The sequence below is a fragment of the Oncorhynchus masou genome, chromosome 29 (genome assembly GCF_036934945.1).
Source record: "Oncorhynchus masou masou isolate Uvic2021 chromosome 29, UVic_Omas_1.1, whole genome shotgun sequence".
NCBI classification, from domain to species: domain Eukaryota; kingdom Metazoa; phylum Chordata; class Actinopteri; order Salmoniformes; family Salmonidae; genus Oncorhynchus; species Oncorhynchus masou.
In genome coordinates this window covers 16445016-16516772 of record NC_088240.1, presented here as the reverse complement: position 1 = coordinate 16516772, position 71757 = coordinate 16445016, and the positions used below count along the sequence as shown (strand labels likewise).

Sequence of the window (71757 nt, the reverse complement as noted above, 5' to 3'; positions counted from 1 at the left end):
AGTTGGCAACAGTAAGAAAATGCAATATTTATGCATTTGATTCATACTGTAGGATGTTCAATTGTATTTTGCCGCCAGTTAAAATAAGTCTGTTTACATGCGGCTTAATCTTACAAAAATAAACTATTTCCTTTGTCAGCAGTTAATTTAAATTAAAAAGCTCCCCTCAAACAAACATTAATCTGGCTGGTGTAGACATAACTTCCAGAATTCAAAAGGAAGCAGTTGCGTAAACCTGGCACCAGTCTGTGTGGGAATGTCTACGTGCAACGGAGCTACATTTACAGTAGAATTAGAGCTGGCGCGTGAACGGTAGGCCTAATAACAGCCTAACGTTGTTTGTAGAAGTTATTTAAAGCTGAATGCATTTATGTAGCATTGCCATGTATAGTAAATGTAATTTTTTTAAAGGGCTTTAGTGATGTTCCATTTCAAACTAATACGCACATTTTATTTAGCCTGCATGCTTCAATGGGTCAATAGCACCAAAAAGGGTCAACATTACTATTAGACTAGCGCATCGACGCCGTCTCCTCTACGGCACGTGGATATTGCCACCCATCTGATCAAGTTCAAATGAAGTGTTCAGTATTCTCTGACGATTCACAACATAAGCGAGAGAGCTTGTATACTCTACATGGCCAAAAGTATGTGGACAAGTGCTCGTCGAATATGGAGTTGGTCCCCCTTTGCTGCTATAACAGCCTCCACTCCTCTGGGAAGGCTTTCCACTAGATGTTGGAACATTGCTGCAGGTCTTGCTTCCATTCAGCCACAAGAGCATTAGTGAGGTCATGCAGATGTTGGGCGATTAGGCCTGGCTTGCAATCAGTGTTCCAATTCATTCCAAAGGTTTTCGATGGGGTTGAGGTCAGGGTTCTGTGCAGGCCAGTCAAGTTCTTCCACACCGATCGACAAAGCATTTCTGTATGGACCTCGCTTCATGCACGCAGGCATTGTCATGCTAAAACAAGAAATGGCCTTTCCAAAACTGTTGCCACAAAGTTGGAAGCACAGAATCGTCTACAATGTCATTGTATGCTGTAGTGTTAAGATTCCCTTCACAGGCCTCCCGAGTGGCGCAGCAGTCTAAAGGCACTGCATTGCAGTGCTTGACGCATCACTACAGCCACGGGTTTGATCCCAGGCTTTGTCACAGCCGGATGTGACTGCGAGACACAAGCGTGCGCACAGTAGGCCCAGCATCATCCGGGTTAGGGGAGGGTTTGGCCAGCTGAGATTTCTTTGTCCCATCGCGATCTAGTGACTCCTTGTGGCGGGCCGGGCACCTGTAAGCTGACTAGGTTGCCAGCTGGACGGTGTTTCCTCCGGCACATTGGTGTGGCTGGATTCTCGGTTAAACTAACAGTGTGTCAAGAAGCAGCGCGGCTTGGCTGGGTCGTTTTTCGGAGGACGCGTGGCCCTTGACCTTCGCCTCTCCAGAGTCCGTAGGGAGTTGCAGCAATGGGACAAGACTAACTACCAATTGGCTATCACAAAATTGGGAAGAAACGGGGGTAAAAGTACAACAAAAATGTACCAAAAAAAAGGAAAAAGATTTCCCTTCAACACAACTAAGGGGCCTAGCCCAAACCATGAAAAACAGCCCCAGATCATTATTCCTCCTCCAAACTTTACAGTTGGCACAATGCATTCAATCAGGTAGCGTTCTCCTGGGATCCGCCAAACCCAGATTCATCCGTCGGACTGTCAGATGGTGAAATGTGATTCATCACTCCAGAGAACACGTTTCCACTGCGACAGAGTAATGGTTGCGAGCTTTACACCACTCCAGCAGACGCTTGGCATTGCGCATGGTGATCTTAGACTTGTGTGCAGCCGTGGAAACCGTTATTGTGCTGACATTGCTTACAGAGGCAGTTTGGAACTCATAGTGTTGCTGCAACCGAGCACAGACGATTTTTACATGCGCTTCAGCACTCGGCAGTCCTGTTCTGTAAGCTTGTGTGGCCTGCCGCTGTTGCTCCTAGACGTTTCCACTTCACAATAACAGCACTTACAGTTGACTGGGGCAGCTCTAGCAGGGCAGAAATTTGACAAACTGACTTGCTAATAAGGTGGCATCCTATGATGGTCCCATGTTGAAAGTCACTGAGCTCCTTCCATACGAGCCATTCTACTGCCAATGTCTGTCTATGGAGATTGCATGGCTGTGTACTCAATTTTATACAGCTGTCAGCAACGGGTGTGGCTGAAATAGCCAAAACGACTCATTTGAAGGGGTATCCACATACACGGCCAAAAGTATATATTTTTGCTCTTAATACTCAAACTATAGCTACCTTTCACACAGGAGGAAAACTAAGGCTATAGCCTGAGCCATACATATAAATCAATGGTCAAATGGGTTTCCATTTCAGTTTTATCAGCTCCATCTCTGGGAACTGAGCAGTTGTGGAAGTAACCACGGAGCACAAGAGAAAATGGCTTCATCCAAAACGTGCGGAGATTTTTACAACCTTTATAGTTTGTCTTTCAGAAGCCAAAATAAAAGCTGGTTTCATGTGGATTAGCCTACATTTTACAACCAGTTTGCTATTGGATAAACCCTTGGGCCCTTTGAAGCACCATATGTCAATGGAAGCATGCAGGGGACAAAACTACTGCTTGGTACTAATGAGACATGAGGCTAACATTAATATATATTTAAGGTTGTGATTAATTTTATTTTCAACTATAATTTCTTTAGTTCACTTTCTAGACGGGGCAATATTTTTGAATTTAAGAATGTATTGTAAACAAAAAAGAATCTAATGCCATGAGCCTCCTGTCTAGTTTGCTTTCTCTGTTACTATAGAATGCTGGGCCATCAGAAACAGAACATGAGCTACAGCTGTCAAAGAAAACATGGTGACATCAAACATTAACTCAAAACAGCTGTACAGTAGCATTTATAGGACCTTTAGGGAAAAACAGTCATAAACAACTTTCAAAATAGTTCAGTGGCTGGCGACCAAATGCACATTTCATCAGAAGAATGAACATCATGTAGATGTTACCCCCCCCCCCCCCAACACCAGTGATCTTAAATTAAATTGACATACCAAGTTTTATTTTAGTTTTCTACCTGGGTTAACTATTACTATAACAATATTGGCTACATTTGTTGGCATTCGGTTTTGTGTCATTCACAAAGACAAGCAAAACTATAGGCTCATTTACGTAATACAACGTTTGGTTAGGTCGCAACTCTCTACTTGATGAGAATTATAAGAATTGTCATAATTCCTGCCAGAAACAAAAATACACTTCACCTCAAAGCAGAATGGCATAACTGACTGTATGTCAGCTTAAATAAGGAGTAGAGTAGCTTATTACCACCTATAATAAGAGATGTTACATTTCACTAGTTCAGGGATGTAGGCCTCGAACTCAAACCCTCAAGCGCTGCAGTGTCCTGCTGGTTTCTGTTTCTCCCTGGCAATACATGCAGTTTAGTTTCTTCCTAATCAGAAAGGTTCTAGTAACAGTTATATAGTAAACCCAGGCAGTGTTAAAATAAACACATGGCATATAAACTCACTGGTAGTTTCTGGTGTGTGTTCGGGTTATGAATGACGGACAGCCGAATATGTATACCGGTTGTCCCACAGATACAACAAAGAGGATTTAAAAACAACTATTTCTGCCTCAAAGTCCCTTGACAGAATTAAACTATGAATGTTTTTGTGCAATTTGTCCTCGAGACAGAAAAACATAAATCAATAAAAATATATTTTTAAATCATTTAGCAACTAATTAAAAAAAATCTGCTGTGAAATAATTAGATCCCTGTCAAACAGACCATCTCTGCTGGCTGCTGTCAACAATGCGTCTTGACAAGAACACATCTGTTTGCATGGACAAGGTTTTAAAACTACTCTGGTAGTAGGATTCTAGTATCTCCGTCTACCTAAACACGATGGCACTTGATCATACAATGAGGAACATCCTAAAACTGTTGGAAGCAAAATATTTGCAGGGCATGGTAGTGGCCTTTACTAAATACATGTACTGACTTTTCACTATCTGTGTGTGACTAGTATAAATAATATCAATAAATGCAGTTTGCCTCAGGCAGCGTCTAACCTACAGAATAATTGACAGTAGAACAAATGCAGGCCATTATTAAAAATCCATCCGTTTTAAAAGATCAAAAAAAGCTAATCTCCCTCAGACTGTCCATTTTACATCCATCATCTGTGGGACACCGCAGGTACAGTCTACCCTCCCTATGAGATTAATCTCTGTTGACGTTTGGTGAGGCACTTTTTGTTTTAGACTAAATAAATCAACACATTTACTTGTAAGGAGATAAAGTAGCTGGCACTGAGAATGTTTAGGAGCACATCCACAGTATGGCGACCAGAGCCTCTCCTGTATTCTAATCACGTCAAACAGACCTTTAACGTCTTTCAAGTTGAGTGAGTATGTAAGTATCACTTCATATTGCAATTCCTCAGGTGTATCAAATAGCACTCAATCAAAAGACAACAAACAGGACTGGCTCGTTGTATGTTTCTGAATGATTCCATTTAGAAGTCAGAGTCTCTGGAAAACATACTGAGGGCGTGAGGGATTAACAACTGTTGGCGTCAACAATAACGCTTTCTTTTGTGGTTCCTTCTAGAGTTACACAAACCTAAAATACTGCTGAACCACAAATACAGGTGTCTAGGGTGAGGTGTACATGTGGTGTAGTTTGCATCAGGTAAACCACTCATCGGCTACCTGGAACCTTGGGCACCGGAGCTGACTGACTGGTGTAGTTTCACTACCACCTGGGTGTTTGCCAAATCACCAAACAAGCTTTTATAAAATGGTAACAGCTTCCATCCTTGGTTCAGACCATGGCAGCCGTTGCACAGCTTATCATTTTCTTCTCCATTACAAGGTTGGGAATTTATCCTATTTATTTAAAATGTGAACTTATCTACTGACATTTTGAAAAGGGCAAGAACAGAGGAGGGCATTTAAGACAATTCATACTAATTCAGTATGTCTCTCTTTGCTCCCTGTTCATCTCTCTCTATCTGCATGCATCGTGACGAGCCCTTTCGTAGTGATGGGAGACTATGGCTGGCTACCTCCAGATAATATTAACAACTTCCTCTCAACTAGTTCTCCATTTATTTCCAATGGTGAGAAAGGACTGGATAGGTGACAAGTTCGTTATGTGGTGTTTCTGCCACATTGACTAATTTTTAACCGCTCAAATCCTTTCACATCATTTGGGTCAAAGAAAATAAGACGAGGAGTGAGGGCAGAAGCTCATTAAGGGATGATGGGTTTTCAGTGTCATCTCCAAGCAAGTAAAAGGGATGTTTTGTTCAGATTTACCAGGAATCAGCCCTTTCCCCTCTCTGCGTTCATTCAACGAGGAAATGTGCATTTGGTCAGCCGCTACAACTATAGAAATACACTTACCAAATCAACATGTGAACAAAGAAGACAAATGCTCTCAATTATACAAATCATAATCTAGTTTAAACATAACATCCAAATAACATTTTCAATATGGTAAAGCTCACGGGTCACATTTGCAGGAGAACTCCATCAAAACTTTTTCCCCTATAAAGACACAGCTCCATGTTCAGATAGTGACTAGTGCTGACGAGCGAGGTTCTCTCAGACCAGTATAAGAGTAGGGTCTCGAACCCCTGACTAGGTCCTGGAAAGGGACTGGGTATGCATGCTTTTGGTTCAGCCCTGAGTGCACACACTCAGTGCACATAATCATGCTCCAAAACAGAATACCATGATTAGTTGAGTCAGATGTGACTATAGGTCTGGAACAAAAGCTTGCACCACCAGTAACTCTCCAGGAATAGTTAGAATCCCTTGGTGTAGGTAGTGTTGTGACTTCAGATGGCCCAAACAGAGGCACAGCCAAGGAGAGTGGAGCAACATGATGGGATTCAGGTTAAAGTTAACAGGAATCTTTTATTGTTTCTTCATTTATCTGGAAATGTGTATCCCTCAAATGAAATGAATGGTTTTGCTGTCCTTGTCTGGTTCCTACAGTAACAGGACTTACACTGAGGTGGACATCTCAGCAACAACTTTTCATAGCCACAATTCCTGAGTAACTACTGACTAAGGATATAACTCATGAAATGACCTTGTAACAAAGTGTAAGTACAGGCAGCTATAGCGCTTACCATTAAAGTTTTGAACATAAAATATAAAAAGATACAAACATGGTATATCTCTGCATGCTTGTTAGTGGGTAACTACACAGGTTATTCCACTGGTTGTGCCCATGTAGTAATTCTACTTCCTTATCAGTCTAGAGAACCCAGGACCCATACAAAACAAATAGGCCCATTTGCACAGTTTGAACATGGAGCACAGTGTGAACGGTACAAGAAAGTACAGGTCGTTAGAGTTTTGATGGAGTCCTCGTGTAAATGTTGTAGATATGGGAGCTGTTGGATGTTACAGTGAGGGGAAGACCGAGCACACAGGGGGTGCAGTAGCTCGACTTACTCAGCTTTCGCCCCCTGAATCAGGAGAGCGTTGACACAGTCCAGACTGCCTGCACGGGCAGCCTTATGGATAGGAGTCTCACCAACATAGTCCTGAGAGAGAGACAGGAGATACACAGAGACAGAAATAAACACGTTACACTGTATTTACACAAACTGAATGAGTTGCTCACATTGGTTTCTAGAGCGGCAATAATATGCAGCCGGTTAGCCTCACCCCCCGCTCCCAAACCAGAGTAGAGTGCTCCAGGGGCAGAGCCTGAACTCCTCCTGCTCCCAAACCAGAGTAGAGTGCTCCAGGGGCAGAGCCTGAACTCTTCCCCCCAGCTACACAGCAGGCCACAGGCTGAGAGAACGGGAGGGGGAGGGAGGAAGGTGGTAGAGAGGGAGGGCGGTGGCAAGGTAGTAAGAGCATTTTTCAAAATAGATCCCTCCCTCAGGAGAGAGAAAGTGAGAGAGGTGCTGAAGGAGGAGGAGGCAGAGAAAATGTTTCAAAACAAAATCCCTCCTCCATCCATAGTCATATTTGTCCACACCCAGAGAATGTAGGGTGGCTCTATTAAAACCACACAAGGGAGGGAGGGGTTAAAGGGCCAATGCAGCTGTTTTTATCTCAATATCAAATCATTTCTGGTGAAAATGTAAAAGGAGCTTACTGTGAATTATTTAAAACAAATAATAATAATAAATATTTTTTGATGTAATGGTCACAGAATCAAAAATAGCTTCTTAGCAAAGAGCAATTTTCCAGCAAGAAATTTTGCTAGGACTGTCCGGGGAGGAGTGTGGAAATAAAAAACACAGGAATATCACCTTTTTGACCGCATTAGGCCTTTAAAAGAGGGTGATGTGTTTAATGCTGGGGATACTGGATGGCTAATTTTTAAATGTGTTGGATCAGGGACATTTTAAATGTAGGCTGTATTAGAAATAACAGTGATGTGTTGCAGAAAGCCAAGAGGAGATGCAGCTAAGAGTTGTGTAATCGTGACCTACTAATCTGATTTCTCTGAGCGGTGCAGTGAAGCGTCAGAGATGGTCAGTGAAGTGTGTGTACACAAGACAGGAGCAGAAACGAAAGAGCATGACAGAAAAACACACACACTTACACGATGATGTCAAGTCTAAATGCAAACCCTATTGGCTTTTCACATGTAGATAAGCGTACGTGCACGCCAACTAGTGGCCTGGGGCTCAGACAGGCTTTTCAGTCTTTAATCCAACAACATGAGGGCAGAAGCAGGCTGTCTGAGGCTCTTCAAACACAGCGTTAAACTGGTATTAAGGATACAATAACGACGATAGCCACAAAACAGAATCTCTTGCAAGTGCTTTGGTATTTTTCCTATCAACTGTCACATTGAATCTATTTCTATGTAACAGGCACTAGTCCAGAGGGGTCAAGGGTCAGGTCGAGTGGCACAAAGCCAGGATGATCCCTCTGATAGGATCAGTCTGAGCTCAACCCCACTCTCACACACACACACACACACACACACCTACCTGTCATTTTCACTAGGGCTGCCCCCCTTTCCTCTACGAATGGACACGCGTCAGGGTTTCCGTTAGGAAAACGAAGTGCCGGACATTTGACCAGCAACATTTTAATTTAACAGATCGATATGCATATTTTTTTCCCATTAGCTGTCTGACAGATTTTCCACTCAATGGCACTGTATCTGTATGCTGTACATGTGTGATAAATAAGATGCATAATGAATATACTGTGTACACACGCCAATTTAATTCCACTAAAGTATGCTAATTGACATATATACCAATTAGCATGACCAGTCAAAGGCATTTCCACCAACTGAAATCAACTAAAATCAATGAATAGGCAAAAAAAGGGATTTCTTTTCCCGGACAATTGGCCGCAAACATTTTATTTATCTGCTTTTTTATTAAATAAAGATTGGACAAAAGCCGGCTATTACCTGTTAACGGAAACCCTGCTGTGTGTGTGTGCACATAGACGTGTGTTTTGGTAAGTGTGTGTGTCCATCCATGTGCACTGTACCTGTCTGTTGATGTCAGCACCAGCTTGCAGCAGCCACAGCAGACACTCTGGGTGGCCCCCAAATGCAGCGATGTGAGTGGGCGTCTGAGCAAACCTCGTGGTCACCGAGTTGACCCCACAGCCCACCTGCACCAAACGCATCACACACTCCAACTGTGTGTGTGTGAGAGAGAGATTAATTGTATTACTAAATACCAATACAGTGATTGAAAACACTCTGCTGTGTCTGTCCTGCCTTGATGAGGTAATCCACAGTCCTTCGAGCAAAACATTATAGTGTAACAATAAATCAAAAGGCAAAGACCTACAGTATGACTACTTCCTGTAATCAAATCCCGCCCTAGGGTTATTTTTTTACAGTCGGTAAAATCACGCCCAGTTATGCACCACCAGAGTAATATAATAAACGCATCAATTCTAACTTGACTAGATGAGGTTTCCCAAATTCAATCCTGGGACCCCCCCGGGTGCACGTTTTGTTTTTTCCCTAGCACTACACAGCAGATAAAAATCAACCACTGAGCAAGGGCAAAGTTTAGATTGGTAAGTTAGCTGGTAAGTTAACTAGCTAGACTATCTAAAACATTTGAGCTGACATGGGCTTATTGAGGTACTGTCAGTGACTGACATAAGAGAAAGTGCTGATGCACAATCACATTTTGAAATTTCACCTTGTTTATTCTACTATTCTAACTATCAACAGTAAATTTAGACCCCACTGAGTTTACACATACACAGTGCCAGTCAAACGTTTGGACACACCTGCTTATTCAAGGGTTTTTCCTTTATTTCTTTTTTACATTGTAGAATAATAGTGAAGACATCAAAACTATGAAATAACGCATATGGAATCGTGTAGTAAACAATTGGATCCGAGGGCATCCAATAGGGGGCCCACAGGCCGATGATTACGCATCCCTGCCCCATGCAAATACAATCTCAAGGATGACCCTCAGATTGGCTTGAACAAATGTGTTTTCCTCCAGCAGTGCTGTAGCCGTGTCTGATATAGCAAGACATTTAACACAGCGGTGTAACCTGGAAGTTGGCCATGCTCGATATAGTGTGTATATAGTGTTGGTGTGAGTTCCTCAGTTATGATCAACGCAAGACAGACAACTGCTTCTCACAAACACAAAATGCCTTGTGGTCAGCCATTAAGTGAGGCAGACCATGCCTGTATTATTTTTAAAACCCTGCAGTTTCATCTAAACAACCATCCTTCCAATCAGGATACAGTAACTCAGGGTGAATCATGTTCACTCAGCAGCAAAGAGGAGACAGAGTCAATGGCTGATTGGATTTTGGAACCTATGCCTGGGGCTGAGATAGGCACACATCACTAACCAGGCAGGGACATGGACAGGGGGTGCTGTTCTGTTTGACATAGATGTTAAAATTGATACAGTGTCCCTATTGTTGTTGTACTTTAATCTGCTCTCTCAAAATGCATTAGTATTTAGTCAGTGATGAGGCTGATTTAAAACCATGCACACCTCGTCCTTCAGTTGACTTGTTTACTATTTTTATGTAAACACTTCCGCATGGGAAGGATCCCCGCGTGTTTATAAACTGCCTTTTTGGCGCGTTGCAGGTTATTGGTTCCCACCGTAACCAATAAACAAGCGAGCCCGCCACAGATATAACAAATATTTGCCGTCGACGGCTGAAAGATAGTCATTGATTGCTTGATGGAGTCTCGTCACTTTCCTCTTAGCTGGAGGCACAAGAGTGTTCATTTTCAACCGTCCCCATGTCAAATTACACATTACACTTGCCTATAGAGAAAGAGCAGCATACAAAGTACATGTTTCAAACCATTTCCTGGCAACAATTAATCAAATTATGGTACGTTAACGTTAGCTAGCCATGTGAATATGTATCATTCAGTGTCAGCCTGTCTAGTGAAAGTGGCTGGAGGCCTTGCCTCTTTTCTCTATAATTTCATTGTAAAAAAAAAATATATATATATATATATATATTGTACCTTTCCGAAATGAGCAGCCCAATGTATGGGTGTCCAGCCGTAGAAAGAGTCCTCCACTGCTAGGTCCGCCGGGTTTGAGGGACACTGAAGAAGCGAGCACAACGCACCGATATCTCCATCCCTGCACGCCCGGTGGAGTGGGAAGCGAACGTTCAGAACCTCCTCACTTGAGAATCCCGACTCGATGCCCACCGACATTATCAAACGAATATAAAACACTATTTTTGCGAGAAAATAACAATTAATGCCGTCGTCTGTTTCCAAATGTAGTGATTGTGGTAATGTTTCTTTGAGTGCCGTTTCGTGAAAGCACACCGCAACCTGCCTGCTTGCTGCTGCTAACAATGAACACACAAATGGATGACGTTCCAACCAACGCACTCAGAAATGAATCTTCTTGAGGCGAGTTGCAAATTCAGGAATGGACTTTTTGGACGCACGACCCGCCACTAAATTCACGCCTCTGATGCATTTCCAAAAGTTATAGCTAGCAATAGCAAGAGTGACTGACACAATTATAAGTAACGTTAGGGGCTTTCATGTGGAACTGTCCCCAACGTTGCTTATTGGCCTACTTTCACTGATCATTTTTAACAAACTTCTCTTCAATAATTGTCCTACTATTTTTTTTTTCCAACCACATCTGAATTTACTTTATGATGAAAAGCAAGGACAGTAGTGCAGAGTGATTTTGTCATACATACATTCATATAATTTAAATAATACAAAATTAAACTGATACAAAAACGTATTAGACATGGGTATGATGTACTGCCACATTTTAAACAGTTTATATATTTTTTTTTACAAAAATAGGCAACCCCTTTAGGGTTGTTTAGTTATTTATATAATTATTATTATTTTGTACAATTAGTAATTATAACATCTCGCGTGAGTAAAACAACTCCACTTAGGCCAATGAGTGCACCCACTTGATGAAGGGGGATAGTTGAGAACTTAAAAGTGTTATTCTATTTAGTCTGCATAAAGAGCTTTAATCTTCATGATAACAATTAGCCAAATGGTTGTATGTAGTCTAATGCATTGGTGGATGTGGTGGACAATTTAGGTGTACCCTACTTGTGGCCTGGCTATATCGGCCTACCTGCAAAAACTTAAAGTGAGTGATGTGCATGGTTTATGCATAAATACATGTAACACTTACTGCTAAGAAAAACGTTCATCCCGCTTACTATTACTGTCATTTAGCCCAGCCTACTACTCTGTCTTGTTATGGAGGAAGTTGTAGGCTACTGTGTCTCCACTGGGGTGTAGGTCATCTTCCCCATATCTGGGGGTCGCTACTACCTTCCACATTCACAAAGTCAAAATGATAGCTCAACCCCACCTTTTTCTAAAATTACCTTCTTAAAATTTGATTTAAAATCTGAACCACAACCACATTGCTAACCGTATGCCTAACCTTCAATGAAGACCAACATTTGTACGATATAGACCATTTTGATTTGTGGCTGTGGGAATCTAGTGGAAACCGTATCTAGGGGTGGTATGCAACATTGCCACCCTGTGGTCGATGGTCTAAATGCTACATGTTTTACTGAGCGCAGAACACAAGCGCGAGGAAACTACTATGCTTACAATGCCTGAATTGCTACGAAACATATATATATTTGATGTCATTCGTTTGGCTATGTGCACAAACGTGATTTCAGAATTTGGTACATCACCTAATTTTGTGATATCAGACAGCCGTTAAGATATTAAAAGGTAAATGTATCAATAATGTATACGGTGTTGCATCATGGGAAAATACGCGATATTATACTAATATAATCTCATAAACAAAATGAATCGCATTTGCACCGCTCTTTCCGCAACTGCATTCATAAATGTCACGGTCGATATGATGCGTTATTATCAGGATCCAAAGTGGTAACCGTCAGCCGATAATATTTGTACTGAAATCAGTAGCCCTTCACCGACATATCACCCAGGGTGAGGATCAGCAATTTGCACTCCGGCTGGACTGACACCCATGAATTTCCCAAATGTGGGAATCTCAATCGAATCATTTCTGGTAGTGTGGGACTGCGTTCGCGCTCTCCGCTGATGTGTTTGTCAAATAACATTTTTATTGTCGGTGAGTGAGTACTTTATGTGATGCTAGTGTATCCACTCAATTCAAGGGGCTTTATTTTGGCATGGGAAACACATGTTAACATTGCCAAAGCAAGTGAAGTAGATAATATACAAAAGTGAAATAAAAAAAATGAACAGTAAACATTATACTCACAGAAGTTCCAAAATAATTAAGACATTACACATGTCATATTATGTGTATATATATATATACAGTGTTGTTTAATGTATTTTTGATTTTACCTTTATTTAACTAGGCAAGTCAGTTAAGAACAAATTCTTATTTTCAATGACGGACTAGGAACAGTGGGTTAACTGCTTGTTCAGGGGCAAAACGACAGATTTGTACCTTGTCAGCTCGGGGAATTTAACTCCAACGCTCTAACCACTAGACTACCCTGCCTAGTGGTAAGAATGTACAAATGGTTAAAGTACAAAAGGGAAAATAAATAAGCATAAATATGGGTTGTATTGACAATGGTGTTTGTTCTTCACTGGTTGACCTTTTCTTGTGGCAACAGGTCACAAATCTTGCTGCTGTGATGGCACACTGGTATTTCACCCAGAAAGATATGGGAGTTTATCAAAATCGGCTTTGTTTTCCAATTCTTTGTGGATCTGTGTAATCTGGGGAAAATATGTGTCTCTAATATAGTCATACATTGGGCATGAGATTTTTAATTTTATTTCACCTTTATTTAACCAGGTAGGACAGTTGAAAACAAGTTCTCATTTACAACTGCGACCTGGCCAAGATAAAGCAAAACAGTGCGACACAAACAACAACACAGAGTTACACATGGAATAAACAAACATACAGTCAATAACACAATATAAAAAATCTATATACAGTGTGTGCAAATGAGGTAAGATTAGGGAGGTAAGGTAATAAATAGGCAGTAGTGGCGATTTAGCAAATAAACAGTGGAGTGATAGATGTGCAGAAGATGCATGTGTAAGTAGAGATACTGGGGTGCAAAGGAGCAAATTTTTTTTATATATATAAATGGGGATGAGGTAGTTCGATGGGCTATTTACAGATGGGCTATGTACAGGTGCAGTGATCTGTAAGCTGCTCTGACAGCTGGTGTTTAAAGTTAGTGAGGTAGATATGAGTCTCCAGCTTCAGTGATTTTTGCAGTTTGTTCCAGTCATTGGCAGCAGAGAACTGTAAGGAAAGGCGACCAAAGGAGGAATTGTCTTTGGGGGTGACCAGTGAGATATACCTGCTGGAGCATGTGATACGGGTGGGTGCTGCTATGGTGAACAGTGAGCTGAGATAAGGCGGGGCTTTACCTAGCAAAGACTTGTAGATGACCTGGAGCCAGCGGGTTTGGCGACAAATATGGAGCGAGCCAGCCAACGAGAGCATAAAGGTCACAGTGGTGGGTAGTTTATGGGGCTTTGGTGACAAAATGGATGGCACTGTGATAGACTGCGTCCAATTTGCTGAGTAAAGTGTTGGAGGCTATTTTGTAAAGGACATCGCCGAAGTCAAGGATCAGTAGGATAGTCAGTTATACGAGGGTGTTTGGCAGCATGAGTGAAGGATGCTTTGTTGCGATATTGGAAGCCGATTATAGATTTGATTTTGGATTGCTTAACGCAAGTCTGGAAGGAGAGTTTACAGTCTAACCAGACACCTAGGTATTTGTAGTTGTCCACATACAGTGCCTTGCGAAAGTATTCGGCCCCCTTGAACTTTGCGACCTTTTGCCACATTTCAGGTTTCAAACATTAAGATATAAAACTGTATTTTTTTGTGAAGAATCAACAACAAGTGGGACACAATCATGAAGTGGAACGACATTTATTGGATATTTCAAACTTTTTTAACAAATCAAAAACTGAAAAATTGGGCATGCAAAATTATTCAGCCCCTTTACTTTCAGTGCAGCAAACTCTCTCCAGAAGTTCAGTGAGGATCTCTGAATGATCCAATGTTGACCTAAATGACTAATGATGATAAATACAATCCACCTGTGTGTAATCAAGTCTCCGTATAAATGCACCTGCACTGTGATAGTCTCAGAGGTCCGTTAAAAGCGCAGAGAGCATCATGAAGAACAAGGAACACACCAGGCAGGTCCGAGATACTGTTGTGAAGAAGTTTAAAGCCGGATTTGGATACAAAAAGATTTCCCAAGCTTTAAACATCCCAAGGAGCACTGTGCAAGCGATAATATTGAAATGGAAGGAGTATCAGACCACTGCAAATCTACCAAGACCTGGCCGTCCCTCTAAACTTTCAGCTTATACAAGGAGAAGACTGATCAGAGATGCAGCCAAGAGGCCCGTGATCACTCTGGATGAACTGCAGAGATCTACAGCTGAGGTGGGAGACTCTGTCCATAGGACAACAATCAGTCGTATATTGCACAAATTTGGCCTTTATGGAAGAGTGGCAAGAAGAAAGCCATTTCTTAAAGATATCCATAAAAAGTGTTGTTTATAGTTTGCCACAAGCCACCTGGGAGACACACCAAACATGTGGAAGAAGGTGCTCTGGTCAGATGAAACCAAAATTGAACTTTTTGGCAACAATGCAAAACGTTATGTTTGGCGTAAAAGCAACACAGCTCATCACCCTGAACACACCATCTCCACTGTCAAACATGGTGGTGGCAGCATCATGGTTTGGGCCTGCTTTTCTTCAGCAGGGACAGGGAAGATGGTTAAAATTGATGGGAAGATGGATGGAGCCAAATACAGGACCATTCTGGAAGAAAACCTGATGGAGTCTGCAAAAGACCTGAGACTGGGACGGAGAGTTGTCTTCCAACAAGACAATGATCCAAAACATAAAACAAAATCTACAATGGAATGGTTCAAAAATAAACATATCCAGGTGTTAGAATGGCCAAGTCAAAGTCCAGACCTGAATCCAATCGAGAATCTGTGGAAAGAACTGAAAACTGCTGTTCACAAATGCTCTCCATCCAACCTCACTGAGCTCGAGCTGTTTTGCAAGGAGGAATGGGAAAACATTTCAGTCTCTCGATGTGCAAAACTGATAGAGACATACCCCAAGCGACGTACAGCTGTAATCACAGCAAAAGGTGGCGCTACAAAGTATTAACTTAAGGGGGCTGAATAATTTTGCACACCCAATTTTTCAGTTTTTGATTTGTTAAAAAAGTTTGAAATATCCAATAAATGTCGTTCCACTTCATGATTGTGTCCCACTTGTTGTTGATTCTTCACAAAAAAATACAGTTTTATATCTTTATGTTTGAAGCCTGAAATGTGGCAAAAGGTCGCAAAGTTCAAGGGGGCTGAATACTTTCACAAGGCACTGTATTCTAAGTCAGAACCGTCCAGAATAGTGATGCTGGACGGGCGGGCAGGTGCGGGCAGCGATCGGTTGAAGAGCATGCATTTAGTTTTACTTGCATTTAAGAGCAGTTGGAGGCCACGGAAGGAGAGTTGTATGGCATTGAAACTCATAATTAACATAGTGTCCAAAGAAGGGCCAGAATAATACAGAATGGTGTCGTCTGCATAGAGGTGGATCAGAGAATCACCAGCAGCAAGAGCGACATCGTTGATGTATACAGAGAAAAGAGCATTGAATCCTGTGGCACCCCCATAGAGACTGCCAGAGGTCTGGACACCAGGCCCTCTGATTTGACTCACTGAACTCTGTCTGAGAAGTAGTTGGTGAACCAAGCGAGGCAATCATTTCATAAACCAAGGCTGTTGAGTCTGTCGATAAGATTGACAGGTTCGAAAGCCTTGGCCAGGTCGATGAATACAGCTGCACAGTATTGTCTTTTATCGATGTCGGATATTATTTAGTTTAGGAACTTGAGCGTGGCTGAGGTGCACCCATGACCAGCTCGGAAACCATAGCAGAGAAGGTACGTTGGGATTCGAAATGGTCGGTGATATGTTTGTTCACTTGGCTTTCAAAGACCTTAGAAAGGCAGGGTAGGATAGATATATTGTAGGTCTGTAACGGTTTGGGTCTCGAGTGTCTCCCCCTTTGAAGAGGGGGATGACCACGGCAGCTTTCCAATCTTTGGGGATCTCAGACGATACGAAAGAGAGGTTGAACAGGCAAGCAATAGGTGTTGCAACAATTGTGGAGGATAATTTTAGAAAGAGAGGGTCCAGATTGTCTAGCCCGGCTGATTTGTAGGGGTCCAGATTTTGCAGCTCTTTCAGAAAATCAGCTATCTGGATTTGGGTGAAGGAGAAATGGGGGAGTTGCTGTGGGGGGGGGGGCAGGGCTGTTGTACCGGGGTAGGGGTAGCCAGGTGGAAAGCATGGCCAGCCATAGAAAAATACTTTTTGAAATTCTCAATTATCGGTGGTGACAGTGTTTCCTAGCCTCAGTGCAGTGGGCAGCTGGGAGGTGGTGTCCCAGAACTTTTTTGAGTTTGTGCTTCAGGTTAGGAAGTGCAGCTCAGTTTCCACCTCATTTTTGGGCAGTGTGCACATACCCTGTCTTCTCTTGAGAGCCAGGTCTGCCTACGGCGCCCTTTCTCAATAGGAAGACTATGCACACCGAGTCTGTACAAAGTCAAACCTTTCCTTAAGTGTGGGTCAGTCACAGTGGTCAGGTATTCTGCCACTGTGGACTCTCTGTTTAGGGCCAAATAGCCTTCTAGTTTGTTCTCTTTGTTTGTTAATTCTTTCCGATGTGTCAAGTAATCACCTATTTGTTTTCTCATGATTCGTTTGGGTCTAATTGTGTTGCTGTCCTGGGCCTCTGTGGGGTTTGTTTGTGAACAGAGACAGTTTGCTTAGGGGACTCTTCTCCAGGTTCATCTCTCTGTAGGTGATGGCTTTGTTATGGAAGGTTTGGGAATCGCTTCCTTTTAGGTGGTTGTAGAATTTAACGTCTCTTTTCTGGATTTCGATCATTAGCTGGTATCGGCCTAATTCTGCTCTGCATGCATTATTTGGTGTTCTAAGTTGTACACGGGATATTTTTGCAGAATTCTGCATGTAGAATCTCAATTTGGGGTTTGTCCCATTTTATGAATTCTTGGTTGTTGAGCGGACCCCAGACCTCACAACCGTAAAGAGCAATGGGTTCTATAACTGATTCAAGTATTTTAGCCAAATCCTAATTTGTATGTCGAATTTTATGCTCCTTTTGATGGCATAGAATGCCCTTCTTGCCTTGTGTCTCAGGTCGTTCACAGCTTTGTGGAAGTTACCTGTGCCACTGATGTTTCGGCCAAGATATGTATCATTTTTAGTGTGCTCTAGGGCAATGGTGTCTAAATGGAATATGTATTTGTGGTCCTGGCGACTGGACCTTTTTTGGAACACCATTATTTTGGTATTAGTGAGATTTACTGTCATGGCCCAGGTCTGGCAGAATCTGTGCAGAAGATCTAGGTGCTGTTGTAGGTCTTCCTTGGTTGGAGACAGAAACACCAGATCATCAGCAAACAGTAGACATTTGACTTCAGATTCTAGTAGAGTGAGGCCGGGTGCTGCAGACATTTCTAGTGCCCTCGCCAATTCGTTGATATATATGTTGAAGAGGGTGGGGCTTAAGCTGCATCCCTGTCTCACCCCACGACCCTGTGTGAAGAAATGTGTTTTTAGACTTTTAACCGAACACTTGTTTGTGTACATGGATTTTATAATGTACATGGATTTTATAATGTTGTATGTTTTTCCCCCAACACCACTTTCCATCCATTTGTATAGCAGACCCTCTTGCCAAATTGAGTTGAAGGCTTTTTTGAAATCAACAAAGCATGAGAAGACTTTGCATTACATTACATTTACATTTAAGTCATTTAGCAGACGCTCTTATCCAGAGCGACTTACAAATTGGTGAATTCACCTTCTGACATCCAGTGGAACAGCCACTTTACAATAGTGCATCTAGATCATTTAAGGGGGGGGGGTGAGAAGGATTACTTTATCCTATCCTAGGTATTCCTTGAAGAGGTGGGGTTTCAGGTGTCTCCGGAAGGTGGTGATTGACTCCGCTGTCCTGGCGTCGTGAGGGAGTTTGTTCCACCATTGGGGGGCCAGAGCAGCGAACAGTTTTGACTGGGCTGAGCGGGAACTGTACTTCCTCAGTGGTAGGGAGGCGAGCAGGCCAGAGGTGGATGAACGCAGTGCCCTTGTTTGGGTGTAGGGCCTGATCAGAGCCTGGAGGTACTGCGGTGCCGTTCCCCTCACAGCTCCGTAGGCAAGCACCATGGTCTTGTAGCGGATGCGAGCTTCAACTGGAAGCCAGTGGAGAGAGCGGAGGCTTTGCCTTTGTTTTGGTTTGTTTGGTTTGTTTTGGTTTGTTTGTTTGTCAATTAGGGTGTGTAGGGTGAATATGTAGTCTGTCGTACAATAATTTGGTAAAAAGCCAATTTGACATTTGCTCAGTACATTGTTTTCACTGAGGAAATGTACAAGTCTGATGTTAATGAAATGCAGAGGATTTTCACAAGGCTGTTGTTGATGCATATCCCACAGTAGTTATTGGGGTCAAATTTGTCTCCACTTTTGTGGATTGGGGTGATCAGTCCTTGGTTCCAAATATTGAGGAAGTTGCCAGAGCTAAGGATGACGTTAAAGAGTATAGCCAATTGGAATTTGTTGTCTATATATTTGATCATTTCATTGAGGATACCATCAACACCACAGGCCTTTTTGGGTTGGAGGGTTTTTATTTTGTCCTGTAGTTCATTCAAGGTAATTGGAGAATCCAGTGGGTTCTGGTAGTCTTTAATAGTTGATTCTAAGATTTGTATTTGATCATGTATATGTTTTTGCTGTTTGTTCTTTGTTATAGAGCCAAAAAGATTTGGAGAAGTGATTTACCCATACAGCTCCATTTTGGATAGATACTTCTTCATGTTGTTGTTTGTTTCGTGTTTTCCAATTTTCCCAGAAGTGGTTAGAGCCTATGGATTCTTCAATTACATTGAGCTGATCTCAGACGTGCTGTTCATTCTTTTTCCGTAGTGTATTTCTGTATTGTCTAGTGATTCACCATAGTGAAGGTGTAGATTCAGGTTTTCCGGGTCTCTATGTTTTTGGTTGGACAGGTTTCTCAATTTCTTTATTAGATTTTTGCATTCTTCATCAAACCATCTGTCATTGTGTTTTTTTTCTTCGATTTTCTATTTGAGATTTTTAGATTTGATAGGGAAGCTGAGAGGTCAAATACATATTTTCTACTGCCAACGTTTTGTCCAGGAAGTTGTCTAAAAGGGATTGAATTTGTTGTTGCCTAATTGTTTTTTGGTAGGTTTCCAAACTACAATATGCCTTAATATTACTCAGTTCCTTTGGCTTTGATGCCTCATGATTGAGTATTGCTCTGTTCAAGTAGATTGTGATTTTGCTGTGGTCTGATAGGGGTGTACGTGGGCTGACTGTGAACGCCCTGAGAGACTCTGGGTTGAGGTCAGTGATAGAGTAGTCTACAGTACTACCGCCAAGAAATTAGCTATAGGTGTACCTACCATAGGAATTCCATCAAACCATACCATTAACTTTGTACATACCCAGCGTGCGACAGAGCTGCAGGAGTTGTGACTTGTTTTTGTTGGTTATGATGTCATAGTTGTGCCTAGGGGGGCATATGGGGGAGGGAATGCTGTCACCTCCAGGCAGGTGTTTGTCCCCCTGTGTGCTGAGGGTGTCAGGTTCTTGTCCAGTTCTGGCATTTAGGTCGCCACAGACCAATACATGTCCCTGGGCCTGGAAACGATAGCTTTTCCATCCTGGAGGGGGAAATCAATCTTCATTAAAGTATGGGGATTCTAGTGGGGGGATATAAACTCAGCAAAAAAATAAACATCCTCTCTCTGTCAACTGCATTTATTTCCAGCGAACTTAACATGTGTAAATATTTGTATGAACATAAGATTCAACAACTGAGACATCATAAACTGAACAAGTTCCACAGACATGTGACTAACAGAAATGGAATAATGTGGCCCTGAACAAAGGGGGGGTCAAAATAAATCAGTCAGTATCTGGTGTGTCCACCAGCTGCATTAAGTACTGCAGTGCATCTCCTCCTCATGGACTGCACCAGATTTGCCAGTTCTTGCTGTGAGATGTTACCCCACTCTTCCACCAAGGCACCTGCAAGTTCCCGGACATTTCTGGGGGAATGGCCCTTGACCTCACCCTCCGATCCAACATGTCCCACATGCTCAATGGGATTAAGATCCGGGTTCTTTGCTGGCCATGGCAGAACACTGACATTCCTGTCTTGCAGGAAATCACTCACAGAACGAGCAGTATGGCTGGTGGCATTGTCAAGCTGGAGGGTCATGTCAGGATAAGCCTGCAGGAAGGGTACCACATGAGGGAGGAGGATGTCTTCCATGTAACGCACAGCGTTGAGATTGCCTGCAAAGACAACAAGTTCAGTCCAATGATGCTGTGTCACACTGCCCTAGACCATGACGGACCCTCCACCTCCAAATTGATCGCGCTCCAGAGTACAGGCATCAGTGTAATGTTCATTCCTTCAACTATAAACGTGAATCCGACCATCACTCCTGGTGAGACAAAACCGCGACTCGTCAGTGAGGAGCACTTTTTGCCAGTCCTGTCTGGTCCAGCGACGGTGGGTTTGTGCTCATAGGCGACGTTGTTGCCGGTGATGTCTAGGTGAGGACCTGCCTTACAACAGGCCTACAAGACCTCAGTCCAGCCTCTCTCAGCCTATTGCGGACAGTCTGAGCACTGATGGAGGGATTGTGCGTTCCTGGTGTAACTCGGGCAGTTGTCGTTGCCATCCTGTACCTGTCCCGCAGGTGTGATGTTCGGATGTACCAATCCTGTGCAGGTGCTGTTACACGTGGTCTGCCACTGTAAGGACGATCAGCTGTCCGTCCTGTCTCCCTGTAGTGCTGCCTTAAGTGTTTCACAGTACCGACATTGCAATTTATTTCCCTGACCACATCTGCAGTCCATTTGCCTCCTTGCAGCATGCCTAAGGCACATTCACGCAGATGAGCAGGGACCCTGGGCATCTTTCTTTTGGTGTTTTCAGAGTCAGTGGAAAGGCCTCTTTAGTGTCCTTCGTTTTCATAACTGTGACCTTAATTGCCTACCGTCATGTAAGCTGTTAGTGTCTTAACGACCATTCCACAGGTAATTGTTTATGGTTCATTGAACAAGTATGGGAAACAGTGTTTAAACCCTTTACAATGAAGATCTGTGAAGTTATTTAGATTTTTATGAATTATCTTTGAAAGATAGGGTCCTGAAAAAGGGATGTTTCTTTTTTTTTGCTGAGTTTAGATACAGTACTGGTCAGAAGTTTAGGTAGCAAACAGGAGGACATTTTTCTCTGTTAAGATCATTTCCTTTTGAATTTCTATCCAATTGTAAAATGTTCCCGTTTTGATTAATTTAATGGAGTGAGTTAGGTCTGCTCTATACCAAATGAGCATTTTCCAAGATGGCATAGCAGTCAGACTTCTTTGTCTTGTCTCGTCCCATATTTATATCATATATCATTTAAGTGGATGGGACTACCAGCTCTCTGTAACCTAGAGGGCAACCAGTGGGTCCGTCTCCTCTACACCAGGTTTACTTGTAGGATGACAATGTCTGTATTACAGATTTCTTTGATGAAGTCCAGGTTCCTGATCTTTAGGCCAAAGGCAGATGACCTCAGGCCTTGGATATTCCAGGATGAGATAGTGAAGGATTTGTGTTCCATAAAGTGTCCAATGTTGTTGGTCGTGTGGTTTGGCCTCAGGCCAGTAAGTGTGAGCAGAGCCTGCTGAGCATCTGGTACATGCCATTGGCTTGGGTTAGTGTAAGAGTGGGGTTTGGGCCTGTTTGACCGCTCACGGCCTGGGCGTATGTGTGACTTCCATGTTAAGGCCCTCTTTGCGGAGGTGGGGTGCATGGGTTGGGCAGGAGGGGCATAGGTCGGATCTGAGGGGGCCTAAATGGGTTGTGGGCATGGTTGACTTGGGGGGGGGGGGGGCGTTGATTGGTTGGGGTGGGGGTGTGTATGTGGCTGGTGGTGTTGTGGTATGGATGTAGGTCTTCTCAGTATGGGTCCTCTATGTGTAGGTCCAGGGGGGGTCCCGCAGGTCTGGGAGAGTGTCTCGCTAGTCTGGGCGGGGCGTCTATTAATCTGTTGCTCCTGTGTGAAGTGTTGGGGCTGCGTTTGAGAGCGATGTCCTTTAGAGTCCTGGCAAAGGTGGGCACTGCTGCCTTGTATAGGTGGACCTGGTCATAGATGCTGTTCAAGTCCAGGGTGGAGTGGAGTGGTGGGCCAGGAAAACATTTGGTTTTGAGGCACTGTCATGGGAAATACTTGCACTTACCCGCTGTATGGTAGCAGGGTGGAGATAACCACTTGTACATTGGGAAAAGTAGAAGGAGCTTTTTCAATCACTCCCTTCAGTGCCGTGGCAACCCTTTCCTGCTGTGTTCTCAGGTTGTTTGTGCCTGTGTGTAATATTATGTGGCTAGGTGGGTGGGTGTTTGGACACCAGAGTTTAGACACACTGTGTTCGAGAATTTTTTTTATTTTCTTGTGTATATTTTTCCCATTTGAGTCCTTAACTTCTTGAAACTCCCCATCCCGGATCCGGGTTTGTGACTAAAGCCTCAGGCTCATTAGCATAACGCAACTTTTAACGATTTCTGAAAATCGCAAATAAAATGAAAATAATGCGTCTGCTCTCAAGCTTAGCCTTTTCTTAACAACACTGTCATCTCAGATTTTCAAAATATGCTTTTGAACCATAGAAATTGACTAATTTGTGTAAGAGTATGCAAAGCTAGCATAGCATTTTGAGTAGCATTTAGCACGCAACATTTTCACAAAAACCAGATAACCAAATAAATAAAATCATTTACCTTTGAAGAGCTTCTGATGTTTTCAATGAGGAGACTCTCAGTTACATACCAAATGCGCAGTTTTTCCTGAAAGCGTCTGTGTGTAGGAGAAATCGTTCCGTTTTCTACATTGCGTCTGGCTACCGAAACGAACCGAAAATTCAGTCACCTACAACGTAAAACTTTTTCCGGATTAACTACATAATATCGACCGAAACATGGCAAACGTTGTTTGGAATCAATCCTCAAGGTGTTTTTTCACATATCTCTTCATTGATATGCAGTTCGTGGAAGCTTGCTTTCCTCTCTGTATCCCATGGAAAAATACTGGCAGGTGACTTTTTGCGCACCAATTTCGGCGCAGGACACCGGGCGGACACCTGGTAAATGTGGTCTCTTATGGTCAATCTTCCAATGATCTGCCTACAAATACGTCACAATGCTGCAGACACCTTGGGGAAACGACAGAAAGGGCAGGCTCATTCCTCTCGCATTCACAGCCATATAAGGAGACAATGGAAAACAGAGCCTCAAAAATCCTGCTCATTTCCTGGATGCCATCTCATCTTGGTTTTGCCTGAAGCTCACGTTCTAGGGCACGCACAGAAAATATATTGGTAGTTCTGGACACGTCAGAGTGTTTTCTTTCGAATGCTATCAATTATATGCATAGTCGAGCATCTTTTTGTGACAAAATATCTTGTTTAAAACGGGAACGTTTTTCATCCAAAAATGAAATAGCGCCCCCATTGATGTAAGAGGTTAAGGAGTACACTCTGTGTCTTGCGTATGTCCTCAGTGGGTGTGTGTGTGTGTGTGTGGGGGGGGGGGGGTTGTCATTCTTTATCATTCTTATCATTCTTTACATACACAGGGTACTGTATTTTAATGACCTCTGAACAGCAGGAGGCAGCTTCTAAGGCCTCTCCATTTGGTTTGAGGAGACTGTGTGACTCTCCTGCCATTGTTGGGCTAAAGGGCTTTGACATTCTCCCTTGACACGTCAGTGCTAGTTGAAGTTGTATCAAGCTTGGCAGCCTTAATTTAGTATTCAGTCCTTATAAAGTAATTGAATGTATTTTTCTTCTTGGCTTTTGGAAATAAAATAGAGCTTCAGACTAAACATTACTCACTCAGTACCAGGTTGGATGGTGTTTTCAGGTTTCTGTTGTTTTCCAGAGCATTTGCTGTAAAGTGTTGGAATAATCATCTTTGGTAGTTGTAAGCCTTCCAGGTGATTCAGTGATTCCGCCCCAAACCAGGTTGTAGGTTTTGAGTTTTGATTTGGAGGTTATGTGGTAACGTGTCTAGACTTGACAGTTCATGCAGGTTTTGTACTCTGATAATGGAGTTGTGATCATGAAATTCCGAACACGCCTTGTGTCTACATTTAAATGTGTCCACATTGTGTCTGTTGCCGGACTATATTCCAATTAAATTCTACAAACGATGGAATAGGCAAAATACAACAACACAACAGTAGTTGATGACAGAAGCTAACTTCTGTTGCTAAGTAACCAGCGAACCTCTAGCTAGCCAGCAAGCTAGCATAGCACACAATTCTAAAGGGACTGCAAACGAGTTAGCATAAAATTGTTTTAGTTACCACAAAAAAACAGGTTTTCTAAATATCAGCACTTCCTAAAGTGGTCAGACAGATCTAAATGCAAAGCAACTTTCGTGCGTCTTCGTAATCTGATAACAGAAGTCTTGTCTACGCGACGACTGTTGCAAATGGTGTGCAAAATTTCCTACATTCTACAAACTTTATTCGTGCATGACATTGTAATTCTGTATATTTGGATGCAACCTGTATATGGAAGGATAAATGTGATCTTCCCAGCCAAATCTGAGCAGGGTAACGTTAGGTGCACATGCTAGCTATCTCTGTGATGCACCACATGGAACGCAGCATTTCTCAAAAAGACTTGGTCAAATTTGCAGTTGTTGGTAAACTAAGTAAGTAGTGTTAGGACAGAAAACATTTTGTTCATTTTGAGGTACTTTTATTTATGTTTGTAACCTCAAAATCAATTCCTAATATCTTAAACTAGAATTTTGTATACAAATCACATGTCCAATACAAAGAAACAAGCTTTTATTCTCTCAGATTCAGTCCTGGTTCAAATACATTTGTAAAATACTTTCATGCATTAAGTGCACATTTTAAGTTTGCACTTTTAAAACTGGCTCCAATGTACCTGGCAGACTACAAAGTCAATAAAGTACTTGACCGAGCGCTGTTTTGTAGTATTACAAAACTGTAAACTTAGGATACCTTTGGCAAGTAGGGATAGAGTTAGAATCTGGGCATGGGGATCTGCGGGGAGTAGTCAGTCAGCAGAGAGACCATCAGACCCTGCAGAGATGGAGAGCAATAAAGAATTAAAGAAAGAGGGCATGAGGCACAAATACATGAAGAGAAAGAAAGAATCTCTCCTTGAGAATAAAGAGGCAAAATTTGAATGGGGTGAGGGCCATGAAAACAAACTGAACTCATGAGGCCACAGTGGCTGGTGGGTCTGTGTACCCACATCCATATTACATATATTTTTTAAATGATTTAACCTTAATTTAAATAGGCAAGTAAGTTAAGAACAAATTCTTATTTACAATGACGGCCTACCAGGGAACAGTCGTGCCCTTGAACGACAGACTTTTACCTTGTCAGCTCGGGGATTGGCCCAACGCTCAAACCACTAGAATACCTGCTGCCCCTATGTCCACAAATGCAGTCAGGGCAGACCCTAGCCTTTTGGGGGCCTAAGTCATTTTTGGGGGGGCCTAAGTAATTTTTTGTTGGGGTGAATGGGGTAAACCCCCCCCTTAAAGCAAGTTGTAATTCAACACATTTTGCCATGGGGCGGATAGAAAAATGTGCAGTTTTAAAGCCAATTTCCTGCAATTCTACACATTTTGCCTTAGGGTGGAGAAAAATGTTTGCAATTTTTAATAGGATATATGAGTAAGACTGACTAACAAAATCAATGTGGGCCCTCGGTCAGTAATTCAACCATGATTACTACAAGTTTAGATAGCTGGCTAGACTAACTTACCAATCACAAAATGTTTAGCTGACATGGACTTATTGAGTGACTGTCAGTGACTGACATAACAAGAGAAAAACTGCTGATGCACAACCACATTTTGAAATTGCATCTCGTGTATTCTATTATTCTAACTCTCAACAGTAAGTTGAGACCCCGACTGAGTTCCTAAAAAGGCCATTGTAACTTCATTCAAATAATACTAGTAGTCCACATTTAACTATATATTGTTACTGTACACAGCTTAGTTTACCATGATGGTCCACTTCCTGTTCTCAGCCTCAGGGAAGACAAGTGAGCGAGGGGAGTAGAACACCTGGTCGTCCACCTCTTCTTGTTTCCGTGGGAGACAGTGAAGGAAGGTCCAGTCTGGCTTTGCCACACTTCCTGTCTGGGGTGGACATAACGAGGAGACATGATGATTGAGTCATCAGGCACATACATGAAGGGGTTAGAGGTAGGGGGGCTGCCTGGGGTAGGGTTAGTATTCAGCAAGAGAATACTCATCAATTTATTCACTGTTTGAGTCTAATGTTGTATGTACCTGCATGGTGATCTGGTATCCAAGGAAGTCCTTGATCCTCTGTTTCTTCTCCTCCTCCTGGCCCATGCTGACCCAGGTGTCTGTCACCAGGACGTTACTGCCTCGAGCTGCCTCCACTGGGTCAGAGGTCAGGAGAAACTGGGTCCCATGCTGACACACAGCAGACAAAATGAAGGACATTGTGCTATTGGTATTGACACCATTAGTATCAATCAGAATAATAATAACCAGGTAATACAATCCTAATAAAGAGTCTGACGCCATAAGTCTAGAAATTCTCACCTGTTTGGAGAGTCTCTGTGCCTCCTGAATGATGCTGCTGTCTGGGTCATAACCCTGAGAGGGAGGCAGGGCAGAGTGATGGGGTTAGTTAGAGCTCAACTACCAGTACTATACAGAGTGATGGGGTTAGTTAGAGCTCAACTACCAGTACTGTAGAGTGATGGGGTTAGTTAGAGCTCAACTACCAGTACTGTACAGAGTGATGGGGTTAGTTAGAGCTCAACTACCAGTACTGTACAGAGTGATGGGGTTAGAGCTCAACTACCAGTACTGTACAGAGTGATGAGGTTAGTTAGAGCTCAACTACCAGTACTGTACAGAGTGATGAGGTTAGAGCTCAACTACCAGTACTGTACAGAGTGATGAGGTTAGTTAGAGCTCAACTACCAGTACTATACAGAGTGATGAGGTTAGTTAGAGCTCAACTACCAGTACTGTACAGAGTGATGGGGTTAGTTAGAGCTCAACTACCAGTACTGTACAGAGTGATGGGGTTAGAGCTCAACTACCAGTACTGTACAGAGTGATGGGGTTAGAGCTCAACTACCAGTACTGTAGAGTGATGGGGTTAGTTAGAGCTCAACTACCAGTACTATACAGAGTGATGGGGTTAGAGCTCAACTACCAGTACTGTACAGAGTGATGGGGTTAGAGCTCAACTACCAGTACTATACAGAGTGATGGGGTTAGTTAGAGCTCAACTACCAGTACTGTACAGAGTGATGGGGTTAGAGCTCAACTACCAGTACTGTACAGAGTGATGGGGTTAGTTAGAGCTCAACTACCAGTACTGTACAGAGTGATGGGGTTAGTTAGAGCTCAACTACCAGTACTGTACAGAGTGATGGGGTTAGTTAGAGCTCAACTACCAGTACTGTACAGAGTGATGAGGTTAGTTAGAGCTCAACTACCAGTACTATACAGAGTGATGGGGTTAGAGCTCAACTACCAGTACTGTACAGAGTGATGGGGTTAGTTAGAGCTCAACTACCAGTACTATACAGAGTGATGGGGTTAGAGCTCAACTACCAGTACTGTACAGAGTGATGGGGTTAGTTAGAGCTCAACTACCAGTACTGTACAGAGTGATGAGGTTAGTTAGAGCTGAACTACTAGTACTATAGAGTGATGAGGTTAGTTAGAGCTCAACTACCAGTACTGTACAGAGTGATGAGGTTAGTTAGAGCTGAACTACTAGTACTATAGAGTGATGAGGTTAGTTAGAGCTCAACTACCAGTACTGTACAGAGTGATGAGGTTAGTTAGAGCTCAACTACCAGTACTATACAGAGTGATGGGGTTAGAGCTCAACTACCAGTACTGTACAGAGTGATGGGGTTAGTTAGAGCTCAACTACCAGTACTGTACAGAGTGATGAGGTTAGTTAGAGCTCAACTACCAGTACTATACAGAGTGATGGGGTTAGTTAGAGCTCAACTACCAGTACTGTACAGAGTGATGAGGTTAGTTAGAGCTGAACTACCAGTACTATACAGAGTGATGAGGTTAGTTAGAGCTGAACTACCAGTACTATACAGAGTGATGAGGTTAGTTAGAGCTCAACTACCAGTACTATACAGAGTGATGGGGTTAGTTAGAGCTCAACTACCAGTACTGTACAGAGTGATGGGGTTAGAGCTCAACTACCAGTACTGTACAGAGTGATGGGGTTAGTTAGAGCTCAACTACCAGTACTGTACAGAGTGATGGGGTTAGTTAGAGCTCAACTACCAGTACTGTACAGAGTGATGGGGTTAGTTAGAGCTCAACTACCAGTACTGTACAGAGTGATGAGGTTAGTTAGAGCTCAACTACCAGTACTATACAGAGTGATGGGGTTAGAGCTCAACTACCAGTACTGTACAGAGTGATGGGGTTAGTTAGAGCTCAACTACCAGTACTATACAGAGTGATGGGGTTAGAGCTCAACTACCAGTACTGTACAGAGTGATGGGGTTAGTTAGAGCTCAACTACCAGTACTGTACAGAGTGATGAGGTTAGTTAGAGCTGAACTACTAGTACTATAGAGTGATGAGGTTAGTTAGAGCTCAACTACCAGTACTGTACAGAGTGATGAGGTTAGTTAGAGCTGAACTACTAGTACTATAGAGTGATGAGGTTAGTTAGAGCTCAACTACCAGTACTGTACAGAGTGATGAGGTTAGTTAGAGCTCAACTACCAGTACTATACAGAGTGATGGGGTTAGAGCTCAACTACCAGTACTGTACAGAGTGATGGGGTTAGTTAGAGCTCAACTACCAGTACTGTACAGAGTGATGAGGTTAGTTAGAGCTCAACTACCAGTACTATACAGAGTGATGGGGTTAGTTAGAGCTCAACTACCAGTACTGTACAGAGTGATGAGGTTAGTTAGAGCTGAACTACCAGTACTATACAGAGTGATGAGGTTAGTTAGAGCTGAACTACCAGTACTATACAGAGTGATGAGGTTAGTTAGAGCTCAACTACCAGTACTATACAGAGTGATGGGGTTAGTTAGAGCTCAACTACCAGTACTGTACAGAGTGATGGGGTTAGAGCTCAACTACCAGTACTGTACAGAGTGATGGGGTTAGTTAGAGCTCAACTACCAGTACTGTACAGAGTGATGGGGTTAGTTAGAGCTCAACTACCAGTACTGTACAGAGTGATGGGGTTAGTTAGAGCTCAACTACCAGTACTGTACAGAGTGATGAGGTTAGTTAGAGCTCAACTACCAGTACTATACAGAGTGATGGGGTTAGAGCTCAACTACCAGTACTGTACAGAGTGATGGGGTTAGTTAGAGCTCAACTACCAGTACTATACAGAGTGATGGGGTTAGAGCTCAACTACCAGTACTGTACAGAGTGATGGGGTTAGTTAGAGCTCAACTACCAGTACTGTACAGAGTGATGAGGTTAGTTAGAGCTGAACTACTAGTACTATAGAGTGATGAGGTTAGTTAGAGCTCAACTACCAGTACTGTACAGAGTGATGAGGTTAGTTAGAGCTGAACTACTAGTACTATAGAGTGATGAGGTTAGTTAGAGCTCAACTACCAGTACTGTACAGAGTGATGAGGTTAGTTAGAGCTCAACTACCAGTACTATACAGAGTGATGGGGTTAGAGCTCAACTACCAGTACTGTACAGAGTGATGGGGTTAGTTAGAGCTCAACTACCAGTACTGTACAGAGTGATGAGGTTAGTTAGAGCTCAACTACCAGTACTATACAGAGTGATGGGGTTAGTTAGAGCTCAACTACCAGTACTGTACAGAGTGATGAGGTTAGTTAGAGCTGAACTACCAGTACTATACAGAGTGATGAGGTTAGTTAGAGCTGAACTACCAGTACTATACAGAGTGATGAGGTTAGTTAGAGCTCAACTACCAGTACTGTACAGAGTGATGAGGTTAGTTAGAGCTGAACTACCAGTACTATACAGAGTGATGAGGTTAGTTAGAGCTGAACTACCAGTACTATACAGAGTGATGAGGTTAGTTAGAGCTCAACTACCAGTACTGTACAGAGTGATGAGGTTAGTTAGAGCTCAACTACCAGTACTATACAGAGTGATGAGGTTAGTTAGAGCTCAACTACCAGTACTGTACAGAGTGATGAGGTTAGTTAGAGCTGAACTACCAGTACTATACAGAGTGATGAGGTTAGTTAGAACTGAACTACTAGTACTATAGAGTGATGAGGTTAGTTAAGAGCTCAACTACCAGTACTGTACAGAGTGATGAGGTTAGTTAGAGCTCAACTACCAGTACTATACAGAGTGATGGGGTTAGTTAAGAGCTGAACTACCAGTACTATACAGAGTGATGAGGTTAGTTAGAGCTCAACTACCAGTACTATACAGAGTGATGGGGTTAGTTAGAGCTCAACTACCAGTACTATACAGAGTGATGAGGTTAGTTAGAGCTCAACTACCAGTACTATACAGAGTGATGAGGTTAGTTAGAGCTCAACTACCAGTACTATACAGGTCATAACCCTGAGAGTGAAGTTACAGGGAGCCCCAGTATTATACAGGTCATAACCCTGAGAGTGAAGTTACAGGGAGCCCCAGTACATGTCACGGGCCACAAAACCCAGTGGCTTGGCCACTAAAAAGAAACTGCTATATAAAGGAGGAAAAGGGAGCGATGGGGAGAATGTGGACCTTGGGCGTGGCGACTCTAAGATGGACACCCAGTTTGGCTGCGGTCATCATGAAGGAGTGCAGCACGTTGTTTCCATCTCCGATCCAGCTTATAGTCAGCCCACTCAACGAACCATAATGCTCCTGTAAAACACAGAGCGGCAACATCTTGAATCTGGCACAGTCGGAAAAGGCTATACAGACACTCCTAACCTGCAAAACGGTATTTACAGAATTGGTTAGGGTTGGGGTTAAAGGGCCAATGCAGTTGTTTTTATCTCAATATCAAATCAATTCTGGGTAATAATTAAGTACCTTACTGTGATTTTTTAAATCAATTAAAATGGTAAAAAAAATAAACTACAATAGCTTAGTAAATGGCAATTTCTCAAGCAAGAATTTTGTTAGGACTGTCTGGAAGTGGTCTTAGTGGGGAGGGGAAAACTGAAAATGTGCTGTTATTGACAGAGGTTCTTATTTGTCTATGAACTAATTTACAGCATGGTGATGTCACCATGTTAGGCCAAAACTCCATCCCAACAAAACAGGCAGACATTTCAGATGGTCTTTTCAAACAGCTCTTACACTAAAAGGACATTATCATAATTTTCACAAAATTATTCCAAAATCAGTGTGGAAATATGTACAAACAAATATAAAACGCAACATGCAACAATTTTACTGAGTTACAATTCATATAAGGAAATCAGTCAATAATTGAATAATAATTGAATAATAATTGAAATACATTAATTTGGTCCTAACCCCAGCTGCCAAACTAACCCTGATTCAGATGACAATCCAACCCATGCTAGATTATGGAGACATAATGTATAGATCGGCAGGTAAGGGTGCTCTCGAGCGGCATGATATTCTTTACCATTCGGCCATCAGATTTGCCACCAATGCTCCTTATTGGACACATCACTGCACTCTATACTCCTCTGTAAACTGGTCATCTCTGTATACCTGTTGAAAGACCCACTGGTTGATGCTTATTTACCCTCTTAGGCCTCACACCCCCCTATCTGAGATATCTACTGCAGCCCTCATCCGCCACATACAACATCTGTTCTGCCAGTCACATTCTGTTAAAGGTCCCCAAAGCACACACATCCCTGGGTTGCTCCTCTTTTCAGTTCGCTGCAGCTAGCGACTGGAATGAGCTGCAATAAACACTCACACTGGACAGTTTTATCTCAATCTCTTCATTCAAAGACTCAATCATGGACACTAACTGACAGTTTTGGCTGCTGTGTGTGATTGTTGTCTCTACCTTGTTGACAATTGTGCTGTTGACTCCGCCCAATAATGTTTTGTGCTGCTACCATGTTGTTGTCATGTTGTGTTGCTACCATGCTGTGTTGTCATGTTGCTGCCTTGCTATGTTGTTGTCTTAGGTCTCTCTTCACGTAGTGTTGTCTCTCTTGTTGTGATGTGTGTTTTGTTCTATATTTATATTGTATTTATTATTTATTTAAAATCCCAGGCCCCCACAGGAGGCCTTTTGGTAGGCCGTCATTGTAAATAAGAATTTGTTCTTAACTGACTTGCATAGTTAAGGTTTAGGGTCAGTTTTAGATGTTGTTTTACAGGTCAGGAGTGTCGCCCGTCTGTATCTGATACCTTGTTCAGGGATGTAAACTGCTGAGGGCCCAAAAAGGTGACACTTTTTCTGTGCACTGAAACATGCAAAAAAATCCCTGCTAGGGGGAAATGCAGGTTAACTAACTAAACAACAAATAATAAGATCTACATGATCAGTCTCTGTGTGAAAAATAAAAAGTGGTTAATGTAAACCTAACTCACAGCTAAACATTTTAAAGAAAGCAAACCAATATTATTTGTTGCCTACTTTACTGCAAATGACACAAGTCTTGAGAAAAAAAACAGTACACTAATATTGCAGTTAGCCCTAACAGCCTTTATAATAGAACGCTTGTGACCACACACATCTAAATATTGCACTTGGAGAAAAAACATTTTAAAGTAGAATGAAACAAACAGCCATTCTGTTTGCTCTATTATTGTGGCCACTATAATAGACATCGATCAAGTGCACAAGGCTACGTGTGCAAAAATAATGTTCACAGAATAAAACATTAAATAATCCCCCATCAGGGGTCTTCCGGGTGGAAGGCCCATGGGGTGGCGCACAATTGGCCCAGTGTTGTCCGGGTAAGGGAGGGTTTGGCCGGCAGGGATATCCTTGTCTCATCGCGCACTAGCGACTCCCGTGCGGGCCGGGCGCAGTGCACGCTGACCAGGTCGCCAGGTCTAAGTGTTTCCTCTGACACATTGGTGCGGCTGGCTTCCGGGTTGGATGGGCATTGTGTCAAGAAGCAGTGGGGCTTGGTTGAGTTGTGTTTCGGAGGACGCACGGCTCCCGACCTTTGCCTCTCCCAAGTCAGTACGGGAGTTGCAACGATGAGACAAGACTGTAACTACTACCAATTGGATACCACGAAATTGGGGTGAAAAAAAGGAGGTTCAAAATAAAAATAATCCCCCATCACTCACACACGTTACTGTCAAGTTCAACACAACAAATACAATATATTTGGGCTACACTACACATTACTACATTGTACAGTTTCTGCCTGTGGACATCTGTTCTACAATGTGCCAGCAGAGCATGATACCCTTTGTTGGCATAATTGATCTCTTTCAGGCAGAGAGAACACCTGGCTTACCTCTTTTAATCCACTGTATTGAGAAAGTGAGAAAGAGGGAAAGTGTGGTGTTCCTTTCACCTCTATAGTGACATCCAGCTTAAGACAGGCTCAGCTCCAGCTACACTTGATCCCTGAATCCACTTGTTTAACAAGCAACGCCTCATTTTAACCTAATTCTCTCATTCTGAAAATTAACCACATACTGTAGAGAAAACATTAGTTCACAGATTGTAGTTAGTTTGTTAGCTAGTTAACATTTCACACAGATTGCCAGGGTCCAGTAAGCAACTAACTTGTTATAACTTGAGGAAGGGCAAGGAGTCGTATACCTGTTAATACTATAGTGAATTGGTTACTAACGTTAGCTCATCTGATGTTGTAACGTTAGCTGTCTGACTTTATGAGCCAGCTCATTTTCACACCTTAAACTCAATTATTTGATCAGTTAAGTTGGCTAATGTTGCTCAACATTTCTCTGGCTAGCTAACGGAGAATTTGAACCAACTGGCAAGATACTTAACAATGATAACAATACTTGTTCCACCACACTTTCTCCCTCACCTCAAACTTTTCAAATGCCAGTTGTTTTTCGGTTACAGCTCATGAAGTACGCTTCACCTTCTCATCCCGTCTCCGTGGTCAGGCGTCTCACCTACTTTACCTCGTCGTTATTGTTCAGGGGACACGCTGCTGTACTGGCAAACTGCCTTTCCTCTCTGCTCTTTCCAGAGGCGCACTGATGCTGTAACTAGTGAATTGGTTGTCTCTTCTCTCTTCAGCCGCGTCCTGCATTCTGCTGTTATGTGAACAATTGGCTGAGCCTTGGATCCAGCCAGTATTGCTCCAAACACGGATCACTCTTGCATCCAGCCAGTAGTCATCCAAAGCCCCCCCCTCGGATCTACACGAATCCCGTATGTCACCTATTTTGGATTGAAAACGGTGAATTTCACCGAAAGGTGAGTAGTTTGCATCCCTGTTTGTTAGGCTTCAGTACCTGCAGGGTAAGGAAGTCAGCGAGGATCTGGATGGGGTGGTAGAGGTCAGACAGGCCGTTGATGATGGGGATGGAGGCATCCTTCACCAGCTCCTCCAGAGTAGTGTGGCTGTTCACCCGTGCCAGGACTATGTCTGACAGCCCAGAGAGAACCCTGCACACACACACTATAAAGTTTGATTCCAATGGTGATGATAACCTGGTGTCGTCAAGGAGAAAAAACGTTGGCTATTGCTGTGGCCTTGGCTGACCGACTGACCTGGCTGTGTCTGTGCTGCTCTCGTTCACTCCCAGGTGGATGTCCTGAGAAGTGAGGAAACAGGGGTGTCCTCCCAGCAGAGAAAAACCTGCAGGAAGTACACATGATAACGGGCTTATTCAAACACACTAAATGTTACTATTGCTGATAGAAAGTAATTGCATATTCCACATGGAAGACAGTTGTGTCCATTCATCATGCATTTCTATCTGCAATGCAATGTTCCTCTTTACAAAACAGGGGGAAACTATGTGGTTGAGAGAGATAAAAATGTGAGGATAGCAAGATGAAATAGTAGGGAGAAGTGAGTCTAACGGAGTTAGATTTTTGCCACAAATGGAGGGAGAGTGTCTTTTCAGCAGTTTCATTGTGTTCTGCATTAGTCCTGATTCCTGACCCATTCAGAGTTGTGACCCCATGAAAGAGTGCAACTGAACTTTCCAAATGCACCCACACATTTAAAATCACAGCACAAAAGCTATGTGGGAACTTGTATTTGCTGTATCTTAAATATACACAATGATGTAAGAGGCTTTTGAAATGCCTTTTAATTGAACCACTCCCTAAGTGATTGCATGACCCAACATGAGTGGCAGAGCTATTTTGGTATTTCTCTACTCCAAAAGTGTAGATAGACCATACCCTGACACAAATGTAACTCACACCTGTTTCTGTGGACATTCTAGTTCTGGTGCTCCTCTTCTCAAATATCATGGCAATTGACTTCCCTTGAAGAAGAGGAAGGTACTGCAAATAGAAGTGACCGTTATCTCACTTGAACTCGATCAGCAGTGCATTATAAATCTTCCATTTGAAATTAAAACTTCTGTTAGTGACATGGATCCTCTCTGTACCTGTTTTTCATGCTTGATCCTGTGTTTTAGGTCACCTGACACCCATAGAAGATGTTTGATCTCATCTGAGCTGAAGTCTTTTAAAGTCAGGAAACTGCGACCCTTGAGGTTGACCGGACCCAGAGCTAGTGCTCCAATGCTGCAAATGACAAGAGGATGAAAAATAGACAGACTCCCCATTCAAACATTTGCTTTTACAAGTCTCAAAAACACGACAACAAATACACTTTGGCACTCTGAATGTTAAACGATGGAAATAGATTGTACTGTAAACTACTTTGCTTGACAGTTGAGCTCACTTTTGACACTTTGCCAATTAATCCGCGTGCTAGCTAGCCAACGTTTCTGACTAACGTTTTACTTCTCTTACCTAAAATTCCTCGCATGGATGCTTTGGAGAGTCTTCAGTCCATAGAACACTGAATTCTTCATGGCAAGTATTTTTGTTGTCATGACAGATTAAAATACTATAATTTTATAAATTGATATCTGAAAGAAAATACAACTGAATGAAAACAGATTGTGTGTGTTGTTGCCTGCATCCACTCTGAGTAGAGTGGGTGGGGTTTTGTCTCACCAAATATCGCACATAGATTGGTAGGTTAACTTTTTTTCTTCTCCGGAATTGTGCTGATTACTGTCCTATGTGAGGGCGCTCCTCCTTCACCGTTTTTGCCCACTCACGTCACTACGTGTTTGTTGTGAACCACAACGTGAGCAGCAATACTGGAATCGGCGGTTCGCCTTCAAAATAAAAGTCCGACTTGAAATTGATGCACGCGAATGAAAATCGTGGAATCATGCCACAATTGGACTAGACTAGGTAATCCTAAACAAGGTTGGAATGTTGTTAAATAAATGAAACAAAATACAATAATGAGTTCATTTGACCCACCAAAAAAAAAACAGTTGAAGTCGCACTGTGGATGTATAAACTTCAGAATTGCATTTGGAGCATACAGTGAGGAGAACAAGTATTTGATACACTTCCGATTTTGCAGGTTTTCCTTCTCAAAAAGCATGTAGAGGTCTGTCATTTTTATCATAGGTACACTTCAACTGTGAGAGACGGAATCTAAAACAAAAATCCAGAAAATCACATTGTATGATTTTGAAGTAATTAATTTGCATTTTATTGTATGACATAAGTATTTAATCACCTACCAACCAGTAAGAATTCCGGCTCTCACAGACCTGTTAGTTTTTCTTTAAGAAGCCCTCCTGCTCTCCACTCATTACCTGTATTAACTGCACCTGTTTGAACTCGTTACCTGTATAAAAGACACCTGTCCACACACTCAATCAAACAGACTCCAACCTCTCCACAATGGCCAAGACTAGAGAGCTGTGTCAGGACATCAGGGCTAAAATTGTAGACCTGCACAAGGCTGGGATGGGCTACAGGACAATAGGCAAGCAGCTTGGTGAGAAGTCAACAACTGTTGGCGCAATTATTAGAAAATTGAAGAAGTTCAAGATGACGGTCAATCACCCTCGGTCTGGGGCTCCATGCAAGATCTCACCTCGTGGGGCATCAATGGTCATGAGGAAGGTGAGGGATCAGCCCAGAACTACACGGCAGGACCTGGTCAATGACCTGAAGAGAGCTGGGACCACAGTCTCAAAGAAAACCGTTAGTAACACACTACGCCGTCATGGATTAAAATACTGCAGCGCACACAAGGTCCCCCTGCTCAAGCCAGCGCATGTCCAGGCCCGTCTGAAGTTTGCCAATGACCATCTGGATGATCCAGAGGAGGAATGGGAGAAGGTCACATGGTCTGATGAGACAAAAATAGAGCTTTTTGGTTTAAACTCCACTTGCTGTGTTTGGAGGAAGAAGGATGAGTACAACCCCAAGAACACCATCCCAACCGTGAAGCATGGTGGTGGAAATATCATTCTTTGGGGATGCTTTTCTGCAAAGGGGACAGGACGACTGCACCGTATTGAGGGGAGGATGGATGGGGCCATGTATCGCGAGATCTTGGCCAACAACCTCCTTCCCTCACTAAGAGCATTGAAGATGGGTCGTGGCTGGGTCTTCCAGCATGACAACGACCCGAAACACACAGCCAGGGCAACTAAGGAGTGGCTCCGTATGAAGCATCTCAAGGTCCTGGAAGGGCCTAGCCAGTCTCCAGACCTGAACCCAATAGAACATCTTTGGAGGGAACTGAAAGTCCGTATTGCCCAGCGACAGTCCCGAAACCTGAAGGATCTGGAGAAGGCCTGTATGGAGGATTGGGCCAAAATCCCTGCTGCAGTGTGTGCAAACCTGGTCAAGAACTACAGGAAACATATGATCTCTGTGATTGCAAACAAAGGTTTCGTACCAAATATTAAGTTCTGCTTTTCTGATGTATCAAATACTTATGTCATGCAATAAAATGCTAATTAATTACTTAAATCATACAATGTGATTTTCTGGATTTTTGTTTGAGATTCCATCTCTCACAGTTGAAGTGTACCTATGATTAAAAATTACAGACCTCTACATGCTTTGTAAGTTAGGAAAACCTGCAAAATCGGCAGTGTATCAAATACTTGTTCTCCCCAATATACTTATATTGTCAAAGACCCCAGCCACCCCACTGTTCTCTCTACTACCGCATGGCAAGCAGTACCGGAGTGCCAAGTCTAGGACAAAAAGCCTTCTCAACAGTTTTTACCCCCAAGCCATAAGACTCCTGAACAGGTAATCAAATGGCTACCCGGTCTATTTGCATTGTGTGGCCCCCCAACCCCTTTTACGCTGCTGCTACTCTCTGTTTATCTTATATGCATAGTCACTTTAACTATACAGTCATGTACATACTACATCAATTAGCCTGACCAACCAGTGCTCCCGTACAGTAGCTAACAGGGCTATCTGCATTGTGTCCCGCCACCCGCCAATCCCTCTTTTACACTTCTGCTACTCTCTGTTCATCATATATGCATAGTCACTTTAACCATATGTACATACTACCTCAATCAGCCTGACTAACCGGTGTCTGTATGTAGCCTCGCTACTTTTATAGCCTCGCTACTGTATATAGCCTGTCTTTGTACTGCTGTTTTATTTCTTTACTTACCTATTGTTCACCTAATACCTTTTTTTTGCACTATTGGTTAGAGCCTTTAAGTAAGCATTTCACTGTACACCTGTTGTATTCAGCACATGTGACAAACTTTGATTTGATATTGCAATCTACAAAATTACCTATAGATCTTGGGTCCATGAAATGGGGTATCAGCCTACTCAGTGACACCTACAGAACACAACTGTCCCACAATAAGTGGTACGATGCTAATATTTGTGAAAACTCGTCACAGTTGTGTTCAGTGAGTGTCTGCTCACATGAAAACATACTACTGTTTACTATACAATTCTACTGTAGTTACTATAGAATTCTATAGTAAACTGTAGTATACTGTAAAATACTATACTACACACTGTAGTATCACTGGATCACGTGTAGTACGTACCAGAGAATGTTGTAGTATACTGTAGAATACTATAGTAAATACATAGTATTATCCCCCCCCCAAAAAAACACTGAAGTAAATACTACAGTAATGTCCGCAAAAACACAACACTTTTTTAACTATACTAAATACTAGAGTTTTCATTTCCATATAACCTGCCCATTCCCCTCCCCCATACTGAAACTTGTGCCATACATAAGTGAGAGACTTACATGCCAACTATATTTCCTACCACACCTAGGGGTTACAGGAAGAGGATAGGCACGCTGATAGAATCTTACATTTTAGCAACATCAAATCTGGTTTGACTGCACTTTAAATCCATTAAAGTTTATTTCCATGAAGTTGAGATAAATAAATAAAAGATAACTCCACCACCCCCTTCCCCTTGTACTTTGCCAAACCTGACCTTCACCAGACCGATACATGGAGAAGAGGGATAGAAGAGGGCATGAAGCCCTGAGATGTCCCTACCAGTCCCAAAGATTGTCGTTGTCAAGAAGAGATCAACTACTGACAACATTCTGAGGCTGACAAAAAAGAGGTGATGGTGGCTGTCTTCTTAGACATTGAAAAGGCGTTCGATAAGATGTGGCACAATGGGCTCATCTATAGGCTATAGGATACGAACCTGAAACTCCCCACTCAGATGGTCCTTCTTTTAAATCAACGGGAGACAGCGGTGAGGGTGAGAGAAGCCACATAATTCAGGTTCTCTCCAGAGGCGGGAGAACCCCAAGGCTCTGTCGTCTGTCCTCTACTGTTTTTAATATACATCTGTGATATTTATTTCCCCCACCCAAGAGACGGACAAGTGGCCCAGATCGCAGTCGATTTCTGTTTTTAGGCCTCCTCCAAAAACATTGTCCATGCTGGAAAAAAGCTACAGAAGAGCATAACAGAGATGGAGAACTGGGTTAAATCTGTGGATGGTCAAGCTCAATCCCCTGAAGTCACAGTACGTCTTCTTCTCCAGGCACCCCAAAATAACCAAGCAAGTGCACCTTAAACTGTATGGGAAAGCACTCCAGCCAATGGGTCACATTCTAAGAAAACATGTCCTGGAGTGCCCACATACAGTGCCTGGAGACGGAGGGAATGAAGCACCTGAACCACCTGAGCGTACTCTGCAAAAGAAAAGGAGCCAAGGCCAGAGCATTCAGAAAATACAGAAATCTGGCCTGTATGGTGATTTTTTCATCATATGTATTTTGAAAGTGATATATCTTCTAACTTGATTACTGACATGCAAAACACTTAGGACTATATCAACAATGGATTAATTAAACAAATACCAAAATATAGTTTTCCTTTAATACAATTGTGGCGTGATTCAATGGGAGACCTTTATTTTGAAGGCAAACCCACGATTCCGCTATTGTTGCTTACACTGGTCACGTCACGTGCCATAGACCGGTGCTCTGCATAATCGAATCCGCAGATTGTTTCTGCGGAGGAATGTGACAGGCACCTTGGAGGTGAGCCGACACCAGGGGAGAGATGACCGGGCAGACGGAAGATGATATACCGGGTTAGGAAACCTGTGTCTGAATAGCTTTTTTGAAGCATATGGATGTTTATTTAGCTCAATAGTTGCTATTCTAGCACTAGACAGTAATGTATGGTAGGGACCATTAGCTAACCTGTTGCTATTTCGGGCTTGCAGCGACCTAAATACATGACAACCGGTTGGCATTAGGATTTACCTGCTTTACTGCTGTAAAGCCTGGTAGTGAAATCATGTAGTACAAACATATAGCACCTGATATTTCCTCAAACTGCTATGAAATGTCATAGTTTCTCTTCTGTCTCAAAGTTGTTGTTTTTACCCTAACAGAAACAGGAGCAATCTTCACCTTTGGGAAGAGCAAGTTTGCTGATAATGTGCCCAGTAAATTCTGGCTGAAGAATGACCATCCAGAAGAAATCTCGTGTGGGGGTGATCACACTGCTGTCGTAACAGGTTATCAATAATGTATCCTACACTCTCCTATATGATTGGCCGACTTGGGGACAGTGTGTATAAAACAGCTCGTTTGTTGTTTATAAAATGCTGGTAAATCATTATCAATGGTTCATTATCAGTTTATTAATGGACCTTTAGTCAAACAGTGTTATGAACAAAATGCCTTTAACTTCAAGACATGTATATTATTTACTTGTTCAAAGAAATACATAAAAACAGTATAATTGTGTATTCTCCTATGTGTAGGCCATAGCAGGCTGTTCATGTTTGGAAGTAATACCTGCGGTCAGTTAGGACTGGGGTCAGAGATCAACATCAACAAGCCCACTGCTGTGAAAGGTCAGTCCATCATGTACTAGGATTATGTTCGACTCACATTTAGTCAAAAGTTTTGTAACGTTAAAACACATGTTTTTTTTCTTTAGTGTTGAAGACTGAAAAAGTGAAGTTTGCAGCATGTGGAAGAGACCACACAATCGTGTGCACATGTAAAAGAACCAAGTTGTTTTACTCTACATTACTATAGAACATGTTATGAATATGTGCCATTACAATGACTTATGAGGCTTTCACCCATGTTTCTCAGGGAGTGGGCAGGTTTATGGTGCTGGCAGTAACCAGGAGGGGCAGCTTGGTTTGGGACACTGTGATGACACAAACACCTTCCACCTGATTCATCCCTTCTCTGACCACGCACCAATCAAAATGCTCGCTGCTGGCTGCAATACCTCAGCTGCTCTGACAGGTAACAATGATAACAGACAGACTGTCCGTCTACTGCGTGTGTGTGTCTGTCGGTCTGTCTGTTGGTCAGTCTTCTCTGTCAGTATGTGTGCTGTGTTGTATATGTGTTGGCAGAGGAAGGCAGGCTGTTCATGTGGGGTGATAACTCGGTTGGCCAGATCGGTCTGGGGGCAGAGAGCTACGCCTCAGAGCCGAGGGAGGTGATGGTGGGGCAGTCAGTGGCCTGGGTGTCCTGTGGATACCACCACTCAGCGTTCGTCACAGGTAACACACAGGGTTCATTTAAATTGAGGAGCTAAACCTTATACATACCATTAACCTGTTGTCATGTAGTAATTCGGCTGGGTTATTTTGGTTGGTTTGGGCTTGTTCCAGTGGACGGGGACCTCTACACATTTGGGGAGTGTCGGAACGGAAGGCTGGGTCTATTTCGTGACCAGCTGGCCAATCACAGAGTCCCTCAGCAGGTGGAAGGCATCCAGGATCCGGTCATCCAAGTGTCCTGTGGAGGGGAGCACACAGTGGCACTCACAAGTAAATACCTCTGAAATACTATTAATACAAAGTCATCGATACAGTACTGTTAATAAAATAAAACAGTCTGTCTACTGTTTCCAGTTTGTGACTGTCTCCCCTTCCTCTACATCTCTCTATCTCTCTCTCTTCCTCTATACCTCTCTATCTCTCTCTTCCTCTACACCTCTCTATCTCTCTTCCTCTACATCTCTATATCTCTCTATCTCTCTCTTCCTCTATACCTCTCTATCTCTCTCTTCCTCTACACCTCTCTATCTCTCTCTTCCTCTACACCTCTCTACCTCTCTCTTCCTCTACATCTCTCTATCTCTCTCTTCCTCTACACCTCTCTATCTCTCTCTTCCTCTATACCTCTCTATCTCTCTCTCTCTCTTCCTCTATACCTCTCTATCTCTCTCTTCCTCTACACCTCTATATCTCTCTATCTCTCTCTTCCTCTATACCTCTCTATCTCTCTCTTCCTCTATACCTCTCTATCTCTCTCTTCCTCTATACCTCTCTATCACTCTCTTCCTCTATACCTCTCTATCTCTCTCTTCCTCTATACCTCTCTTCCTCTATACCTCTCTATCTCTCTATCTCTCTCTTCCTCTATACCTCTCTATCTCTCTCTTCCTCTATACCTCTCTACCTCTCTATCTCTCTCTTCCTCTATACCCCTCTATCACTCTCTTCCTCTATACCTCTCTTCCTCTATACCTCTCTATCTCTCTATCTCTCTCTTCCTCTACACCTCTCTATCTCTCTCTTCCTCTATACCTCTCTATCTCTCTCTTCCTCTATACCTCTCTATCTCTCTCTCTCTCTCTTCCTCTATACATCTCTATCTCTCTCTTCCTCTATACCTCTCTATCTCTCTTTCTATATACCTCTCTATCTCTCTCTTCTTCTATACCTCTCTATCTCTCTATCTCTCTCTTCCTCTATACATCTCTCTCTTCCTCTATACCTCTCTATCTCTCTCTTTCTCTATACCTCTCTATCTCTCTCTTTCTCTATACCTCTCTATCTCTCTCTTTCTCTATACCTCTCTATCTCTCTTTATTCCTCTATACCTCTCTATCTCTCTCTTCCTCTATACCTCTCTATCTCTCGCTTCCTCTATTCCGCTCCATCTCTCTTCCTCTATTCCTCTCCATCTCTCTCTCTTCCTCTACACCTCTATCTTTCTCTCTCTTCTTCTATACACCTCTATCTCTCTCCCTCTATTCCTCTCTCTCTCTTCCTCTACATCTCTCTCTCTTCCTCTATACCTCTCTCTCTTCCTCTATACCTCTCTTCCTCTATACCTCTCTATCTCTATCTTCCTCTATACCTCTCTCTCTTCCTCTATTCCTCTCCATCTCTCTCTCTTCCTCTACACCTCTATCTCTCTTTCTCTTCTTCTATACCTCTCTCTCTCTCCCTCTATTCCTCTCTATCTCTCTTCCTCTACATCTCTCTCTCTCTTCCTCTATACCTCTCTATCTCTCTCTTCCTCTATACCTCTCTATCTCTCTATCTCTCTCTTGCTTCCTCTATACCTCTCTCTCTTTCTCTCTCTTCCTCTATACCTCTCTTTCTCTCTCTCTCTCTCTCTCTCTCTCTCTCTCTCTCTCTCTCTCTCTTGCTTCCTCTATACCTCTCTCTCTTGCTTCCTCTATACCTCTATATCTCTCTCTCTCTCTCTTGCTTCCTCTCCGTGTTCCAGAGGAGGATGTGTACACGTTTGGGCGGGGTCAGCATGGTCAGCTGGGCCACGGGACCTTCCTGTTCGAAGCACCTCTGCCCAAAGCACTGGTCCACTTCCGGAACGGCAGAGTCAGTCACGTCACCTGTGGAGAGAACCACACTGCTGTGATCACAGGCAAGCTTCTATTCTACTCTAATATATTCTACGAAGTATACACTGTTGAATAGAAGTTGTTATTCAGACATTTGAAACCTGAGCATGTTCCATTGACACCCCATGTCTCACCCTCCAGACAGTGGGATTCTGTACACCTTTGGGGACGGTCGCCATGGTAAACTAGGACTGGGGGAAGAGAACTTCACCAACCAGTTCAGACCAACACTGTGCCCACGCTTCCTCAAATACAGTGTCCAGTCAGTGAGTCAAGCTGTGTGGGTTGGTGTGTGTGAGTGTGTTTTTGCATGTGCTAATAGTGTGCATGTGTGTTCAGGTGGCAGGTGGCAGCTCTCACATGCTGGTGTTGGCTATGCCCAGACCCCCAGAGGTTGAGGAAGTGGTGATAGAGGAAGATGATGTCACAGAGACCATTCTGGAGACTCTGGAAACCTACACTGAGCTGCTCCTGATGGATCCCTCCCTCCTCATGTCCAACCCACCGACCACACCTCCTCTCTGGACCCTGTCTGCTAGGGCCCGCCGCAGGGAGAGGGTGAGCACTGGGCCACAACATCAGAACGTTTCAGGAAGGAGAACTGGAGTGTTGATTACAAGGAGTGACAGAGTTGTGGTGTTTGGTTGCCTTCACTAGGGAGCAGTGTTGCGTCACATTTCTGCAGAGAAACTGTATATAATGACGAGATGGTCTCTGCCCAGCAATGGAAGTCGTTATCGTGAAGGCGGAAAGGCAGGTGGGTGGATGTGAGATCAGGAGGGACATTCTAGCCAATGAAAGGGCAGATGTGTGTGAACAACAGACACAACTCCAATATAAAATAGATTTTCTCAAAGCTGCCGAGATCCCACGTTCAGCCACTTATTTTAGTAACAATATAAACATTACTAAACTTCTATTTGATCAAATAAGTCTCACGTAGCAAATTAACAATCATATTTTTTGTTGACCAAATCTGAAACTTTCTCTTAGCCTTTGATCCCTACTTGGTCTGCTGTGTGTTTATATCCCTGTTAGTGAGCATTTCTCTTTTGCCAAGATAATCCTTCCACCTGACAGGTGTGGCATATCAAGAAGCTGATTAAACAGCATGATCATTACACAGGTGCACCTTGTGCTGGGGGGCAATAAAAGGCCTCTCTAAAATGTGCAGTTTTGTCACACGACACAATGCCACAGATGTCTCAAGTTTTGAGGGAGCGTGCAATTGGCATGCTGAAGAAAGGAATGTCCACCAGAGCAGTTGCCAGAGAAGTGAACATTCACTCTACCATAAGCCGCCTCCAACTCGTTTTAGAGAATTTGGCAGTACGTCCAAACGGCCTCACAACCACAGACCACATGTAACCACGCCAGCCCAGGACCTCCACCCCAAGCTTCTTCACCTGCTGGATCGTCTGAGACCAGCCAACCGGACAGCTGATGAAACTGAGGATTATTTGTGTCTGTAATAAGCACTTTTGTGGGGGAAAACTAATTCTGATTGGCTGGGCCTGGCTCCCCAGTGGGTGGGTCTGATTACTAAGTGGGTGGGCCTATGTCCTCCCAGGCCCACCCATGGCTGCACTCCTGTCCAGTCATGTGAAATCAATAGATTAGGGCCTAATGAATTTATTTCAATTGACTGAATTCCTTATATGAACTGTAACTCGGTAAAATCGTTGAAATTGTTGCATGTTGCGTTTATATTTTTGTTCAGTAAACTTTTCTGTGTGGTCTGTTTCAGGAGTGTTCTCCAGAGCAGTTTGGCCAGATGTTCCGTAACCTTCCTCCTCTGATGTCTGGCTTCTTCAACACCTCCCTTCCCGTGTCCAGGAACATCCGCATCTCCAGAACACCATGTACAGACCCCTCCACCTCCTCACTGTCTTCCAATCCCTCCTCAAACAACGGCCCCAGTCCCTCTCTGTCACTCAAACCCAGAGGCAAACCCCCTTTAACACCATCACGGTCACCCCAATTTACATTCCCAGACCCTCCCAGCCCTTCACTCTCCTCAAAGTCCAGCCCTAAGAAGAAGAAGCCCACCCCGTCAAAATCACCAAAACCTACATCTAAAGAACCCAGTAGCCCCTCACAGTCCTTCCTATCCATGCCTAAACTCATCCCCGACCCCACACTGTCCCCTAAAACCCCCTTTAAAAAGCCCACAGATTACAACCAATCCCCCAAAACGCTGTCTAAGGGGTACCCCAGCCCTTCTCGGAGTCCCACCTCACCACAGACAGGTACAGTAGTTGAATCCTGTCTTTCCTTTTCGCAAAACTATATGGCCACAAGCTGTAGGCATAACTGCGACCCATATTCTATGACCTATCCCAGTGTTCTCTGTGTGTTTTTACAGATAGGAACGAGGACACAGTGACAGAAGCCGCTGATAGCCTGATGCTCATTGAGAATATTGAGAATGAAAAGGACACGTTGTCAAACCTGGTGAGTACAGCGGATTTATTATAAAATATTATAATGTGTACTTCAGTGCCTTCAGAATGTGTCCACACCCCTCAACTTATTCCACATTTTGTTGTGTTTCAGCCCAAATTCAAAATGGATTAAATATATATTTTATCACCCATCTACACCTCATAATGACAAAATGAAAACATGTTTTTTTTTTTACTTTTAGCAAAATTATTGAAAATTAAATAAGGAAATATCTAATTTACATAATGTTAATCAACTTTGACAGTGATTACAGCAGACTCACAGCGATCACAGCTGTGAGTCTTTCTGGGTAAATCTCTAAGAGCTTTACACACCTGGATTGTACAATATTTGCACAATATTACAGTGCCTTGCGAAAGTATTCGGCCCCCTTGAACTTTGCGACCTTTTGCCACATTTCAGGCTTCAAACATAAAGATATAAAACTGTATTTTTTTGTGAAGAATCAACAACAAGTGGGACACAATCATGAAGTGGAACGGCATTTATTGGATATTTTAAACGTTTTTAACAAATCAAAAACTGAAAAATTGGGCGTGCAAAATTATTCAGCCCCTTTACTTTCAGTGAGGCAAACTCTCTCCAGAAGTTCAGTGAGGATCTCTGAATGATCCAATGTTGACCTAAATGACTAATGATGATAAATACAATCCACCTGTGTGTAATCAAGTCTCCGTATAAATGCACCTGCACTGTGATAGTCTCAGAGGTCCGTTAAAAGCGCAGAGAGCATCATGAAGAACAAGGAACACACCAGGCAGGTCCGAGATACTGTTGTGAAGAAGTTTAAAGCCGGATTTGGATACAAAAAGATTTCCCAAGCTTTAAACATCCCAAGGAGCACTGTGCAAGCGATAATATTGAAATGGAAGGAGTATCAGACCACTGCAAATCTACCAAGACCTGGCCGTCCCTCTAAACTTTCAGCTCATACAAGGAGAAGACTGATCAGAGATGCAGCCAAGAGGCCCATGATCACTCTGGATGAACTGCAGAGATCTACAGCTGAGGTGGGAGACTCTGTCCATAGGACAACAATCAGTCGAATATTGCACAAATCTGGCCTTTATGGAAGAGTGGCAAGAAGAAAGCCATTTCTTAAAGATATCCATAAAAAGTGTTGTTTAAAGTTTGCCACAAGCCACCTGGGAGACACACCAAACATGTGGAAGAAGGTGCTCTGGTCAGATGAAACCAAAATTGAACTTTTTGGCAACAATGCAAAACGTTATGTTTGGCGTAAAAGCAACACAGCTCATCACCCTGAACACACCATACCCACTGTCAAACATGGTGGTGGCAGCATCATGGTTTGGGCCTGCATTTCTTCAGCAGGGACAGGGAAGATGGTTAAAATTGGTGGGAAGATGGATGGAGCCAAATACAGGACCATTCTGGAAGAAAACCTGATGGAGTCTGCAAAAGACCTGAGACTGGGATGGAGATTTGTCTTCCAACAAGACAATGATCCAAAACATAAAGCAAAATCTACAATGGAATGGTTCAAAAATAAACATATCCATGTGTTAGAATGGCCAAGTCAAAGTCCAGACCTGAATCCAATCGAGAATCTGTGGAAAGAACTGAAAACTGCTGTTCACAAATGCTCTCCATCCAACCTCACTGAGCTCGAACTGTTTTGCAAGGAGGAATGGGAAAACATTTCAGTCTCTCGATGTGCAAAACTGATAGAGACATACCCCAAGCAACTTACAGCTGTAATCGCAGCAAAAGGTGGCGCAACAAAGTATTAACTTATGGGGGCTGAATAATTTTGCACGCCCAATTTTTCAGTTTTTGATTTGTTAAAAAAGTTTGAAATATCCAATAAATGTCGTTCCACTTCATGATTGTGTCCCACTTGTTGTTGATTCTTCACAAAAAAATACAGTTTTATATCTTTATGTTTGAAGCCTGAAATGTGGCAAAAGGTCGCAAAGTTCAAGGGGGCCGAATACTTTCGCAAGGCACTGTATTTTTTTAATTTTTCAAGCTCTGTCAAGTTGGTTGTTGATCATTGCTAGACAGCCATTTTTAAGTCTTGCCATAGATTTAAGCTGATTTAAGTCAAAACTGTAACTAGGCCACTCAGAAACATTCAATGTCGTTTTGGTAAGCAGTGTAGATTTGACTTTGTGTTTTAGGTTATTGTCCTGCTGAAAGGTGAATTTGTCTCCCAATAACTGTTGGAAAGCAGACTGAACCAGGTTTTCCTCTAGGATTTTGCCTGTACTTAGCTCTATTCCATTTATTTTTATCATAAAAAAAACTTCATAGTCCTTGTCGATGACAAGCATATCCATAACATGTTGCAGCCACCACCATGCTTGAAAGTATGAAGAGTGGTACTCAGTGATGTGTTGTGTTGGATTTGCCCCAAACAGAACACTTTGTATTCAGAACATAAAGTTCATTTCTTTGCCACTTGTAGTTTTATTCTGTACAGGCTTCCTTCCACTCTGTGATTTCGGTTAGTATTTTAGAGTAACTATAATGTTTTTGATTTATCCTCAGTTTTGTCCTATCCCAAGGTAGCCTTGTGGTTAGAGTGTTGGACTAGTAACTGGAAGGTTGCAAGATTGAATCCCTGAGCTGACAAGGTAAAAATCTGTCATTCTGACCCTGAACAAGGCAGTTAACCCACTGTTCCTAGGCCGTCATTGAAAATAAGAATTTGTTCTTAACTGACTTGCCTAGTTAAATAAAGGTGAAATAAAATAAATAAATAAACAGCCATTAAACTCTGTAACTGTTTTAAAGTCACCATTGGCCTCATGGTGAAATTCATGAGTGGTTTCCTTCCTCTCCGGCAACTGAGTTAGGAAGGATGCCTGTATCCAATGCTCAAAGGAATATTCAATGTCTGCTTGTGTTTTACATCTGTATGTGTATTAGGTTTGCTGTCTTGCTATGGTCAGGTATGTGGGCTCCATGACTTTGGCCTATGATCAGAGTGGCTCATTACTTTGGTCTAGGTTGTAAAGTTACAGTAACTTCCCCAAAAAGATCGGGTTTTCTAGAAATCTTGGTTGGAGGATTCCGGATTCCTGCTTATTCAAATCAAATCACATTTTACTTGTCACATGCACCTTACTGTGAAATTACCTTACATTTCCTTACACTTACATTTGCATACACTCAATTAGTATTTGGTAGCATTGCTTTTAAATTATTTAACTTGGGTCACACATTTTGGGTATCATTCCACAAGCTTCCCACAATACGTTGGGTGAATTTTGGCCCATTCCTCCTGACAGAGCTGGTGTAATGGAGTCAGGTTTGATGGCCACTCCAATACCTTGACCCTGTTGTCCTTAAGCCATTTTGCCACAACTTCGGAAGTATGCTTGCGGTCATTGTCCATTTGGAAGACCCATTTGCGACCAAGCTTTAACTTCCTGACTGATGTCTTGAGATGTTGCTTCAATATATCCAAATAATTTTCCTTCCACGTGATGCCATCTTTTTTGAAGAGGGCACAACAACACCTCTTCCCCCTCGGGAGACTGAAATATTTGGCATGGGTCCCCAGATCCTCAACCGTTCTACAGCTGCACCATCGAGAGCCTCCTGACCGGTTGCATCACCACCTGGTATGGCAACTAGTGATGCTCCGATATGTCATTTTTGGCCGATACCGATTTCCAATATTGTTCTTCCCAAAAAACCCTGATACCGATAACCGATATTTACATTTTTTGATGCCTTTTAAGCATTCTAGTATAGTTAAATAGTTAACACACACACGTGGACAAAGCAGTCTACGGCATCTCAGTGCAAGAGGAGTTACTACAGTCCCTGGTTCAATTCCAGGCTGTATCACATCCGGCCGCGATTGGGAGTCCCATAGGGCTGCGCACAATTGGCCGGGGTAGGCCGTAATTGTAAATAAGAATTTGTTCTTAACTGACTTGCCTAGTTAAACAAAGGTTGCACACACACTCACACACCACACTGACCAAAAAGGTATTTTGTTGGCATTTACTAGGAAAACATAATCAAAGCCTATTTCTTGTGAATGGGGGTGTATTCGGCCCTCATTTTCCTGTAGTCCACGATCATCTCCTTTGTCTTGCCTTGTTGAGGGAGAGGTTGTTGTCCTGGCACCACACTGCCAGGTCTCTGACCTCCTGCCTATAGGCCGTCTCATCGTTGTCAGTGATCAGGTCTACCACCGTTGTCGTCAGCAAACTTAATGATGGTGTTGGAGTCGTGCTCAACCACGCAGTCGTCTGTCTTTCCGTCTGTCTCTCCATCTGTCTCTGCGTCTGTCCGTCTGTGTTTGGGAGAAGATGTACATATATGGAGGAACATAAATACTATAACACAAGAGAGAGATGCAATTATAGAGTGCATTTGTCATTCTGGTAAAATGCATTGTCTATTGTATAGGAGAGGAGACCAGAGGAGGCCATAGATGTATAGAATAGCTGAACACTAAAAACAGACCACATGAAGGGAAGGTGACACATAGGCACCAGGATAGCTGGACATACCAAGGCCAGAGGGATATACTAGGAGGGGGTCAGCCAAATGACCAACTGATGGATTATAGACATAGCCCACATATTTTTAGGACATGGAGATGCTGAAGGAATGACAGAGGAGACACATAGTCTGCTGATCCGAGATAAAGACACACATACAAAGGAACACATTGAGCTAAGTGCAGAGCCAAAGCATAGGCCTGTAAAATAGAGGAATGTATAGTATTTTTAGTATAGCTGGACACGCTAAAAACTGAGGAGACACATAGTCTGCTGATCCTAGATAACACAAACAGAAGAATGCATTTAGCTAAGTGCAGGGACAAAGCAAGGGTCTTGTCACCATTATAATCTGACGGAAAGCAGATATGGGCGTTATTGGGCGTGAACAAGCAGGATGCGCAGATTGGGATGTAACTTCATTTGCATGTGGGATGGACTCATATGTTGTATAAATCAGAGAGAATACTCTGAAAAAGGTGTGTGTTCCGCGGAGCACTCCGGCTTGCTATACTCTTGTATTAAAAGTCTATAATTGAATTCAAAGTTCTTGTAAGCGTTATATTTGAACCGATTTTCCACGACAGTCTCTGCGTCTGTCTCTGCATCTGTCTCTCCTTCTATCTCTGCATCTGTCTCTCCTTCTGTCTCTGCATCTGTCTCTCCTTCTATCTCTGCATCTGTCTCTCCTTCTGTCTCTGCGTCTGTCTCTGCGTCTGTCTCTCCGTCTGTCTCTCTGTCTGTCTCTCTGTCTGTCTCTCTGTCTGTCTCTGCGTCTGTCTCTGCGTCTGTCCGTCTGTCTCTCTGTCTGTCTCTGCGCCTGTCTCTGCGCCTGTCTCTCCGTCTGTCTCTGCGTCTGTCTCTGCGTCTGTCTCTACGTCTGTCTCTCCATCTATTTCTGCGTCTGTCTCTCCGTCTGTCTCTGCTTCTGTCTCTGTCTGTCTCTCCGTCTGTCTCTCCGTCTGTCTCTGCGTCTGTCTCTGCGTCTGTCTCTGCGTCTGTCTCTGCGTCTGTCTCTCCGTCTGTCTCTCCGTCTGTCTCTCCGTCTGTCTCTCCGTCTGTCTCTGCATCTGTCTCTGCGTCTGTCTCTGTGTCTGTCTCTGCATCTGTCTCTCCGTCTGTCTCTCCGTCTGTCTCTGCGTCTGTCTCTGCGTCTGTCTCCTGCTCATTTGCTTTTCCAAGAAAACATGTCTTAAATCTTCTGTTGCAGCTTCAGTGCAAATAGGTTTGAGCTTAATCGCTGTCCCTGCCGCCATTCTTCTCATGAACATACACACACGTAATTATACACACACACACACACACACACACACACACACACACACACACACACTGCTCCTCCTGGCTCATAGCTAATCCGTAGTGTTGACGTGACTGGGATGTCGACACACTTCACGCCCATCTTTACATGACTCCTGCTGAGGGAGACTGTGAAGGAGTTTCCTGTGTTCGGAGGAGAAGAGTATTTAGCTACACACATCCTAACACTGTTTTTACTGATACATGCACAATGTTTTCAACATCTTCATCGTGGTCTTCATCGGCCTACTCTTGTTGCAGCACACAGTGAAACCCAGCAGTGTGAACAACCGACATGGAGGAGAGAGAGCAGATAGAAAAACACATGATGCTGGGAAGACCAATGCTGGGAAGACCAGGCATTTTTTGTTGTGCTGCCTCTCCCATGCACTTTAGTTCATTCTATACACAGAACCGCTAGGGTGTCTTGTGTGCTATGAGCCTGTGTGTATACTGTATGTGCATACGTGTTTCATCCATTCCATAGAGACTCTCTGAGGTGTAATACGTGAGGAGTTTGGCACCCGATGATGAAGGTGGATGTGTTAATGGACTGAATGGAAAGGCTTCTAATAAAGGTTGCCGTGGCAATGAGCGAATCGGTCTGCTTTTGCTGAGACTGGGACGGAGACTGGGACGGAGATTTGTCTTCCAACAAGACAATGATCCAAAACATAAAGCAAAATCTACAATGGAATGGTTCAAAAATAAACATATCCATGTGTTAGAATGGCCAAGTCAAAGTCCAGACCTGAATCCAATTGAGAATCTGTGGAAAGAACTGAAAACTGCTGTTCACAAATGCTCTCCATCCAACCTCACTGAGCTCGAGCTGTTTTGCAAGGAGGAATGGGAAAAAATTTCAGTCTCTCGATGTGCAAAACTGATAGAGACATACCCCAAGCAACTTACAGCTGTAATCGCAGCAAAAGGTGGCGCAACAAAGTATTAACTTATGAGGGCTGAATAATTTTGCACGCCCAATTTTTCAGTTTTTGATTTGTTAAAAAAGTTTGAAATATCCAATAAATGTCGTTCCACTTCATGATTGTGTCCCACTTGTTGTTGATTCTTCACAAAAAAAATACAGTTTTATATCTTTATGTTTGAAGCCTGAAATGTGGCAAAAGGTCGCAAAGTTCAAGGGGCCGAATACTTTCGCAAGGCACTGTATTTTTTTAATTTTTCAAGCTCTGTCAAGTTGGTTGTTGATCATTGCTAGACAGCCATTTTTAAGTCTTGCCATAGATTTAAGCTGATTTAAGTCAAAACTGTAACTAGGCCACTCAGAAACATTCAATGTCGTTTTGGTAAGCAGTGTAGATTTGACTTTGTGTTTTAGGTTATTGTCCTGCTGAAAGGTGAATTTGTCTCCCAATAACTGTTGGAAAGCAGACTGAACCAGGTTTTCCTCTAGGATTTTGCCTGTACTTAGCTCTATTCCATTTATTTTTATCATAAAAAAAACTTCATAGTCCTTGTCGATGACAAGCATATCCATAACATGTTGCAGCCACCACCATGCTTGAAAGTATGAAGAGTGGTACTCAGTGATGTGTTGTGTTGGATTTGCCCCAAACAGAACACTTTGTATTCAGAACATAAAGTTCATTTCTTTGCCACTTGTAGTTTTATTCTGTACAGGCTTCCTTCCACTCTGTGATTTCGGTTAGTATTTTAGAGTAACTATAATGTTTTTGATTTATCCTCAGTTTTGTCCTATCCCAAGGTAGCCTTGTGGTTAGAGTGTTGGACTAGTAACTGGAAGGTTGCAAGATTGAATCCCTGAGCTGACAAGGTAAAAATCTGTCATTCTGACCCTGAACAAGGCAGTTAACCCACTGTTCCTAGGCCGTCATTGAAAATAAGAATTTGTTCTTAACTGACTTGCCTAGTTAAATAAAGGTGAAATAAAATAAATAAATAAACAGCCATTAAACTCTGTAGCTGTTTTAAAGTCACCATTGGCCTCATGGTGAAATTCATGAGTGGTTTCCTTCCTCTCCGGCAACTGAGTTAGGAAGGATGCCTGTATCCAATGCTCAAAGGAATATTCAATGTCTGCTTGTGTTTTACATCTGTATGTGACTTTGGCCTATGATCAGAGTGGCTCATTACTTTGGTCTAGGTTGTAAAGTTACAGTAACTTCCCCAAAAAGATCGGGTTTTCTAGAAATCTTGGTTGGAGGATTCCGGATTCCTGCTTATTCAAATCAAATCACATTTTACTTGTCACATGCACCTTACTGTGAAATTACCTTACATTTCCTTACACTTACATTTACTCAATTAGTATTTGGTAGCATTGCTTTTAAATTATTTAACTTGGGTCACACATTTTGGGTATCATTCCACAAGCTTCCCACAATACGTTGGGTGAATTTTGGCCCATTCCTCCTGACAGAGCTGGTGTAATGGAGTCAGGTTTGATGGCCACTCCAATACCTTGACCCTGTTGTCCTTAAGCCATTTTGCCACAACTTCGGAAGTATGCTTGCGGTCATTGTCCATTTGGAAGACCCATTTGCGACCTAGCTTTAACTTCCTGACTGATGTCTTGAGATGTTGCTTCAATATATCCACATAATTTTCCTTCCACGTGATGCCATCTTTTTTGAAGAGGGCACAACAACACCTCTTCCCCCTCGGGAGACTGAAATATTTGGCATGGGTCCCCAGATCCTCAACAGTTCTACAGCTGCACCATCGAGAGCCTCCTGACCGGTTGCATCACCACCTGGTATGGCAACTAGTGATGCTCCGATATGTCATTTTTGGCCGATACCGATTTCCAATATTGTTCTTCCCAAAAAACCCTGATACCGATAACCGATATTTACATTTTTTGATGCCTTTTAAGCATTCTAGTATAGTTAAATAGTTAACACACACACGTGGACAAAGCAGTCTACGGCATCTCAGTGCAAGAGGAGTTACTACAGTCCCTGGTTCAATTCCAGGCTGTATCACATCCGGCCGCGATTGGGAGTCCCATAGGGCTGCGCACAATTGGCCGGGGTAGGCCGTAATTGTAAATAAGAATTTGTTCTTAACTGACTTGCCTAGTTAAACAAAGGTTGCACACACACTCACACACCACACTGACCAAAAAGGTATTTTGTTGGCATTTACTAGGAAAACATAGTCAAAGCCTATTTCTTGTGAATGGGGGTGTATTCGGCCCTCATTTTCATGTAGTCCACGATCATCTCCTTTGTCTTGCCTTGTTGAGGGAGAGGTTGTTGTCCTGGCACCACACTGCCAGGTCTCTGACCTCCTGCCTATAGGCCGTCTCATCGTTGTCAGTGATCAGGTCTACCACCGTTGTCGTCAGCAAACTTAGTGATGGTGTTGGAGTCGTGCTCAACCACGCAGTCGTCTGTCTTTCCGTCTGTCTCTCCATCTGTCTCTGCGTCTGTCTCTGCGTCTGTCCGTCTGTCTTTTGGGAGAAGATGTACATATATGGAGGAACATCAATACTATAACACAAGAGAGAGATACACTTATAGAGTGCATTTGTCATTCTGGTAAAATGCATTGTCTATTGTATAGGAGAGGAGACCAGAGGAGGCCATATATGTATAGAATAGCTGAACACTAAAAACAGACCACATGAAGGGAAGGTGACACATAGGCACCAGGATAGCTGGACATACCAAGGTCAGAGGGATATACTAGGAGGGGGTCAGCCAAATGACCAACTGATGGATTATAGACATAGCCCACATATTTTTAGGACATGGAGATGCTGAAGGAATGACAGAGGAGACACATAGTCTGCTGATCCGAGATAAAGACACACATACAAAGGAACACATTGAGCTAAGTGCAGAGCCAAAGCATAGGCCTGTAAAATAGAGGAATGTATAGTATTTTTAGTATAGCTGGACATGCTAAAAACTGAGGAGACACATAGTCTGCTGATCCTAGATAACACACAAACAGAAGAATGCATTTAGCTAAGTGCAGGGACAAAGCAAGGGTCTTGTCACCATTATAATCTGACGGAAAGCAGATATGGGCGTTATTGGGCGTGAACAAGCAGGATGCGCAGATTGGGATGTAACTTCATTTGCATGTGGGATGGACTCATATGTTGTATAAATCAGAGCGAATACTCTGAAAAAGGTGTGTGTTCCGCGGAGCACTCCGGCTTGCTATACTCTTGTATTAAAAGTCTATAATTGAATTCAAAGTTCTTGTAAGCGTTATATTTGAACCAATTTTCCACGACAGTCTCTGCGTCTGTCTCTGCATCTCTCTCCTTCTATCTCTGCATCTGTCTCTCCTTCTGTCTCTGCGTCTGTCTCGCCTTCTATCTCTCCATCTGTCTCTGCGTCTGTCTCTGCGTCTGTCTCTGCGTCTGTCTCTCCGTCTGTCTCTCTGTCTGTCTCTCTGTCTGTCTCTGTCTGTCTCTGCGTCTGTCTCTGCGTCTGTCCGTCTGTCTCTCTGTCTGTCTCTCTGTCTGTCTCTGCGCCTGTCTCTGCGCCTGTCTCTTCGTCTGTCTCTCTGCGTCTGTCTCTCTGTCTGTCTCTCTGTCTGTCTCTCTGTCTGTCTCTGCGCCTGTCTCTCCGTCTGTCTCTGCGTCTGTCTCTGCGTCTGTCTCTACGTCTGTCTCTCCATCTATTTCTGCGTCTGTCTCTCCGTCTGTCTCTGCTTCTGTCTCTGTCTGTCTCTCCGTCTGTCTCTCCATCTATTTCTGCGTCTGTCTCTCCGTCTGTCTCTGCTTCTGTCTCTGTCTGTCTTTGCGTCTGTCTCTGCGTCTGTCTCTGCGTCTGTCTCTGCGTCTGTCTCTCCGTCTGTCTCTCCGTCTGTCTCTGCGTCTGTCTCTGCGTCTGTCTCTGCGTCTGTCTCTCCGTCTGTCTCTCCGTCTGTCTCTCCGTCTGTCTCTGCGTCTGTCTCTGCGTCTGTCTCTGTGTCTGTCTCTGCGTCTGTCTCTGCGTCTGTCTCTCCGCCTGTCTCTCCGTCTGTCTCTGCGTCTGTCTCTGCGTCTGTCTCTGCGTCTGTCTCCTGCTCATTTGCTTTTCCAAGAAAACATGTCTTAAATCTTCTGTTGCAGCTTCAGTGCAAATAGGTTTGATCTTAATCGCTGTCCCTGCCGCCATTCTTCTCATGAACATACACACACGTAATTATACACACACACACACACACACACACACACACACACTGCTCCTCCTGGCTCATAGCTAATCCGTAGTGTTGACGTGACTGGGATGTCGACACACTTCACGCCCATCTTTACATGACTCCTGCTGAGGGAGACTGTGAGGGAGTTTCCTGTGTTCGGAGGAGAAGAGTATTTAGCTACACACATCCTAACACTGTTTTTACTGATACATGCACAATGTTTTCAACATCTTCATCGTGGTCTTCATCGGCCTACTCTTGTTGCAGCACACAGTGAAACCCAGCAGTGTGAACAACCGACATGGAGGAGAGAGAGCAGATAGAAAAACACATGATGCTGGGAAGACCAATGCTGGGAAGACCAGGCATTTTTTGTTGTGCTGCCTCTCCCATGCACTTTAGTTCATTCTATACACAGAACCGCTAGGGTGTCTTGTGTGCTATGAGCCTGTGTGTATACTGTATGTGCATACGTGTTTCATCCATTCCATAGAGACTCTCTGAGGTGTAATACGTGAGGAGTTTGGCACCCGATGATGAAGGTGGATGTGTTAATGGACTGAATGGAAAGGCTTCTAATAAAGGTTGCCGTGGCAATGAGCGAATCGGTCTGCTTTTGCATAACACCTCAATACCCTCTCATTAACTTGGATTAGCATTTATTTCCAGCAGGGCTGGGGGGAACAAATAGATGAATTTCATCGTCATGTGTCGTAGTTCTTCCTACCAGCCTCTGCTTTTTATTATGTGATGCAGTTCTTATACAGGCTCATGTTTGCCTGCAGGAAAGCTGACTACCCAGACGTGTTTACATTCCTGATGGAAGGAAGGTTCTGGCTTTTGTGTTGTAACCCTTTATAGTTGTTTCATGTAAGAGCTTGTATGTAGGTTATTAACGTATCTCAACATAGTTAAATGAGATGTTGAGTTTGGTTGTGAGACTTGTGTCCCGTTCTTTTTGAGGCAGGCATCACTATCGAGAGGAGATCCTGGCAATGAGACTACATCTGCAGAGCAGAAGGATAAGGTATGTTAGTGTATTTACTATAAGGGACAGGACAGAAGGACTGGCATCTACATGTCTGTCTTCCTTTCTCCTTTATTTCACTGTACATTTGGCTCCTTTATTCTGCTTTACACTTTACTGTATTCTCTTCATGTTTCAACTCCTTCTCTCTTTCTTCCTCTACTCTGAATATTCTCTCTCTTTCTTCCTCTACTCTCTGAATATTCTCTCTCTTTGCAAAATGTTACTCTCCTCTCTCTTTCTTCCTCTACTCTCTGAATATTCTCTTTCTTTTATTTCTCTCTCTCTCTCTCTGCCACCTCCTCTCTTTTTCTCTCTGTCTCCTTGTCTCTTTCTCATCTCTCCAGGGACATAAAAAGGGTAGGGTTCTTTGGAGAGCTGTGAAGGAGGCAGAGAGGAAGGTTGAACAAACCCTGACTAACAGGAAGGAGGAGCTACCTTCCCATGAAGCCCTTCCCACCGAGCTCCAGAGAGGTTCCAGTTTGAATTCGTTGAAGGCAGAGGCCATGCCCACAAAGAGTCCCAAACCACTAAAGACCCCTCAGACCCCCCAAACCCCAGCCAGGGGCAAGGAGAACATCACTTTGACAACAGAAAAGGCTGGCCTTAAAGTGAAAACCAGTAAACTAGAGAGCAATCTTCAAAGTACAGGTAAAGCAGGGTCTAAACTAAATACACCTGCAAGGAAACAAAGCAAGTTATCTGTATCGAAACCCAGCACTCCTAAACACAGACAGATCCAGATATCTGTGTCTAAACCCAGCACTCCAAAGCATGGTCAGATCCAGATATCTGAGGTGAATAAAGGTACAGAGATGAAAGGTAAAGGCCCTGTAAAGATCAGAAGTAAGGAGGCCGAGGCGACCAGCACTCCCATCAAAATGAAAAGTTTGGAGTCCAAAGACAAGAAATCAAAAATTGCAGAGGAAGATACTAAAACTATTGAAGTTGAAAATAAACCACTTCAAGGGGTCAAGTCCGCTCCAGTCAAAGTTAAAGGTAAACAATTAGAGGTCAAATCCACCCCTGTGAAAAGTAACATTCAAGAGGCCAAATCCTCTACAGTCAAAGTTAAAGGTAAACCTGTGGAAAAGGAGCCAATTCCAAGTAAAACTGTGGCTGAAAGCACTCCTTTGAATGTAAAGAGGATTCCTAAGGAGGTCGTAGATAAGAACAAAACATCTGAAGGTAAAAGCACTCCTTTGAATGTAAAGAGGATTCCTAAGGAGGTCGTAGATAAGAACAAAACATCTGAAGGTAAAAGCACTCCTTTGAATGTAAAGAGGATTCCTAAGGAGGTCGTAGATAAGAACAAAACATCTGAAGGTAAAATCACTCCTTTGAATGTAAAGAGGATTCCTAAGGAGGTCGTAGATAAGAACAAAACATCTGAAGGTAAAAGCACTCCAATAAAGGGACAAAGGAAGGCAAAAGAGGTGAATGAACAAAAGACTGGAGAGTCTATTACTCTCAAAGAGTCAGGGACAACAGAGGGGAAGAAAATGGCAGTTAAAGATAAAGGCAAAGTCACAGAAACAAAAAGTGCATCCACCAAAACAAAACATGTGCCTAAACCTGAAGAGGTTAAAGCTAAATTGACTGAGTTGAATGGAACCCCGGTGAAACTGAAAAGCAGGCCAACAGAGGTTTCCAGCCAACCAATCTTAGTAGAACCTACCACAAAGGCCAAATCACCATCCGCATCACTGTCATTATCAGATGCAATGCCTCAAAATGCTTGGGATAAGAAGTCAGCGAAGTCTGAGCTTAGAGAGCCACTGGCTGTCTCACAGGTCAAAGATAGAGTGGCGGTCCCAGGGGAAGATACCATTGGTGAATCCCAGGAGGGGGAGCCTGGCTGGGGAGGATTTCTCAGCGATGCAGCCTCTCTCCTTCCAGCCGTGGGGGTGGCAGGCGTAGCCATGGGGGTCTTGAGTGAGGCGGTGACAAGTGTGAGGGGGCTTCAGTCAGAGAGTGACACAGCCACTTCTATCCCTCCTCGGCGGTCCAGCCGGGTAGAGAGGTTCACCAAACAGAGCGCCATCACCCAGCCTTCCGCCTCCTCCTCTTCAACATCAGATCCCAGTGCAGTAGCGCCAAGAAACAGGACCTCCATCTGCATCAGTGTTCTCAGGAGTTCTGATCAGGAAGCAGGGAGCAGGAGTTCTGAGAAGAACCCAGACACCACAGAGGATGCTAGTGACAGGTCGGGAGGTCAGGCCGAGGTTGACGACGATGAGAACACTAGTAGAGGTCAAAGGTCAGAGGATGAGGATGATGAACTTGAAGATTTCACAAAGAGACAGGGAGAGAAGGATGACAGGAGTAGTGAGGGTCTGGAAGAAGAGGAGGAGGAGGATGACAGGAGTAGTAAGGGTCTGGAAGAGAGCAGTGACCAGAACGAAGGGGGAGAAGCAGAAGACAGTGAATCTGTGGCTAGCAGAGAAGGAGAGGAGGATAGAGAAGAGAAGAGTGAAGAGAGCCAGGGCTCGGAGGGGGAGGAGAGCAAAGATAGTGATTCTGAGGGGACGGGAGAGGGGGAGGAGAGCAAAGAGAGTGATTCTGAGAGGACAGGAGAGGGGGAGGAGAGCAAAGAGAGTGATTCTGAGAGGACAGGAGAGGGGGAGGAGAGCAAAGAGAGTGATTCTCAGGGGACAGGAGAGGGGGAGGAGAGCAAAGAGAGTGATTCTGTGGGGACCGGAGAGGGGGAGGAGAGCAAAGAGAGTGATTCTGAGGGGACAGGAGAGGGGGAGGAGAGCAAAGAGAGTGATTCTCAGGGGACAGGAGAGGGGGAGGAGAGCAAAGAGAGTGATTCTGAGGGGACAGGAGAGGGGGAGGAGAGCAAAGAGAGTGATTCTCAGGGGACAGGAGAGGGGGAGGAGAGCAAAGAGAGTGATTCTGAGGGGACAGGAGAGGGGGAGGAGAGCAAAGAGAGTGATTCTGAGGGGGAGGAGAGCAAAGAGAGTGATTCTGAGGGGACAGGAGAGGGGGAGGAGAGCAAAGAGAGTGATTCTGAGGGGACAGGAGAGGGGGAGGAGAGCAAAGAGAGTGATTCTGAGGGGACAGGAGAGGGGGAGGAGAGCAAAGAGAGTGATTCTGAGGGGACAGGAGAGGGGGAGGAGAGCAAAGAGAGTGATTCTGAGGCAAGCCTAGAGGAGGAGGGAGAGGAGAAAAGTGAAGAGAGTGATGGGGAAGGAGAGGAGGGAGAGAGTGGTTCTGGGACAAGTGGAGAGGGGGAAGAGGAGGATAAGAGTGAAGAAGAGTCCAGTGATGAAGAGAGTGGGGATGAAAATAAAGAGGACAAGGAGGAGGGTGGTGATGAATCAGGAAGTGAGGCTGAGAGCAAGAGTGAGGGATCAGCAGAAGAGGAGGAAGATGAACAAGCAGAAGAAGCAGAGAGTGAAGAAAGTAAAGCTACTGAGTCAGAAGAGGAGGAAGGAGAGGGAGAGAGTGGAACAGATCAGGAAGGAGAGGGAGAGAGTGGAACAGATCAGGAAGGAGAGGGAGAGGATAAGGAAGGTTGTGAAAGTGAAGAAGAGGAGGAGGAGGCAAGTGTAAGTGAGGAGGAGGGAGAAGAGGATGACGATGAGGAAAATGGAGCAGAAAGTGGAGAAGGTGAGGGCAATGTAGGAGAAGAGGAAGAGGAAGCAGTTGAGGGTGAGGAAGAAGATGATGAAAATGAAGGTGAAGAGGAGAACGGTGAAGTCGAGGAGGGTGAGGAGGAAGAGGAGGGAGGAGAGGAAGAGGAGGAAGATGCTAGTGGAGAGGAGGAACTTGAAGATGAAAAATATGAGGAAGAGGAGGGAGAAGAAGAAGATGAGGGGGAAGAAGAAGATGATAAAGGAGAAGGGGAGGAGGGAGAAGGGGAAGAAGAGGAAGATGGTGAAAAACAGGAAGATGAGAAAGAGGAAATAGAAGTGAGAGAGGAGGAAGCGAACAAACAAGAAGAGGAAAAGGAGAAGCAAGAGGAGGAAGAAGAAAAAGATATACAGGAAGTCGGTGGAAAATACACAGATGGAGAGGAGGGTGGAAAAAGGGGGGAGGAGAAGGGAGATGAAAAAGAATGGAAAGAAAATAAAGAAATTGATAGTGAATTAGAAGAAGAAGCTGCAGGGGAACAGAAAGGGGAGATGGAGGTGGAGGAAACGGGAGAGGAAGAAGAGGAAGAGGAAGGAGAAGAAGAGGAGGAAGAAAAACATATTAAAGAAGAACAAGTTGAGGAAGAAGAGGATGAGAAAGATAGTAAAGAAGGAGAAGAGGAGGAGGAAGAAGATGAGGAGGGAGAGGAAGAGAAAGATAGTAAAGAAGGAGAAGAGGAGGAGGAAGAAGATGAGGAGGGAGAGGAAGAGAAAGATAGTAAAGAAGGAGAAGAGGAGGAGGAAGAAGATGAGGAGGGAGAGGAAGAGGAGGAAGAACAGGAAGAAGAGGAGGAAGAGATCAAATCTGCAAAGGGGAAAAAGAAAGGCTCACAAAGCGTACCACCTAAAGCAGCTCCCCCCAGCAGGAAAGGGATTGAAGATCCCCCGGGGGAGAAACCCAAACCAGCAGCCCGTACCAAACAGAGGACCACAGGGGGAAAACAGGCCAAAAGTACCCAAGAATCCCAACAGTTCTGGAATAATGTCTTACCCCAGTACCTGGAGCTGAAGTGAGACATTCTGGACCTCAATGGTTCCAAATCCTTTATGGATCTGAGCCCAAACCTGCCTGATAACAGTGGCTGGAAGGATTCTGGACCTGAGAAACCTGTCATTAGACTAACACAGTACAGGTGTTTGAGAACCTCTGTGTGGATGTGTGCTTGTACTTTCTATTATGTCACTTAAACACAGTTGTGACCCCCCCCACAAAAAAAACGATATGTATTTATTTATTGAGATTTTTTTTTGCACAAACTGTATCTTTTTATTCTCATGAATGCATAGTTTGTTCTTGTGCACCTAATATTGAATGCCTTGACCTGACTGTTGGAAAAATGTGATTCAGTATATGACCGTTGGCATAGATCATGAGGTATTAGAGGTAACATCTTATCATTTAGCCTGCCTGACGCAAACAGGGCCAAGCAGATGTCAATAGTATTTCTTAGATATATTTATTTCTTAAATATCATCTCATGTGTAGTTAATTGCCAAAACATCTTTACAAACAACATTGCTCCATATTTTAAATACAGGCACTCATACAGCCTGTCCCTGTGAAAAATCATTTTTATTTAATCAATACCTATGCATATAATTTACACAGTATGTGTGCTGTAATGTATCGTAAGGTAATTCACTGGGTGTACTCATACACTAATGAACTGAATTGTAATATGTAAATATTTTTCATAAAATAAAGATCAATTTAGATAACTTCATAGGACTCATGAGTTAGGATTAAAAATGTATTCTTTAAAGAATCCACTGTGTGATGTAATCTAGGAAAATATATACTGTAGTAAAATAAATAAAATACAGTAAAATATATATAGTAAGATATTTAAATATGTGGCCAATATATCACGGCTAAGGGGTGTTCTTAGGGACGACGCAACGCAGAGTGCCTGGACACAGCCTTAGCTGTGGTATACTGTCCATATATCACAACCCCCAGAGGTGCCTTATTGCTATTATAAACTGGTTAATTATAAACTATTATAAAAAATGTAATTAGAGAAGTAAAAAGTTATGTTTTGTCATACCCGTGCTATATGGTCTGTTGTAACACGGCTGTCAGCCAATTAGCATTCAGGGCTCGAACTCAGTTTATAAATATACAGTGACTTCGGAAAGTATTCAGACCCCTTGACTTTTTCCCCATTTTCTTAGGTTACAGACTTATTCTAAAATTGATTAAATAGTTTTTTCCCTCATCAATCTACACACAATACCCCATAATTACAAAGCAAAAACAGGTTTTTAGAAATGTTTGCTAATTTATTAAAAATAAATAGATGTAAATATCACATTTACATAAGTATTCAGACCGTTTACTCAATACTTTGTTGAAGCACCTCTTGCGTTGTCTTGGCTGTGTGGTTAGGGTCATTGTCCTGTTGGAAGGTGACCTTTCGCCCCAGTCTGAGGTCCTGAGCGCTCTGGAGCAGGTTTTCATCAACGATCTCTCTGTACTTTGTTCAGTTCATCTTTGCCTCGATCCTGACTAGTCTCCCAGTCCCTGCCACTGAAAAAACATCCTCACTGCATGATGCTGCCACCAATATGCTTCACCATAAGGATGGTGCCAGGTTTCCTCCAGATGTGACGCTTGGCATTCAGGCCAAAGAGTTCAATCTTTGTTTCATCAGAACAGAGAATTTAGTTTCTCATCACTTGAGAGTCTTTAGGTGCTTTTTGGCAAACTCCAAGCGGGCAGTCATGTGCCTTTTACTGAGGAGTGGCTTCTGTCTGGCAACTCTTCCGTAAAGGCCTGATTGGTGGAGTGCTGCAGAGATGATTATCCTTCTGGAAAAACTTCTTCCATTTTAGAATGATGGAGGCCACTGTGTTCTTGATTACCTTCAATGCTGCAGAAATGTTTTGGTACCCTTCCCCAGATCTGGGCCTCAACACAATCCTGTCTCTGCGCTCTACTTACAATTCCTTCGACCTCGTGGCTTGGTTTTTGCTCTGACATGCACAGTCAACTGTGGGACCTTATATAGACAGGTGTGTGCCTTTCCAAATCATGTCCAATCAATTGAATTTACCACAGGTGGCCTCCAATCAATTGTAGAAACAGGATGCACCTGAGCTCAATTTCGAGTCTCATAGAAAAAGGTCTGAAAACTTATGTAAATAAGGTATCTGTTTTTTATTTTGAAAACGTTTGTAAAAATGTCTAAAAATCTATTTTCGCTTTGTCGTTATGGGGTATTGTGTGTAGATTGCTGAGGAAATGTTTTTATTTAATCCATTTTAGAATAAGGCTGTAATGTAACAAAATGTGGAAAAAATCAAAGGGTCTAAATACTTCCCGAAGACACTGTATATAGACAGTAAAATAGGTGATAGGGTATGATTAACCTGTAGAGTTAGTATACTGTTATTATACCCTAATTATGGATGAATGTACTATGATTGTCTGGAAAGACACTTGGAGCCAGCAGAAGACGTGATCCACTGCTGGAATCTAAAACATCAATTTCTGCAGTACATGTAGAAGAAACAAACACATTCTCACACACACACACACACTCATGAGTAACATGGGTGCTTTGGCCTGGTGTGGCCTTCTGTGAGCTGATTGGGCGCTTCACAGCCTAGTTCAACCTGGTTGGGTGTTATTGTTATTATAGAGGCGGCTGCACAGAAGCTCTGTTTGGCTCACACTCCGCTCTCCTGTTTCTTCTGAAGACAAGGAGCACTTTAACACCTATGTGTGGAGACACCCCTAACAACACTGGAGAGAACTGGCAGGGAGCCAAGGCCATACCCCACGGGGCAAAAACTGTCTGAATCAACATTGTTTCCATGTCATGTCAACAAAACAATTCAATGTGATGTTGAATCAACGTGGGAAACTGATTGGATTTGCAAAATGTAACCAACTTAAGGGAATTTCCTCTTTTTTTTCACCCAACTTTTCACCTAAATCCAATGATGTGGTGCATTTTTTAAATGTTGATTTCACGTGGAATTCACGTTTGTTGACAACTCAACCAAATGGATGTTGAAAATATGTCTGTGCCCAGTGGGGTGTATGTGTGTTTGTGTATAATGTATGTCCAGCATTGATGTATCATTTAGGTGTTTGAGATGCTTTTATTTGGTTGGGCTTTTGGTTTTCTTTCAAGTTGGGGAATGTAGGCTACTTCCCCAGCAACACTGGCAACTAGACCTAAATGTGTAAGCTATTCTGAGTCACTTTGTTTTATTTTCTAATTATTTGTTTGAATGGGTTGCAGGGGCTATAGTTCAGTGTTGCTTCACTCAGCTGTGACGCCCGGGCCGCATGCCGAGGCTCAGGCCAGATTCGATTAGGATCCATTCTGATGGAGGAAAATCCTCTCGTTTCTGGAGCAGTAGGCGGGTCTTTGGAAAGTTTGAATGCGATGGAAGTGTTCTTATACTTTCCAAAGATGTTGAAGGGTGTCGTGTTCCTGAATATGGACACATGGCTGGTAGTGTCTCTGTTCGTGTATGTCCAGTTCTGCTTCAGTTTAGACTATGAAGGTAAGGAATGGCATGTATGCTCCATCCCGCGGATCAGAGGGATCTAGTTCACCCAGGAGTGTCCAAACGGACAAGGTCCGTTCATTTCTCAAACAAACTACCCGTTTTTAGACATACATGAATGCGTTGGAATTTGAATGACTTGGGTAGCGGTTGTTGCAATTGGTTAGTTTATTGCGCATTAATTATCTGCTATATCCAACTGCTATTGTTTGGTGAGCCACATTTCTGTTTATGTGGAGGGAGCCGAGGCTGGGGTGAAAGCGGGGGTTTAAGATTAACACTAAAGCCAGCATTCTACTCAGTGACTTAGTTTACCTTCGTGCCTCAGGTTATATAAACATTTATCAATAGAAATCCTTCAAGTTCTTTTGCCATGCAAAGTAACTATTTTACAATATCCATAATAAGTTGATGTCCATTATTTTACCGAGGATCGGTGAATAAAACGTGCCTAGGAGTCTTGACCTAAACGCCTTGATCACATCTTTTAGTACCCGGATGAAGAGAGCCTGTCTGTCGAAACGTTGGTCATTAGGTTATTCAATTATTGCATCTGAGCTCCTAGAGTGTGTGGCTCTCTTTTTCTTTTTCAGTTGCATTTTGGTACACTAGCAGTGCATTCACTTTCAATGGAACGCTGTTGCCTTGCAGCATTGCTTTGCAGAGGCAGTTGCAGTGCGCTCTGTGTGGTGATTACATTCGATTTATCAAACGTTTGCTCAAATTGTATTCCTAGACAGCTTGACAGAAATGTTAGCAGAAGTTGAATGTTGAACTTTTGTTGCATACATATCCAGATGATGCATCACATTTTGTGTTTCACTATCTGTATGATCGAGGCGTAACAGGGAACGTGCATGCGCCATCATGCATACATTTATTTTGTCCCCCTACACCAAACAACATGCAGGTTAAAATATCAAAACAAACTCTGAACCAATTACATTAATTTGGGAACAGGTCGAAAAGCATTAAACATTTATGGCAATTTAGCTAGTTAGCTTGCACTTGCTAGCTAATTTGTCCTATTTAGCTAGCTTGCTGTTGCTAGCTAATTTGTCCTGGGATATAAACATTGAGTTGTTATTTTACCTGAAATGCACAAGGTCCTCTACTCTGACAATTAATCCACACACAAAACGGTCAACCGAATCGTTTCTAGTCATCTCTCCTCCTTCCAGGCATTTTCATATTTTAACTTATATGGTGATTGGCATCTAAACTGTCATACTATTACTACACCGACCGGCAACACAGTTCGTCTTTCAATCACCCACATGGGTATAACCAATGAGGAGATGGCACGTGGGTACCTGCTTCTATAAACCAATGAGGAGATGGGAGAGGCAGGACTTGCAGTGCGATCTGCGTCAGAAATAGAAAGGACTTCTATTTTATCCCTTGGCAACATAGATACTCATTGACGCGTGCGAGCAGTGTGGGTGCAATAATTGAACAACATAGATTTCTACATTTATTTTATAACGCTCGCACATGCAAGCGGTGTGGTCAGCCTATAACGGCCTGTGATTTCTGTCACCCAACAGAAGTGAATCACGTTGAAGTTCCTAGATCCAGTATCCTAGATAATTCCACCTCTCCAGTCAACATTTCCCAAATACATTCCAGGCCAGTGTGACAATCTTTGGAGATTCAGTGCCCTACAATCAGAGCCCATAGCTCCTGGACGTCGGGGCAGTCACAAGCCAAACAAGGGCTCCTGTGTTCGGACTAACTGCACATTTGCTCGGACTCCCTCCTCATGTTTCATAGCTCGCTGCACACAGAACCCTTCAGATATGAGCAGTCAGTCTCTGAAACGTGCTAGGTGTTTTTGTTTGATAAGAGTAAGACTGCAGGGTCTCCGGAGGGTAAAGGAAAGGAAAGGGGGATACCTAGTCAGTTGTACAACTGAATGATTTCAACTGAACTGTCTTCCGCGTTTAACCCATCCCCTCTGATACAGAGAGGTGCCGGGGGGCTGCCATATAGATGGGGGTGACAGGAGGACCATGTATCAGATGGAATCAAACCGTCAACAGTCCATAGCATACCACTGATTAACTACTGACCTTACGCCATAAAGGGATGGAGCCCATTATTGTTGTTATATGCTGATTGATGGATGTGATGCCATGTAGTGTTCTTTCATCTTAGGAAGGTTACACCATTCGTGCAGGGCGCACAGACACACACACACATCTTTCAGATAGACAAGTGCAAACAGGGCAGGGACAGAAGCCTGCGGCAAAACATTTACTGGGGATTAATGAGAAGCTGAGATAAGTTCAAAGACTGGATGGGACCAGATAAGAGTTTGTGTGCTTGGGTGTACACTATGGCTGGGAATTGCCAGGGACCTAGTGATACAATATTATCATGACACTTAGGTGCCAATACCATATGTATTGCTATTCTCACAATTCTATCTGTATTGTGATTCGATACTGGGATTTATATTGTTAGTGCTGAGCGATTAACTAACTTATTTTATTTTTTAGTGTTATTAAACAACTAATTACCAACGTCAGTTTAATTACTTGAATTCAGTGGTGGTCAGTGCTGTTTAAGATGAGGGAGAGCGATTGTTTTTCCCATGAGCATGGCCTTATTTCTATTACAGCATATTGGATGACTGTCATTCATATTCCATTCATCCAGTTCAATGTAACAGCGATAGGTTTAGGCTACTGCATGATTCTCGAATTTGCCCTATACCCATCATGAGGTTGCTACAACCTCGCCTATGAATGAAAGATTACAATGTAGGTGCACACAGGTGAGATAAAAAATGTAGGTGATAGACAGTGACACATGGACAGACAGTGACAAATGTAATACTGCCTTCACACCTTTTTTAGGGGGTAGATCAGCTTTAAAATTGCAGATAGATTTGAGTTCCCATCAATGTAATTGTCTGTATCACTTCCAATCCCCCATATATTTTTGGGGAAATACATATACACTACCAGTCAAACATTTTACAACACCTACTCATTCAAGGTGTTTTTCTTTATTTTTACTTTTTTCTACGTTGTAGAATAAGAGATCAAAACTATAAAATAACACATATGGAATCAAGTAGTTACCAAAGAAGTGTTAAACAAATCAAAATATATTTTATATTTGCGATTCTTCAAATAGCCACCCTTTGCCTTGATGATAGCTTTGCACACTCTTGGCATTCTCTCAACCAGCTTCACTTGGAATGATTTTCCAACAGTCTTGAAGCAGTTCCCACATATGCTGAGCACTTGTTTGCTGATTTTCCTTCGCTCTGCGGTCTGACTCATCCCAAACCACCTCAATTTGGTTGAGGTCAGGGGGTTGTGGAGGCCAGGTCATGTGATGCAGCACTCAATCACTCTCCTTCTTGGTAAAATAGCCCTTACACAGCCTGGAGGTGTGTTGGGTCATTGTCCTGTTGAAAAACAAATTATAGTCCCACTAAGCCCAAACCAGATGGGATGGCATATCGCTGCAGAATGCTGTAGTAGCCATGCTGGTTTCAGTGTGCATTGAATTCTAAATAAATCACAGACAGTGTCACCAGCAAAGCACCCCCACACCATAACACCTCCTCCTCCATGCTTTATGGTGGGAAATACACATGTGGAGATCATCCATTCACCCACACCGCGTCTCATAAAGACATTGGAACCAAAAATCTCAAATTTTGGACTCCAGACCAAAGGACACATTTTCATCGGTCTAATGGTTAGTGCCCGTGTTTCTTGGCCCAAGCAAGTCTCTTCTTATTATTGGTGTCCTTTAGTAGTGGTTTCTTTGCAGCAATTCGACCATGAAGGTCTGATTCACTCAGTCTCCTCTGAAGAGTTGATGTTGAGATGTGCAATTTCTGAGGCTGGTAACTATAATGACCTTATCCTCTGCAGCAGAGGTAACTTCCTTTCCTGTGGTGGTCCTCATGAGAGTCAGATTCATCCTACGGCTTGATGTTTTTTGCAACTGCACTTGAAGGAACTTTAAAAGTTCTTGACATTTTCCGTATTGACTGAACTTAATTTCTTAAAATGATGGACTGTCGTTTCTCTTTGCTTATTTGAGCTGATCTTGCTGTAATATAGACTTGGTCTTTTGCCAAATAGGGTAATCTTCTGTATACCACCCCTACCTTGAAACAACACAACTGATTGGTTCAAACGCATTAAGAAGGAAAGAGATTCCACAAATTAACTTTGAAGAAGGCACACCTGTTAATTGAAATGCATTCCAGGTGACTACCTCATAAAGTTGGTTGAGAGAATGCCAAAGGTGTGCAAAGCTGTCATCAAGGCAAATGGTTTCTACTTTGAAGAATCACAAATATAAAATATATTTTGATTTGTTTAACACTTTTTTGGTTACTACATGATTCCATGTTATTTCATTGTTTTGATGTTTTCACTATTATTCTACAATGTAGAAAATATTACAAATAAAGAAAAACCCTGAATGAGTGGGCA

At 43.1% G+C, this 71757-nt stretch overlaps 3 protein-coding genes across 3 annotated transcripts in view; 1 reads left to right on the top strand and 2 right to left on the bottom strand.

The window, feature by feature from the left end:
- The window catches only part of LOC135519081 (ankyrin repeat domain-containing protein 10-like), a 26200-nt gene extending 15331 nt beyond the window's left edge, over positions 1-10869 (bottom strand). Inside the window, exons 1-3 of the mRNA XM_064944138.1 lie at positions 10496-10869; positions 8509-8661; positions 6490-6581 (exon numbers count right to left, since the gene is read on the bottom strand). Coding sequence (XP_064800210.1) covers positions 6490-6581; positions 8509-8661; positions 10496-10693 — 443 coding nt within the window. The 5' untranslated portion in view covers positions 10694-10869. The remainder of the gene's footprint in view (positions 1-6489; positions 6582-8508; positions 8662-10495) is intronic.
- Positions 10870-25467: 14598 nt separating this feature from the next.
- On the bottom strand, positions 25468-36836 carry otc (ornithine transcarbamylase). The gene is made up of 10 exons (XM_064944137.1): positions 36550-36836; positions 36180-36318; positions 35991-36072; positions 35326-35413; positions 35067-35220; positions 31416-31538; positions 27263-27316; positions 26981-27130; positions 26690-26827; positions 25468-25748 (listed from the first exon to the last, which is right to left on the bottom strand). Exons 1-10 carry the CDS (start codon positions 36630-36632, stop codon positions 25689-25691), a joined length of 1071 nt encoding a protein of 356 aa, XP_064800209.1. The 5' UTR covers positions 36633-36836; the 3' UTR covers positions 25468-25688.
- Positions 36837-37506: 670 nt separating this feature from the next.
- LOC135519483 (retinitis pigmentosa 1-like 1 protein) lies at positions 37507-64563 on the top strand. Its single transcript, XM_064944715.1, has 15 exons — positions 37507-37603; positions 41078-41128; positions 41488-41613; positions 41863-41955; positions 42042-42104; positions 42203-42361; positions 42475-42624; positions 42736-42894; positions 44588-44743; positions 44862-44986; positions 45060-45278; positions 46468-46969; positions 47086-47174; positions 59070-59129; positions 59477-64563. Exons 1-15 carry the CDS (start codon positions 37507-37509, stop codon positions 63779-63781), a joined length of 6354 nt encoding a protein of 2117 aa, XP_064800787.1. The 3' UTR covers positions 63782-64563.
- The last annotated feature ends 7194 nt before the right edge of the window (positions 64564-71757 follow it).

Bases quoted from the DNA above. Each gene is read 5' to 3' on its own strand.
- otc (XM_064944137.1), bottom strand. From the start codon at position 36,632: ATGACAACAAAAATACTTGCCATGAAGAATTCAGTGTTCTATGGACTG. The intron at 35,221-35,325 runs GTCAGTCGGTCA...GTGTGTGTGCAG, and splicing joins AGCAGCACAGACACAGCCAG to GGTTCTCTCTGGGCTGTCAG. The intron at 31,539-35,066 runs GTACTGAAGCCT...TGTGTTTTACAG, and splicing joins CTGACTTCCTTACCCTGCAG to GAGCATTATGGTTCGTTGAG.
- LOC135519483 (XM_064944715.1), top strand. From the start codon at position 37,507: ATGGCCAAGACTAGAGAGCTGTGTCAGGACATCAGGGCTAAAATTGTA. The intron at 37,604-41,077 runs GTGAGAAGTCAA...GGTGCTCTGCAT, and splicing joins GACAATAGGCAAGCAGCTTG to AATCGAATCCGCAGATTGTT. The intron at 46,970-47,085 runs GTACAGTAGTTG...GTGTTTTTACAG, and splicing joins TCCCACCTCACCACAGACAG to ATAGGAACGAGGACACAGTG.